The sequence below is a fragment of the Homarus americanus genome, unplaced genomic scaffold (genome assembly GCF_018991925.1).
Source record: "Homarus americanus isolate GMGI-L3 unplaced genomic scaffold, GMGI_Hamer_2.0 scaffold27153, whole genome shotgun sequence".
NCBI classification, from domain to species: Eukaryota; Metazoa; Arthropoda; class Malacostraca; order Decapoda; family Nephropidae; genus Homarus; species Homarus americanus.
The window spans coordinates 201,297-273,385 of record NW_024735926.1 but is presented as its reverse complement, the minus strand read 5'-3'; the positions used below and the strand labels follow the sequence as shown (position 1 = coordinate 273,385).

The following is a 72,089-nucleotide window of genomic DNA, read 5'->3' as shown; positions in this document are numbered from 1 at the left end:
ATATCCACTTGGAGATTATTTCTTGTATTTTTTCCAAACACTTTCATTCGCTTTTAGTTTGTCTCATAAAAAAAAATGGTTATAACGTGTGTGATATAATATGTGTATATTTCCCATTAGGTCAATACCGAGTTTACCTTTAAGTTAGTACAGCACTAGACGATGTAAACTTCTCATGTACTACAAGTTAACAGATTAGTATACCCAGACTAATTCTATCCGAGTTATATTATTTCTAACTTATTTTGGCTAGGAATTATAATATTTATGTATGAGGTAATAGAAAAAAAACAGTGGTTAATGTTGTATGGTACACGTGAGGGACCCGCCGTATGTCAGTGTAAACATAAGCACGTGCGTGTTGTGGACGTCATTATGTAAACACCAAGATCAGTAAAGATAGTACTGTGATGAAAATTGTATGTACTAGAGTGACTGTCAGAGGAGGAGACGGGTTATAGTGTTCCCTCTCTCTCTCCATCCACCCGTCTGTCTGTCCATCCGACTGTCCGTCCGCCTGCGAGAAATCAGTTTCCATTCCACAACTTGAAATGAGTTTCGTAGATCATAATGAAATTATGTATGCTGATTCCTGACAAGTGTGTGTGTGTGTGTTTGTGTGTGTGTTTCTTGAGTGTGTGGAGGGAAGAAGGGTTGGGGAAAGTACGAGTAAGTGTGGAGGGTTGGAGGAGGAGGAGGGGGAAGGGAAAAGAGGAAATGTGTAGGAATGGTGCAAATGGGGACGAAGAGGAGGGGGAAGTAATTAGGTGAAGAAGGGTGATCTGATCAAGTAGGGAGACAAGTGGGGAAGGTGTGAGGTAGGAGGGAGGGAGGGAGGGACGAAGGGTGTAAGAGAGGGAGAGTTGAGTCCGGCTATCCTTCCGTCTGTCAGTCCGTCTGCATGGCTGTAAATATATTAATTTAGGGGTCGAAAGTTCAGCGTTCGGTCAATGATTCATTATGTAAAGGCAGTCCTCATTTTTCACATGAAGAGGAAGGTCACAATTACATCTTGCAATTAGGTTAGGTGAGGATAGGTTAAGTTGTTTTACGTTAGGCTAGGATAAGTAAGGTATGGTAAGGCAAAGGTAAGGTTAGGTTAGGTTAAGTCAAGTCAAAAGTCGATGTTGATAATAGCATCGAGGAAGATTTAGATTTAGATTGCCCCCCCCCCCCCAGGGGGCTAGTTAATTGGGCACCCCCTTACATCCTTGGGAGAGAAAGTTCAATGTCATATATAAAGGTTAACCAGGTCAAAGTTTAAAAAGAGAAAGGTCAGGGCCGTAAGGTTTACTCGGTCAAAGGTCAAACAGGAAGGTCAGGCTCATATATAAGTTTACTAGGTCAAAAGGTCAGGTCAAAGGTCACGGCTTGTGTTGCTAAAATTGTGACGCAAATATTCCCATACAGCGATGAATATATTGGACCGTGTGGTTTGTTTGTGTTGCCTTTGTTTATGTTATTGGTACAGCTCTTACCTCACCTGTGATTCATTGTTCTCTCTCCCTTCTTTCTCCCCCCTCTCTCTTTCTGACACTTTCCATCTCTCCCCCCCCTTTCGCTCTCCCTCCTACCTTGTTGCTTTCCCTCTCACTCTCCTACCTTCTTACTTCTTTCATCTCTCTCCTCTTTCGTCTATTCTAACTTTTTTTTTCTTTACTTGTGTTTGCTCAATACTTGTTCTTAATCTATCTCTCTTTCTCTTTCCTTCTCTCTATTTCTCCTCTTTAATATTTCTCTCCCATTTTTTCTTATTATCTGTCTCTATCTTCTCCTCTTTTCTCTCTCTCGTCGCCTTCCTCAGTACTATGTCCTCTTCTCCCACAATATTCTCACCCTGACGCACACATTCCTGGGTCCGGCTACGAATGTGTCTTGCAAAATTCAACAGTATCTTTGCACCGAAATCCTTGTCCACTTCTGTTTTCCCTTCCAAAGAAACGGAGCTTACTCTCCCCCGCCGACAGACGATTAGGTAATGGTGCTTGTCCTTATGGTAACGGCAGGAAACGACAGGCGTGTCTTAGGTGTCTGTCGCCAGGGGAATTATATTTTTGTAACTGCCTTAGTCTATCCTGCAAGAGGGGATTGTCTTAGGTTAGGTTTTGTTAGGTTAGGTTAGGGTGTTTCTGGATTCAGTCTTATGGATATGCAAGATTCTGGATCAGAGTCTTGGAAATAGATACCTATGGATTAATTTCTTGGCTGTGGGAGTCCCTGCAATGTTTTATAAAATGTTTTGAAAATAGATGTAAAAGAATCAAACAAAATTAGAACAAAAGATCCCAAAATACGTGTGAGGAACTTTGTCTTGGAATGGTAAAAGTTAACGTACTTTTGTTCTCTTGGATATTGGAGTGTACAAACGTCTGTATGTATATTAAAGTGTCTTCTCTCTATGGTAATATAAGTCTTAACTCAACGCTTCGAATATGGATGTGTCATGTCTTTGTAATCACTCGTCAAAATCCAAAGGAAATGTCTGACCTATCACATAAGAATGAATCGCTAACACAGTTAACAATTCACATGACAGTACGAGCACAACTAGCCAATCATATGGCAGTACGTCACAAGCACAATTGGCTAATTATATGCTAGGTCACCAGCACAACTGACTAATCACATTCCCATACTCGTATAACGTCAGAAAATAAATCGTAAGATGAAAAAATCACTTTTGTAATAACTGCATTTGTCAGTAATCCTTAAAAAACCATTTATAATGATAATTGAGTGATGAAAAAAAATATTAATCCTCCTGTATTGTCTCAAATTTATGTAATATATATATAAGAACTATATTGAACATGGTTGAGGTATCCGATAGAATACAACAGCAGTTCTTTTTTTTCCCCTCAGAAGAAAACCTCTCGTTCTCACGTCTTCCTCACATTCCGGCAAAACAAAAACAAACCCTTGAGATTTTATTATTTTTGAAGTATTTTTCTTTCACTAGTTTTTCTTCATTAACTTACAAACTATCCCAAGTATAGATGTTCAATAACTTCTTACATCATGATGAAAATATTAATGATCAGGGGAAGACAGCTTTATTTAATATTCTTACTGTCAATAAATCAACCAAGACACCATTCTTTATGTCTGAGGCTTGGTGACCACGGCCCTCCACTCTCACATGTTTTCGGGATGTCGTTACCAATCCTGCCATCTATTACACCTCACCAGGAACCCACAGCTCTCTATCCCAGTCCCCGGCCCTCGTATAGCAACTACAGATGGAGCTTAAAAGGCTAAAACAGACACCACTGCCCAGGAGGTCACCACTACTTCAACTTACTTCTCAACCGACCAACTGGCTTCTCAACCAACCAACTGGCCTCTCAACCAACCAACTGACCTCTCAACCGACCAACTGACCTCTCAACCGACCGACTGACCTCTCAACCGACCAACTGACTTCTCAACCGACCAACCGACCTCTCAACCAGCCTCCTCCGAGTTATAACGTCCAGTAAGTAATAATATGTGATCCCTAAAGGGTTTAATTAAATATAGATAGGCTTGATCTGGTCGTTATTAGCTTTTAATACAGTTTCCCTCCCTTTCGACCTATAAGAAAAAACAGTCAGGCAGCTTACACTATCAACGTATAATTGAAACAAACCGAGATAAAAAAAAATCCTAATAGTTTCTTATATAGATTGTACATTCTTTTAAGTGAGGATGATAGAGTACACCAATTAACGTTAACAGTCGTATAAAAAACCCCAAACCATTTTATCCTTCTCAGCTTTGTATCGTAACTTTAAGTGAGACAATCAGATGGTTCCTCATATTGCCAATTAGGAGGAAATTTGATGCCCGACCTTTGTGAACCAAGACTTATTTTTAGGGGTTTGTTTTGTATTAATCCGGAAGATGAATACACGAAGGGGAAACAAATATGTTTACTATCACCACATGGTGTAATTTCGGCCAACTAATAGTGTTTTAACACAGGTGATAATATGGGGCGTCTCTGTGTCTTGGGGAATGAATCTCCTCGATAATAACCATCACATTAATCACCTTGATGGAGGTAATGTTTCACTCTCGATTTAATTGCCACTTGAACCCTTATGAGACCAATCATGTAGAAACATTCACATTCATCTGGAATATTACATGACTAAATATATGGCAACACACATGCGGAGTTACAAGGTTACAGGAATTACATGTCAACACACACGCACATTATTACAAGAACAGCCACGTGGCGTCAGACACCAACAGGGTGTCCACGAATTAATCATTAAAAAGTTATTCGTATGGCAACAATTGTGCCAACTGATTATTTTAGGGACAGTCATAAGTGACTTATAAAATAAAATTCGGCAAGGCATCTGCATTGATTATTACAATTTCAATTTTCAATTTCAATAGTTTATTCCTTGATCGAGGAAGCGGGATCCTAGTGCTGTCACTAGGTACCCCTGTACAATAACACCAGAAGCATCTGGCAAGTGTCACAAGTATATACAGTATAAATATTATAAAGGGGCTTACGAAAGGCTAAGGAAGGAAGGGTATTCCTTTAACACATAATCAATATTATTTACAAAATATCTGGCCAGTATGGGGAAGATCATCGTGTCTCCGTCAGGGGGTCGTGGAGTGGTGGTCCAGCAGGCGTCACGGAAGCGTTGTGTGTGGGGACATCTTAGGAGGTAGTGGATAAGGGTGCGGCTGTCGGGTCTTGTGCATAATGCACAAGATCGTTGCTCAGGGGATGCGGGGATACCAATCTCCCAAGCAAAGTCATACCCAATGATGATACGGGCAGCAATCACGTCCCTTTTCCGCGACCCTTTCCCATAGACATACGAGAGGTCAGGAAGTTTACGGAGGACAGCGTACCAGGTGGGCGAGGAGTCCAGGGGGATGGCTGCTTCTCGAGCTTCTCTCTGTTTGCTGTAAAAGTGTTCGAGGAACAACGTAGTCAGGTGTGGCCTTGTTACAGCCAGTCTTGGCAAGGACATCTGCTGCTTCATTCCCCAAGATACCGACACGACTGGGTATCCATAGTAATGTCACAGGACGGCCTGCATCCTGAAGTGTGGATGTTAACCCTTGTATTCGGAGGATGAGGTCCTTATTTTCCCCTGATCCAAATGCGATCCCGTCGAGAGCAGACCTGGAATCGCAGCAGACAAGCAAGGGGCAAAAACCATCTGCTTCTTCCTCAGCGAGAAGGGCAGCAAGGAAGGCTATCAGTTCAGCTTGAGTGGAGGATGCCCCGTCAGAAACTCTGAGAGGAAGTTTGATAGGCTCAGGGGCATCAGGACGGGAGATGTAGAAACCAGCCCCGGCCCGACCTGTAGCGGGGTCAACAGAGCCATCAGTGTAGAGGACGACCCTACCTGGGGACCAGTGGGCGATCCTGGAGAAGTGGTATTTGCAGATAATAACAGGGTTCACCTGGGATTTCGGGAGCGGTCCACCGAGGGCAATCACTTCAGGTTGAATTTTATTACAGACATAATTACAACGGTAATATCACGGCAGCACACGCAGGTAGAGTAAAAGGATCATCACAAGGTTCATCATATGGCAACATAGTCATAGAGATTATTAACAGGACAATAACATGGCAACACGTGTTTTTTTTACAAGGACAATGATGTGGCAACACCTTTTTTAATTTTTATAATATCAATATGGTAACACACATAGGTACAGTACCGGAATCATTGCAAGGCTGATCATATGGCAACACACACACACACACTTGCCATTACATGTTCCAGGGAGGCTACATTGTGGGTATCCTGACGTCCAACCAATAACATTCACCGTATGAAATTAAAGATGAACAACTGCACTGGTTCTGCATATGAACCTTGTTTTTTTTCCGTTCACTTTGAATTTAATAAACTTTGACTAAAAAAAACACAACTCCAGGCCACGTTCACTATCCTACCTCAGCTTTAACGCAGGCGCAGTAGAGTTGGTTCCTTCTCATTTTTTTGGTCATATCTCGTTACCACTCCTTCAACATCGTCCCCGTCTCTTCTAACTTTATCTCCTGTTCTCTCTCTGTGATTTATTATTATTATTATTATTATTATTATTATTATTATTATTCCCACGTCCGTTTTACTGCATTGTTTGTCGGTTTTTGCTAATTTTTTCCGGAATTTTTGTATTACTTTTGTCTTTGTGGAAATGAGACTACAGCTGATTGTTGTGTTTGTGTTTTACTTCTCTGGCTGGGCAGTAAGGAAGGTGTGTGTATGTGTGTGTGTGTTTTAGTACGTGCGTTGGAGTGCATATGTATGTGTGGTTAATTAGGCGTTCTCGTTAGTGTGTGTGTGTGTGTGTGTGTGTGTGTGTGTGTGTGTGTGTGTGTGTGTGTTTTAGTATGCGAGTGTGTTCAGAAATGTAAATATCTTTTAACATGTATGTATGTGTGTGTGTGTGTGTGTTCTTGCAGGTATATGACTCTGTGTGCGTGGAATTAGGTTTGTGTTCATACTATACATGTGTATATGTGTTTTAACATGTACCTGTGATATCATGTTTTATCACGTGGGTACACACTCTCACGGAGCTCAACAAGTGTGTGTGTGTGTGTGTGTGTGTGTGTGTGTGTGTGTGTGTAAAAAAATAAAAATAAAAATAAAAATAAAAATAAAATAAAAATATTTGTAATCGCGTATTTCAGCCTAAACATTTGCGGACTAAAATTCACTCAACACCTGTCAATTTCTAACACTGATATATGTATAGGTCATATATGTAGCTGGATTATGGCCGATGAACGCTTCTTTCCATTAAAACCTCATGCACAATAACAACAGAGTCTCTCTCTCTCTCTCATTTGCCTACATGAACCTCAAGTAGATGCCAGAATTCTGTCCAACTTTATGTGTACTTTTAATTGTAATGTGTCAGGTGAAGAGAAGTGCTCACATGTACTCGACAAGTACGTGTTATTAACAGAATGCCACACAGTCTTACGATGTCAACGAAACATAAAACAAATGTCTTGATTCTTAAGAACACGTACGGTAATATATGTCCCAGTTAAGTGCAGTAAGAGGACATGTCCGGTTACAAAAACTCTCGTTACTTCAATTAAAGGCGAAAATTTCTCGTAGGAGCATTTGAGAAGAAAAAATCTTGTTCAATTTATGTATACACTGAGTATAATAACATTATAATGATTCTACGCGATCAATGGCGGTATGACTTTAGCTTGGATTTCAGTCTCCAGATGGCGCTAAGAGGTGGTCGCTAACGTCTTTTTATACGGTTCCCGCTAATAGAAAAAAAAACACCTTTAATGGTTTAATCCTATAACATCAAGACTCTGATTGTGTGAGTAAATTAGCAATAATAATAATAATAATAATAATAATAAAAATAACAATAATAATAATAACAATAATAATAATAATAATAATAATAATAATAATAATAATAATAATAATAATAATAAAAATAATAATAATAATAATAATAATAATAAAAATTGTACTGTACATATTAAGGAACAAGAAGAGTAATAACAGAAAGTGTTTACAATGGTCAGAACCACTAACAGAAGACGCCTTGAATACAATTACGGTACATAAACCTGCAGAAGTTTACTTAAGTCGCCCAGAACTTAAGTTTTCGAAATGTTGCAAGGATATTTTCTCGAGGTCTTGCAATACGTCATACTCCCTCATGTTGCAAGGTCCTCGGTGCTCGGGGGATCAACTCCACAAACGTTTCTTTCAGGTTATCACAGTGTTGCACGATATTTCACCATGTTGCAAGGTATAAAAAGATAAGAGTACTACATTGCAAGGTGTGTAGAAGAAGTTGCCATCATGCTACATAGATCACCATGTTACTCGGCGTAGACAAAAGATATATCCCCATGTTGCACGACAGTTAATCTTATTACAAAACCATTACCGTATTTCTAGATATATAACAATTATTACGAGACATCTTACTATATCTAAACGTATTTCACTATATTACAAAGCCTTTTTCCTCATTATAGAACATAATCGTATTTCAAGGTACAGTTCATACTTTATCACAAGACACAGTGCGATGGGAACAAATGGCTGGTTTGTGGCGGTAAGGGAGATACGAGTTTGAGAGCTACAGTTTATTCTAGAACGCTTCACCCGAGGCCTTGTTCACACAGAATAACAACACAACAAAAGTTACAATGGTACAATGTAGGTCAAGCTTCTCACTGGGCGTCTGAACCTGGCTCCTCCTGATTGGCTGTCTCCTGTTCCTGCCTCTGTTACCCCCAGTGATGTCACCCTTAACCTTCCCACGGCTTTTGATACACACGAGAACCTCTTGGTTTGTTGCGGCTTCTACATGCATAATACACACACACACACACACACACACATCCTCTCATGTAGCCAAAATGCAAAATTCCTCCCAGGATGTAATGTCAAAGTTATGCAAAGTACCCCACTGCTCAAAAATACATATAAAGAATAGGGAGAAATTCTGGAGGCAACACACTTTGTTCAATCACAAAAAAAATAAAAATAAAAAAAAAATAAATAAAACAAATCCAGGAAAGCGACCAAATATTCTAAAAATTTCTCCGCTTCACTCCGATCAAACAAGCCTAACAACTTTTAACCCTTGTGTGTGTGTTTGCCTTAAAATTAACCCTCGGAGTTGTGTGGAGTCATCGAGGTAAGAGAGAGAGAGAGAGAGAGAGAGAGAGAGAGAGAGAGGAAAACATAAGAGCTAAGAGTGAGAACTGCAACTCAAAACAGGATACTTAAGAAAATAACACCCAACAACAACAAATGTTAATCTCAAAATTAAAATCATAAACAAGTATTCAATAAAAATATTTCACATTAAATTCAAATAAAGTAACAATAAAATACACACAAATCACTTTAAAAATAATATCAATAGATAAAGTAGTGAAGAAAAAAAAAGGAAACTAAAAATTGTATCCCTTTGTGGACGTCAGTTTAAAAGTCCTTAAAAGGGGTTAAATAGATTGAGGGTTTAACTGGTCGTCCTGAATGGGTTAAACCGTAGTTCACAAAGGGTTAAAGTATAGTTCTTATAAGATTTGATCATCGCCATCAAGGGGTTAGGGGAGACCATCTTTTTCAAAAAGTTAAACCATTGCTATGAAAAGGGTGACTCGTCGTTCTCAAAGGGTTAAACCATAGCTATCAAAGGGGTGACTCAATATTCTCAAAGGTTTAAATCATAGTTCTCAAAGGGCCACATTATCGTTTTAAAAGGATAAACAAGTCGCTCTCAAAGGTTTAAACCATCGGCACTCATTATATCATTGTTTTTAAAAGGTTAAACTCTCGTCATCAAATCATCATTCCTAGAAGCATAAACAATGGTTCTCAATGCATTAACGAGAAACTGAAAAAAAATCTATCAAATTACCTAAAAATATACACACAGTAAAACTTAAGAAACCCCAAACAACGAAAGAGAAAACGCGAATGAAACCAATCGGAAATAAAAAGAAAACGTAAAAAAAAACACGACAGGAATCAGATTACAGAAAACGTTAATGCAAATCTGGATGGGAAACTTGCACAATTAACCCCCAAAAGGGCGCCAAGAATTCACCTAAGCAGAAGGTTAAAAAATTGAAAGGATAACTTTGGCCTGTTATTCAAATTATTTACTCTGGCTCCTCACTGTTAATGGATTCAATTAATACAGCAGCGAGAGTGGGAGAGAGAAAGGAGGAGATAACCTAATAAATAAAGTGAAGGAGAGTGCTGGGTGACTGATAGGTAATGAAAACTTAAGACGGACGGACGGAGATATATATATATATAGAAGAAAACAATCGAAAAATGAACCACTGGACATTAAATCAAGAATAAATAGAGACAATAAAAACACGATAACTTGATAAAAAAAACACAGGAACAATAACTGAGAAACACAAAGCCTAAATCACAATAAACAACAAACCAGAATTATCCCTTAAGACTCAATCCCTGAAAAAACCTTGTAATTCCCCCAGGTCACTCTCACATACCATCACCCCTGTGCACATATCACGAAACAACACCTCTACGGTTCTCTTAAAAGACAACGAATACACGAAGCAAAGCAAGGAATCCGGATCCAGGTCCCTCGTTCGGGTGAAGTCTGTATACATCCGAGTACTGAGGCGAGCGTCAACAGCCCTCATGCGCCAACACTACTAAAGGCGACCGAACGAACGTATGCATCCTCGATTCTTGCTGGCTGTGGGAAGCTATTGTTATGATGGTGTTTTGAGAATTAGAATTAGCAAATTTTGTTTCCACTGGAGGCTATTGTTACAGAACATTAGAATCAACAGTTTTGTTTCCGCTTAAGACTGTTGTTGGAGAGAATTACAAGTGGCGATTTTGTTTCCGCTTAGGAGAGGCTACTCGACCATAACTCCTCCCGAACTCGTGGAAGTTTTCAGAAAGGAGGCCAAAAGAATGCTCCAAGTTGTTGGCGTTTGTTAACTTATTGGCTACAATACCTGAGGGTGTTTACACTTATAATTAGATGTTGGGGAGGGTTTACTCTCTGTTGTGCTGGGGTAACAGGTGTGTGTGGGGGGATATATGACGAGCTGGTGTGGTGTGTTCGTCTTTGTTGAATTATATCATATAGTGACAGCAAAGGAGAAAAAGATAATTCATTCATACATACATTTAAATTCACCTGTTTATCTTTATTCGTCGGATTAAGTCTTAAAAAAACTAAAACGTGTAACAGTGGCGATAACTTTTAGATTTAATTGCTAAAACTTTATGGAAATTTATTCATATAAGATGAAATTTGTTTATGTTCTTTAAGGCGACGGTTACTATCATAATAAGTGGTAACCAAACTACAGTATATCTAAATTTGGTTAGGTTATGTACAAGGCCGTTTCGAGATACAGAGCTGCTTCAATTTTCGGAAACAGATATATGTATAAATTTAATAATTATTCCTTAGGTAGCATGACGTGTGTGTGTGTGTGTGTTTCCTCTGCATTTCTGCAAACTCAGATTTCCGACAATTTTTTTTCTTTTGTCGTGTATTTTTAGAATTTTGCCAGTGATTTTTGTGTGAGAGAGAGAGAGAGAGAGAGAGAGAGAGAGAGAGAGAGAGAGAGAGAGACCCAAATATTAACAATAAAACAGGTAGAGCGACTGACACACAGCTTCAAGACAAATTCTCTCGCTGCAGCGCCAACAACTTAAACAACTTTGGCAAAATTAGGAGTTTGCCGATATAATTATAGTGTCAATATAAAGAGAGTATGTTCATTAGTGGCCGAGGTGTATGTATCCTGAACCAAAATTATCTCACTCGCTCACCGCCATAACAAGACAAAATCATTAAGCAACTTTGATTAGTCAGCTAAATTGAAAAACAAAAGGTCAAAATTTATCTTTAATATTATCTTAAATTATATACGTACAAAACAAAAATAAGCATCATATTATAATGTTAATCTTGCAATAACAATGGGATGACTCACACAGAGGAGCCAGGCCACTAAGGTAGAATGTGTGGGTACCAAGTGGGCGGGCAGGTGGAAAGTGTGAATACGTGGTGCATGGTCCAGCCGCTCCCTCTTAAAGCATTGTGGGGAGTGGGGAGAGGAGGAGGGGGGGGAGTGCAAGACGGAGAAGGAAGGGGAGGACGGGGTGACTGAGGAGAAACATGTCAGGTGTGGAGAAGAAGAGGTTGGGGAGAAGGGAGGGGGGGGTGAAGAGTGCCTGATTAGGGGATGGTCGAGGAAGAGGAGGAAGAGGGTAGAGGAGAGGGGAGCACGTCTGTTGTGTGTGTGTGGGGAGGGAGGTAGAAGGTGGAGAAGAGGGGAATTGCTTGTCCAAGGAGGTGGGGAAGAGGGATAGGAGAAGGGAAAGGGGGAGCGCCAGAGGTGGAAGATGGAGGTGATGGTAGCATGAGGGGGGGGGGTGGCATGAGGAGGGAGGGGGGTGATGGTGGCATGAGGAGGGGAGGGGAGGGGAGGAGGGGAGGGGAGGGGAGGGGGAGTGGTCGTTCTGGCACTCTGACCTACAGCATCAGGGACGAGGTACCTCCCAGGAGACCCAGGTGAAGTAGGTGAGGGGAGGGAGGGAGGGAATGGTAACAGGTGAGAGTGAAGGAGGCGAAGGTGAGAGGTGAGGCTGAAGGGGGGCAATAGGTGAGGCAGTAGGTGAAAGGTGAGGCAGTGAGGTGCGGTGATAGGTGAAACAGCAAGGTGAGAGGTGAGTGAGGCAAGAACAGGTCCTGAAGGGGTTAAGAGGATTCACTACCTGTCCTCCTCCTAGTGAGAGTCTTGGGACGGCTGGACACACCAAACTTATCGTCCAGTCTAACCTTCACTACCCAATTTTTCCTTTTTTTTTTTCTTAGAATTTAACTTCTTCCCCCCCTAATTTTCACCACAAAATTTTTTCTACCGTTTGAACTATTATTATTATTATTATTATTATTATTATTATTATTATTACTATTATTATCAGTATTATTATTATTAATATTATCAGTATTATTATTATTTCTGGAGTCTTTGGGTAAGACTTTAATTTATCAAAAATGCAGGTGTGAGTATAGAATGATTCACGGGAGAATAACAGGTATGAGAGAGAGAGAGAGAATAGTGATGTGACATTACCCGTTCTAAACCTCTTGATCAAAGTATTTATCACTTTATTCCTATCATCCTGCCTATGGCGACTAACTAACATATACAAAGTGTTAATGATATTTTTCACATCATATAACACTGGCGGTAATGACCATTCTACATATATTTACTTTTAATTAATGGCTCTGTTTATTTGATACAACATTGCCGTGCTTATAGTAGCAATTAATTTGGCTATTAACATATGAACCAAAAAAAAAAATAAAATAAAATAGATTGTGTTATCATGTTAGGTTTTCCCATTAGTTGATTACTTGTTTATTAGTTGTATTTATTCTCTCCCTCTCTCTCTCTCTCTGTATCCCTTTCGTCTTCACAATCCCTAGTTCTCTTTTCATATTTCTCCCAATCTCAGTCCTTCCCCTTTCTCCCCCCCTCTTGATTCGTTTATCTCTCTTTTTATTCTTACTGTACTTTTCTTCTAATCTCTTTCCATGTCTTTCTTTCTTTCATTCTCTGCAATCCCCTTAAAATATTTCTTAACTCTCTTATTTCTCATTCTTCTTTTTTACAACTTCTAATCTCTCTCTCTCTCTCTCTCTCTCTCTCTCTCTCTCTCTCTCACCATTACGTCAACAGAAGAAAGAGAAAAAGAACTTAACAGTACGAATACAAAACAATGAAAAAACTACAACAGATGAACAAATCACTAAACAAAAGCCAACAATATCCCTCGCCTTTGTCAGTGCTGTGTGTGAAGTCTTTTAAAACACTCTGTAAATAAATACAGTACTATATATATATATATATATATATATATATATATATATATATATATATATATATATATATATATATATATATATATATATATATATATATATATATATATATCCAGGTTCACTTCACGATATCAAAGGTTTAAAATTCTTTCTTTATCTTTTTTCAAACTCCTTCTCAGACTAAGACTGTAACATAGAGAGAGAGAGAGAGTTTCGTATGTTATTTCCTCTTATTTTATTTTTTAGTTATTTTTTATTTTCATTTTTTTTTAAGTTAACGAGAGTTACAAAGGTTTTATTTTAAGCGTCCTGTTCGTGCTAATTATGATGTGACTTCCTCTGCTGCAATCTTAGTTTAGTTTAGTTAATGACCTGACCTTTAATAGCTAAGTTCACGACCTTTACTCTGAGAGGCAAAGAACTATTTCTAAAGCCTCTGTGTGTATAAGAGAAGTTAATAGTGTGTTTATAAGAAGAGGCAGGCAGGCAGGCAGGCAGGCAGGCAGGCAGGCAGGCAGCGCACGGCACACACACACACACACACACACACACACACACACACACACACACACACACTGCGTCCTGTCGTATGTGAGACCCTGATATTATGACCACCCTGAGCGTACAGTAAAGCAGTGGAGTGTTGTTGATATCCTTCTCAGCCTCCAGTCCACCTGCCCTTGTTACCTGGCCTTACGAACACGCCTCCTGCTTAAATGAATCTCTCTCTCTCTCTCTCTCTCTCTCTCTCTCCATTGTGCTGGAACTCACGAGTATATATATAAAAAAATTCTAGCTTCCGTTTGTACTCCATTGTGGTAAAAAGTTATTACGTAGCAGACACACTGTTATAAGAACACTTGTTTTGATTAAAAGAAAGTGTGAGAGAAAGTCTTTAAACTTGGTAAGAAAGTTTGTTTTCACTGTCAGAAAATTGAGTGTATGTATGTATGTATGTGTGTGTGTGTGTGTGTGTGTGTGTGTGTGTGTGTGTGTGTGTGTGTGTGTGTGTGTGAGTTGTGTTAAAGTAAACATCACTTGATAAACACTAAATACGCACATCAAACATAAACCACGATAAAGAGAAGCACATGTTGTTTTCTCGTGTGTGTCAGGGATGTTGAAATAAACATCGGTGACCAACATCAAAGGAGGATTAGGAGGAGAATTTACAGATTGCCCACGAGGGGGCTAGTTTTTTGGGCACCCCCTTACATCCTGTGCAAGGTGAAGCGCAGAAGCGTTTACAGTGCCCAACTGGGAAGCATGCGGACTGCGGAGTTCATGCTTGCCTTTATGACTCATGCATTAAGGGCGTAAAGGCCTGAAGGGTCATAGGTTTTGTCAGCAAGTTACATAAAGTGACAGAATGATGAGTGTGTGGAGGGAAATTCCCGGTACAATTTATCTGTTTATAGCAAAGCGTGGCAGGTCCCTAATAATGTCAAGTGCCAGGCCTGTCACTAGGAGGAGGGGTATCTGGTCAGGGAGGGAAGAGGTGTTGGTAACGGCTGGGGACCTGTAGGAGGTGGTCATAGGGCAAGTGAGGATGTGGTGAAAGAGGGTGAGAGTCGGGTGACCACAAAGTTTACAAACAGTGCAGCCAGGCTCAGGGATGCCAATGTACTAGGCGTGGCGAAGTACAGTGAGGGTAGTGGAGGTGATATGGTGTGGTGTGGTGGGGCAGGTACAGTAGGGGTGGAGGGAGGCACATAGGCATTGACAACATTGAGGGACACATCTTTTGCTGTAATTGTGATGGTGTGTGCGTCGACATGTCGGTGGGGTACAGGAGAATCTATGGTGTTATAGCACTGTGTTGCTCCGGAGGTCGTGTTGATCCATAAGGATTGCTCTTAGTGTCCATTAAGGCGGGTTTACTTGGATTAAAAATCGAGTAGTGTATGTGTGTGTGTGCGTGAGAGCTATTATGTTCGTATAGATGGATGTGTGCGTGTGTAATCAACCAGGAGAGCACACCTTTAATTAATTCCTCTCTACCTGACACACCCATTCTTTACTTCTCTATTCATATTATAATCTTTCCCACCACTTCCACTTTCCACCTTCTTTCTGTTCTCCCTCCATCTATGGTTCTCTTCTCCTTTCTCTCGCCTTGATCTTTCATTCATTTTCCTACCCTCATTTACTCTCTTTCATTATCCCACTCTTCACCTCCCCTCCATACCGCTTACCAGGTACTAAATATAATCCATCCATGGATTATGAAGACATTACAACAGGTGGAACTCTCATAGTACAAAGAATCGTAGGTGATTATTATTATTTTTATTTTTATTATTGTTGTTTTTACTATTGTTATTGTTGTTGTTTTGACCACAGGACTCAATACAAGTAAAGGTATAAAAATGTGAATATGGTGTGTTTATACATTATTCAAGACCCGTAACCATCATCACTGCTCCATCAATTATCATGTTTGGCCACAACAATGGTCCTCTCCTCAGACTCCCGTTCTTATAGTGAATACATTGGTTGGTAGTAAGTGTAACGAGGGTGGTGAGAATAAGCTTTAAATAGAAGGATTTTATGCAGAAAACACTACACATGTTGAGTCGATTAACCTATTGACATTTCTTCTTTCCCTCCCTTATACATTCTTATAGTTTGGGGCTTTGGGTTAAAGCTGGTTATTGAAAGGTAAATTGAGGTAAGAATAGGTCTACGATATAAAAGGTTTGCCAATGTATAAAGTGAAACCCGGTGTTGCTGAGGCTTGGACGGGATTTATGATCTTGCCTGTTGGTTGATGAGGCCAGTACAGTATCTTTAAACCTGTGAGAGAACGAAGCTGCCAGTGAAAGAAAAAGTAGTAGTAGCAGCAATGAAGAGAAGATTGACAATGTGGCAGAATGGGGCCCTTGATGATCTCCTATGTGAAGCAAGAACACTGAAGAAGAGACTAAAATTTATAGGAGACGGAAAGCAAAACACCGATGACGTTGCAAGAAAGTTTGGAAACAAAAGGCGTGTGGGAAAAGTTTCTTCGGCGGTAAGATCTCTCAGAGGAATCCTTCGGTGGGGTTCTGCCAATAAACAGAGAGACATTAAAACAACTGAAAGAAAACATCTCCCTGCAAATGAAGACGAAGGCATAAGGTTCCAGGGTGACTATATCCCACCAAATGCTGTCCTGTTCGAGAAAATAACAGGAGGTATGGTGTGGAAAAAGGAGGTGCCGGCCCTTCAGGTCTGGATGCAAACGGATGGAGAGTCGTCCTCAGCACGAACAAGCTTGGCCCCGTAGCAAGTGATCTCTGTTCTGCTATTGCCGTCCTTGCAAGAAAGCTGGCATCCTCGTGCTGCCAACACCTCCATGCTCTGACGGCCTGCCCCCTAATTCCCCTGGATAAGAATCCAGGATGTAGGCCTATAGGGGTGTGGGAAGTGCTGAGGCGGATCATCGGAAATGCATAATGGATGTGGTAAAGGATGATGTCATAGCAGCAGCAGGGAACCTGCAGGTTTGTGCTGGCCGCCAGGCTGGAGGGGATGCTGCCATTCACACCATGAGAACGATATTTGAGCAGTGTGATTGACGCCGTTCTCCTGGTGGACGCTTCAAACGCATTCAACATACTTAACCGCAAGGCCGCACTGCACAACATCAAGATCACGTGTCCAAGCTTTGCAATGTATGTCGAAAACTCCTATAGGAATCCATCAGACCTCTATATAGTAAACAACAAGGCTCTAAGAGGTGATACCATCATACAGTCAACCGAGGGAACAACGCAGGGGGACCCTGTTGCAATGGCAATGTATGCAATAGGCCTATCCGTGCTCCAACACACATTAAATTTTGAAACAACTGAGGTCAAGCAAGTGGCGTACGCTGATGACCTTACAGGAGCAGGAAAAGTGGAGGACATCAAAAAATGGTGGGACCTGGTAACATCACGTGGCCCACAAATAGGGTACCACCCAAACGCCAGCAAGTCCTTCCTCATTGTGAAGCCAGAACTTTATGAACGGGCAATGTAGGTGTTCGGTGGAAGTGAGGTCAAAATAACAAAGAATGGCCAAAGACACCTAGGTGCAGTAATCGGCACGACGGACTTCAAGACCAAGTACGTAACGGGAAAGGTGAATGAGTGGGTTAGGGAAATCCAAGCTCTATCTGAGACTGCTAACACAGAGCCACATGTGGCTTTTGCGGCATTCACCCATGGAGTCAAGCATCACTGGAACTACCTGATGCGCACTATCACTGATATCGGACCCCCCCTCCACCCTCTGGAAGAAGCTGTCAGCGTCAATTTCATTCCCAAATTAGTGAAACACCCTCACTTAACCCCGGCAGAAAGATCACTCCTTGCACTACCACCGAGACTGGGAGGAATGGGATTGACCAATCCAGAGGAGATTGCTGCCACAAAACATCAAAACTCAGTTAAGCTCGCGGCAGCCCTCACTGACCACATAATAGCTCAGAACGCAACAGGTGAGGTGGATACCCGTGAAGTAAACGAGATTCGAAGGTCCATTAAGACAGAACGACAGCAGGGGCCAAAGTGATAAGTTGCAGCAACTGATGCTGCAAGTACAAGAGAATTTGGAAAAAAATACCTATAGCGCAGGAGGTGGGTGCCTCGAACTGGTTAACTACGTTACCGATAAGGGCAAATGGTTTCATTCTCAATAAACAAGAATTTACAGATGCCATTGCTCTAAGGTACAGTAGGCCAGTAGAAAGTTTGCTTTGCCCTCCCAATGCGTGTGTGGCTCTTCCTAAGACATCAATCACGCCATGGTGTGCAAGAAAGGGGGTTTCATATGCATGAGGCATGACGAAGTAAGGGATCTCACAGCAAATATCTTGAAGGAAATCTGTTGTGTTGTCAGGGTAGAACCGACCCTCCTTCCAATGGGTAGTGAGAATTTCCAACATAGGACTTCAAAAACATCGAGCGAAGCCCGTGTTGACGTCAGTGCCCAACGATTCTGGACGCAAGGACAGCGAGCCTTCTTCAACATCAGGATTTTGTATCCCATTGCCGCATGTCACCGTAACTCAGCTCTCGATGCTGCACACAGGAGGAACGAGAACGACAAGATGAGGGCATATGGGAAGAGAATTCAGAATGTTGATCAAGGCAGCTTCATTCTTCTGGTGTTCACAACCTCTGAAGGGATGGGACCAAGTGCAAGATGCTTCTAAGCCAGACTCGCGGAGGTGCTATCCGAACAGAAGCGGCAGCCCAGAAGTTATGTTACAGCCTGGATGAGATGTCGACTGTCCTTCTCTTTCCTTAGGTCTGCTTTGGTCTGCCTCAGGGGAACGAAAGCATCGGCCCCAAAGCCAACAACAGTTGCAGATACTGACTATGAGTCACTGAATGCCGCACAGATCTGCGGCTCAACTAACTCAACACAGCTAGGATAGCTACTTATGTATTAAGATATTTAATTTTAAGGTAATATAATGGCGACGAAGGTGTGGCTATTGGGGGAGGCTGGAGGCCACGTTTAAAAAAAAAGTATTAGCAGTAGTTGCAATAGCGAGAAAAAATCTGAATTCAATAGTCTAGCATATAAGCAACCACGAAACTAGAACTACTCTCCGACAAAGTGAGTTCGTGAGTGTTATAACTGTAGGAGATAAATGATAAATCCTTTGACCTTCTACTACCTTCCTCCTCCCTCTAACCCAGACGTCTTGGGTCTGGAATTATCGTGCCTGAAGAAGTAAGACTCAATATCGTTTCAGGCTTGGGAGATGTCAACCACTTATAATTTTCAAAGCATAAATTATCAGGCTTTGGAATCCCTTCTTGAATCATACCAATCGCGTATTTAACATTCGGTTTCTTGTTAATTAATTATTTCATTCTTCGTTATGTTTTACTGGCTGGACAAATTCATTTAGTCTCCGTAATTAAGCAGGACCACATCAGACAATACCTACGAGCTTCACACTCATCGCCCCCCGGGTGATGGTCGTATTCAAACTCCTCACAAGACACGTGTTGTTACTTGATCGTTGCCGTTCTATTATGGCGACGCTGACAACTCTATCAGGGTGATGATAGGAACACGTATGGCAACGCTTGTAACTTTGTCATGGAAACACTGGCAACTCTATGGGTAACGCTGGTAACTAGGACATGTCTCAAGAAAATAAAACCTTGGTTAAAAAAATCGCTAAAATAATGTCAATCTAGTAAAAATCAGTTCGCAGTTTCAAAAAATACGCTTAACTATCCTCTAGCAGCTAGGTTGAAAAACTGAACGCTGTATTACATGACAAAGCCGCCAGATTTAGCGGAAAATCCACTAAAATGGTGACCTTAGTGAGGAATGATGTACCAGTGTGTTGAAAGTGTCAGCTTTACGTGTGATGAAACAAACATGGGAGTTTTACAGTATTATGGTGGAACACAACTACAGTATTATGGTGGAACACAACTACAGTATTATGGTAGAACACAGCTACAGTATTATGGTGGAACACAGCTACAGTATTATGGTGGAACACAGCTACAGTTAGTATTATGGTGGATCACAGCTACAGTATTATGGTGGACACAACTACAGTATTATGGTGGAACATAACTACAGTATTATGGTGGAACACAACTACAGTATTATGGTGTAACACAGCTACAGTATTATGGTGGAACACAGCTACAGTATTATGGTGGAACACAGCTACAGTTAGTATTATGGTGGATCACAGCTACAGTATTATGGTGGAACACAGCTACAGTATTATGGTGGAACACAACTACAGTATTATGGTGGATCACAGCTACAGTATTATGGTGGACACAACTACAGTATTATGGTGGAACATAACTACAGTATTATGGTGGAACACAACTACAGTATTATGGGTGTAACACAGCTACAGTATTATGGTGGAAACACAGCTACAGTATTATGGTGGAACACAGCCACAGTTAGTATTATGGTGGATCACAGCTACAGTATTATGGTGGAACACAACTACAGTATTATGGTGGATCACAGCTACAGTATTATGGTGGATCACAGCTACAGTATTATGGTGGAACACAACTACAGTATTATGGTGGAACACAACTACAGTATTATGGTGGATCACAGCTACAGTATTATGGTGGAACACAACTACAGTATTATGGTGGATCACAACTACAGTATTATGGTGGATCACAGCTACAGTATTATGGTGGAACACAGCTACAGTATTATGGTGGATCACAGCTACAGTATTATGGTGGAACACAACTACAGTATTATGGTGGATCACAGCTACAGTATTATGGTGGATCACAGCTACAGTATTATGGTGGAACACAGCTACAGTATTATGGTGGATCACAGCTACAGTATTATGGTGGATCACAGCTACAGTATTTTGGTGGAACACAACTACAGTATTATGGTGGAACACAACTACAGTATTATGGTGGATCACAGCTACAGTATTATGGTGGATCACAGCTACAGTATTATGGTGGAACACAACTACAGTATTATTTGGTGGAACACAGCTACAGTATTATGGTGACACAGTATTATGGTCACAGCTACAGTATTATGGGTGGATCACAGCTACAGTATTATGGTGGATCACAGCACAGTATTTTGTGAACACAACTACAGTATTATGGTGGAACACAACTACAGTATTATGGTGGATCACAGCTACAGTATTATGGTGGATCACAGCTACAGTATTATGGTGGAACACAACTACAGTATTATGGTGGAACACAGCTACAGTATTATGGTGGAACACAGCTACAGTATTATGGTGGAACACAGCTACAGTTAGTATTTTGGTGTTAGGTGTTGTTTATTTTACAATTCAGGGGTAAAAACAAAGGTTATCGAGTCCTATAATGGACGAGTTGACAGTCGGAATTTTTTCTTAAGATGGCAGGTCAATGGGTAAAGAAAACCCTTAAATTTACTACGGTAATAATATTTTTAAATAAATTGGGCCAAAAAGTGTCAAAAATAAGGGTTAAAGTTGCTAAAAAGTCACGTGACTGCGAAAACCTCTGATTCGTTGTGACGTCACTGGTTGGGGGTGAGCTTCCCAGCGGGAAGCAGTAAGCTGTAGTTGTCCAACCTTCTCGGCTGATCGGCTCAGTAAATAAATATTATTAGATAATAAATTGTGTGTTTTTTGTGCAACACAGTACTGTATTACTATTTTGAATATATAAATATTACTAAGCACATTAACTAATTCAATGGATATTAACTGCCCATACAACAAATTTCATAGTATAAACATTCCAAACAATATCGATATTATTTTGGTTTTGGTCATCTGGGGGACCTAAAGAGTCTAACTATGGGATTAATTACTTTCAACAAAAAGACACATTATCTCTACAGGATTTCTGTCGCAAATTTTTTTTCGATCGCATAAGAAAATACAGATCATAGGATAGGATAGGATAGGATAGGATAGGATAAGTTAGGTTAGGTTAGGGTATGACGAGTTATAAGGTTAGCTTAACATACATCGGCAAGGTGGGGTAGTAACTCAAAACTAGTGATTTCCGATAGAAATGAAGGTCTAAATCGTTCATAACACATCGCAAACCACCAGCAAAATACAGTTTGCATGTCCAAGTACAGGGATGACCAAAACTTAAAATTTACCAATATAGCCTATCTCGAATCTAAACATCAAAATACTTATGGAAGTTATAGTAAAATTTTACCCATTAATTAATATAAATGACGATATATCCCAGTGGTTCATTAATTAATCATCAAAACAATAACAGCACAATGTTGTCATGTTTACCTGGCATCAGGGATTCTCAAAGTAAAGTCCAGACAATGTCATCACTTCTAAATTGACTCGTATCTCCATCTAGTACTGATATACTCTGTAAATGCACTGAAAAAAAAGGAGAAAGTCTACCAGGTAAGAATACATGACAGCTGAGCTGATGTGAACATTGGAGTTTTTTATGTTCAAAAGAACATAAGAATGGAGGAAACTGCAGTGGGTCTATTGGCCCATACTGGGCAGTCCCATTTACACCCAACCCCTATCGCTCATATATCCATCCAACCAATGTTTGAAGCAGCTCTTCACGGCACATTTCTTCACTTACAGAATGTCCGTGACTTAGACCACAAAAAACACACCCTTAAAACTTATCTGAACGTGGCATTTGGGGTCTCAAGAAGCCATCCTTTCTAATACCTCCGACTGCAGCGATGAGTTTGAAACGAGTGACGTCATTACAAATGGCGGGCCTGTTTCTAGAGAAATAAACTTATCTAGACTATTATAGCAGGACTTTAAATTTTTATTACAAATTATACATACCTTATATATACCGTATCACGCTACCCACGTGGCAGAGTGTATTTCTTGTGTTTACCCAGAACCGTCAACTCGTCCATTGTCAACGTGAGTACAGTATAAGGAAAACACAAATAATATGACACGTTGTTAAAGATGAGGAACGAGTCATCACTAGACCCCCATGGTGAAATATTGGCATTAATTAAGGTACAGATACATTAGTTTAGGTACAGCAGATGGTAATATGAAGGTGGACCACAGGAGATGACCTAACCCTCACTATGATACCGGTCAATGTCGTCTTAAAATGGTTTTAGGTCATCTCAATATACGACTTTGGGGGTACTATGAAACACTCCGAGGTGGTGGCTGTAAGGGCAAAAACACAGCTGCCAGAACAATGTCTTTTTTTTTCAGGGTATTTTCCCAGATAACCTTCAGACAACAACGTCACACGACAGTCTATGCTCCGTCTTAAAGCTCCTGATAACACTTGCGTCACTGTCTCAGGAACCACGGGATTAGGCAATGGTGTTTGTTGCCAGTTTTCTCTTAGTTGGGGAAGTTAATCGAGATAGGTTTTAATCTATAAGGTGACATACGAGACCCAATGCCAAGCCAGTGTCACACCACCCAGCTACACTACACTACACAATCACCACTAGATTATATTGCACCAGTACACTACACTACAGTAACATCATTAGAATAAATTTTTTTTAATTAGAATACAATTTTTTTAACACATTAGAATACATTACCACCATACACTACACTATCACCACTAGATTACATTGCCACCAGTACACTACAATATCATCACTACACTACACTATCACCATTAGAATACATTACTACCACTACACCATCATCACTACACTACACTATCACCATTAGAATACATTACTACCACTACACTATCATTACTACACTATCACCATTAGCATACATTACCAACACTACACTACCACCACTACACTACCACCACTACACTACCACCACTACACTACCATCACTACACTACCATCACTACACTACTATCACTATGCTAAACTGCAATACACTACATTATCACCACTATACTACATTACCACCACTACACTACACTATCACCACTATACTACATTACCACCACTACACTACACTATCACCACTATACTACATTACCACCACTACACTATCACCACTATACATTACCACCACTACACTACTCACACTATACTACTATCACCACTACTACTACCACTTACCACCACTACACTATGCACTTATCACCACTATACTACATTACCACTACACTATCACACTACTACTACATTATCCACTAGACTACATTACTACCATTACACTACTCTATCACCACTAGACTACATTAACACCACTACACTACACTATCACTACTACTACCTACTATCCACTATACTACATTATCACCACTACACTACACTATCACCTACATTACTACCATTACACTATCACCACTAGACTACATCACCTACACTACACAATCACCACTAGACTACATTACCACCATTACACTACTCTATCACCACTAGACTACATTACCACCACTACACTACACTATCACCACTATACATTACCACCACTACACTACTCTATCACCACTATACTACATTACCACCACTACACTACACTATCACCACTATACTACATTACCACCATTACACTACACAATCACACAATACACCACACTACTATCACCACTACCACATTACCTACAATTACACCACTAGACTACATTACCACCATTACACTACTCTATCACCACTAGACTACATTACCACCACTACACTACTCTATCACCACTAGACTACATTACCACCATTACACTATTCTATCACCACTAGACTACATTACCACCATTACACTACACTATCACCACTATACTACATTACCACCATTACACTACACTATCACCACTATACTACATTACCACCATTACACTACTCTATCACCACTATACTACATTACCACCACTACACTACTCTATCACCACTAGACTACATTACTACCATTACACTACCTTATCACCACTAGACTACAATACCTACACTACATTATCACCACTATACTACATTACCACCACTACACTATCACCACTAGACTACATTACCTAGACTACATGACCACCATTACATTACACCTCACCTTCAGAATCCCCGTCACCGAGTTCCTACCTGACTAATATAAGACGTGGTTTAACATTTCCTCATTGTAAGCAGTGTGAATTGTCTGTAGTTTGTGATAAAAAAACTCACGATGTTTTCCAGCAGCAAATTTGGTTTATTGTCCAGCGACAGTGCATCTGACAACAATGAGTCAATATGCTTAGAAAATTTGGATGTGAACAGCGATGATAACTCAATGTGGTCAGACAATTTTGAGGTGAAGAAAAAGAAAAAGAAGAACAAGAACAAGAAGGAGAAAAGGGATAACAAGGATAGTGAATGTTCAAAGGCGAAGAAGAAGAAGAAAAGAGATAAGGAGGTTGATAAAAACCAGAGTTTAAAGAGAAAGTGGAATGACACCGACTCTGATAGTGATGATTCTATTGAGAAGAAAAATAAGAAGAAGAAAAGGGATAACAAGGATAGTGAATGTTCAAAGGCGGAGAAAAAGAAGAAAAGAGATAAGGAGGTTGATAAAAACCAGAGTTTAAAGAACAAATGGAGTGACACCGACTCTGATAGTGATGATTCTATTGAGGAGAAGAAAAATAAGAAGAAAAGGGATAACAAGGATAGTGAATGTTCAAAGGCGGAGAAAAAGAAGAAAAGAAATAAGGAGGTTGATAAAAACCAGAGTTTAAAGAGAAAATGGAATGACACCGACTCTGATAGTGATGATTCTATTGAGAAGAAGAAAAATAAGAAGAAAAGGGATAACAAGGATAGTGAATGTTCAAAGGCGGAGAAAAAGAAGAAAAGAGATAAGGAGGTTGATAAAAACCAGAGTTTAAAGAACAAATGGAGTGACACCGACTCTGATAGTGATGATTCTATTGAGGAGAAGAAAAATAAGAAGAAAAGGGATAACAAGGATAGTGAATGTTCAAAGGCGGAGAAAAAGAAGAAAAGAAATAAGGAGGTTGATAAAAACCAGAGTTTAAAGAGAAAATGGAATGACACCGACTCTGATAGTGATGATTCTATTGAGAAGAAGAAAAATAAGAAGAAAAGGGATAACAAGGATAGTGAATGTTCAAAGGCGGAGAAAAAGAAGAAAAGAGATAAGGAGGTTGATAAAAACCAGAGTTTAAAGAACAAATGGAGTGACACCGACTCTGATAGTGATGATTCTATTGAGAAGAAAAATAAGAAGAAGAAAAGGGATAACAAGGATAGTGAATGTTCAAAGGCGGAGAAAAGAGATAAGGAGGTTGATATAAACCAGAGTTTAAAGAACAAATAGAGTGACACTGAGTCTGAAAGTGAGAGTAGTTCTTGGAGTGAAGATTCTAGTGTGGAGGAGAAAATTAAGAGACCAGAAGTCGGACTTAGTCAGAGTGACGAAGAGGGGACAACGGAAAACAAAGTATTCGCTGACTTCCCGTTCATGTTTCACAACTATGAACTGCCTACCATCACACGGAGGGACGTAAAGCCGTACAGAGGGAAGGAACTATTGGGCGACCAGAGACGTACCGCTCCTTACCTCTCCAAGTTTGATTTGGACTCTATACGGATGGCCCGTCTTGCGCAACTCAGTAAGGGATAACCCGTCCATCATGAGTGTCCCAGAAAAATCATTAAAAAATTAGAATGCGCGGACTGGGAAATCTTCAACGGTAAGTTGGAGGGGACAGTCACGCGTCACTACCCTAACGGTGACTTCGAGAGATGGCAGTTTTCGGAATGTAAAATACCTTTCTCGTTGAGACCCTACACTGAGTACCCACCACGCCCTTGCCCACCTGGCTATAATATGCCAAGACCACCTTGCCCACCTGGCTATAATATGCCAAGACCACCTTACCCACCTGGCTATAATATGCCAAGACCACCTTGCCCACCTGGCTATAATATGCCAAGACCACCTTGCCCACCTGGCTATAATATGCCAAGACCACCTTGCCCACCTGGCTATAATATGCCAGACCACCTTGCCCACCTGGCTATAATATGCCAAGACCACCTTGCCCACCTGGCTATAATATGCCAAGACCACCTTGCCCACCAGGCTATAATATGCCAAGACAACCATGTCCACCTATGTAGAGTAAACAAGGCCAATCCCGCCCACACGTAGAGACCAAGCAAGTCTCGCCCCGCCCAGCTGAAGAGACCAAGCAAGTCTCGCCCCGCCCAGCTGAAGAGACCAAGCAAGTCTCGCCCCGCCCAGCTGAAGAGACCAAGCAAGTCTCGCCCCGCCCAGCTGAAGAGACCAAGCAAGTCTCGCCCCGCCCAGCTGAAGAGACCAAGCAAGCCCCTGCCAGCTGAGAGACCAAGACAGCTGAAGAGACCAAGCAAGTCTCGCCCCGTCCAGCTGAAGAGACCAAGCAAGTCTCGCCCGCCCAGCTGAAGAGACCAAGCAAGTCTCGCCCGTCCAGCTGAAGAGACCAAGCAAGTCTCGCCCGCCCAGCTGAAGAGACCAAGCAAGTCTCGCCCGCCCAGCTGAAGAGAGATCAAGCAAGTCCCGCCCGTCCAGCTGAAGAGACCAAGCAAGTCTCTCCCCCGTCCAGCTGAAGAGAACAAGCAGAGAAGAGAATCTCACCCGTCCAGCTGAAGAGAACAAGCAAGTCTCGCCCCGCCCAGCTGAAGAGACCAAGCAAGTCTCACCCCATCCAGCTGAAGAGAACAAGCAAGTCTCACCCGTCCAGCTGAAGAGAAGCAAAGTCTCAGAAGCACCAAGCAAGTTCACCCCGCCCAGCTGAAGAGACCAAGCAAGTCCAGCTCACCCCGCCCAGCTGAAGAGAACAAGCAAGTCTCCCCGTCAGCTGAAGAGACCAACAAGTCTCCAGCTGAAGAGACCAAGCAAGTCTCGCCCCCAGCTGAAGAGACCAAGCAAGTCTCACCCCGTCCAGCTGAAGAGAACAAGCAAAGTCTCACCCCGCCCAGCTGAAGAGACCAAGCAAGTCTCACCCCGCCCAGCTGAAGAGACCAAGCAAGTCTCACCCCGCCCAGCTGAAGAGACCAAGCAAGTCTCACCCCACTGATCCATATGACAGGTAAACAAATTGTTTATTTTCTTTTGTCTTTATTTCACCATTACCTCTTATTTTTTACCTGCCAATGTCGATTCTAGACAACAGTGTTAAGGGTAAGGATTCGCTAACCCTCCTAACCTCCAACACCTAACCCAATCTAGTCTAACTTCTCTTAGCGCACCCACACCTAACCTAACCCAATCTAATCTATCCTCACCTGACTTTAAGGGCGTGTACTGTGTGGACGGGTGGACGGGAGGAGTGCTGTCACCAGAGTCCTCCTCCTCACCATCAACTTCCCTCACACTACGTAGAACAACCTCCTTAGACCTTGTTAATATCCCTCTAAGTTTCACCACAACCCGGATAAGTCATCAACCCCCCCCCCCTCCCCCCCAGGCGACTCCCACTCACTGAGAACAATATATCGAGGGAGCAGGAGATTCAGATCATCTCATAACACACCCCAGCTTATTTCATCTGAAGCTTAATCATCCTAACACTTTCCAACCTTTACCTAACCTTACTTAACCTAACCTAACTTACCCTAACCTAACCTAATCTAACCAAACTTAACTTAACCATACCCAACCTAATCTCGTGGTTCGTGTTTTAAGAGGAGAGGCGAGAAGAACATTTGTGGACGACAGTATGTGAAGGTGTAGAGGAGATACAACATTATACAGGGGAGAATGGGATGGGATGGGATGGGATGGGATGGGATGGAATGGGATGGGATGGGATGGGATGGGATGGGATGGGATGGGATGGGATGGGATGGGATGGGATGGGATGGGATGGGATGGGAAAATTTCCTTGTTAAATACTGAAGGGAATCATTATTGCTGGTGGTAAATCATTATTGCTAAAGTGGAAGGTCATTCGTGAGGGAGAAATGATTAACAGTTTCATATTTTTATTTTTATTGTTTGATGTAATATAATTGATGTTAAGTCCAGCTGGTAATTTGGGTTCCCAATATCCATCCAGTTTATATGTTTGATTAATTTCCCGGTCTTGTTATTTCTATGAAAGATCCAACTGACCGATTGTGAGAATTGTTTTAATCTGTTAGAAGATAGAGTTGACTTAATGTATTTTATTTTTATACCAAGGCTTTAGTAGGAATTAATATTGCGGATAATACATACACTAATCACAGGGAAAAATAATAGGGATTCTTAAATCCTTCTTGGGTGGGGGGGGGGGAAGTTTGAGGGCGCCATTGAAAAGCAGGAGTTTTATTTTTTTTATACGAGGTCTCATCATAAAGTTCTGTTAATGGTGGACTTAGGTTATGTTATGCAGACGATATTCTCAAACTTGATCTACCGCTTAGTTAAAGAATTTCATTTCACGAGATAACATTTATTAAGTCTAACTTCTCCTGGTTCTCTCCGCTTCGATAGTGTAAATTACGTGTTCTAAGTTAGGTTAGGTTAGGTTAGTATGTACTGAGTCACTACATGTATAGAACAAGAACCTTTGCCACATGACTGACAATGTAAATATTTCAGTTGTGAGGCAGTAGAGAAATATTGTTGGGTTTATGAATGAGAGAAGTTGCTCACGCTACTTTTATGAGAGAGAGAGAGAGAGAGAGAGAGAGAGAGAGAGAGAGAGAGAGAGATATGCTTAGTATAACCTGAATTAAATCAAGAATTCCTGTCCTCCCCTGTCCCACTTTGAGCGCTCATTCCAGGAATCAGGAATGTGAATGCGGTCTCGCAATTCGACATGGCAATACGGCCTCGCAATTCGACATGGAAATGTAGAGTGAGAATTAGGTTTAGAGGAGTTTGCGCGCGCGTGTGCGTGTGCGCGTGTGTGTGTGTGTGTGTGTGTGTGTGTAACAAAATCAAAAGTTCTAACAAATAAAGTTTTTCCCAATAACTTATCAAATGTGTTTATTAAATTCCCAAAGACATCATCCACATTATTCTATCCAGCTCTTCACTTTACCATCTGCCTAAATGGAAACAACAATAAATACTTACCAATCCCTCTATTAATACCTGCCTAAATTTAAAAGGGGCAAATAAATAGATAATGGGTTAGTCGCTTCACTTACTAAAGCCTCCATGCCCTCTACAATATTCATCTTTAATACTTCTTACTCCATTAGTTAACATCCTGCACTTCCCCTGTACTGTTAAAACTCAAAGCCTGAATTAGAATATTGTACCAAAGTTAATTTTTCCTTGTGGTTATTTACTTGTGTGTGAAAATTAATTTGGTTCTGATAAGCATGATGGACGAGGGCTCGTTACGGATAGTGTGGATACAGTACACATTATACGAAGCCTTCGGTACACAAGGAGGCAGCGTGACCGGCACTGTACTCAACTGCCTTCATTTCCTCAATTGTAAAGTCAGGTGCCCCACCATCGAACCCGCCAACACTAGGACCACATAGCGAGCACTGTATTCAAAGACACGTTACATTCATTTTATCGCGAGTTTTAATGCTCATCGTTACAGAAATCTCACAGAAACTACTCATCGCATTTCTCATTAACACTGTGACGCGCTCAAGTTGGTCGAATTACGAGAGGAAGTGTTGTAAAGTTTTTCTACAAACTGGACCTGAGAGAGAGAGAGAGAGAGAGGAGAGAGAGAGAGGATGTCGTGGTTCCTGATCACATTGAAGCTATGAACTGTGTATTCCTAAGACTTTAATTAATTCTATAGTAGATGAAAAGACCTATACAAACGCCAACAGCAGATAAACATTGACTCATTTAATATCAAGAAGAAGAATATGTTACATCAATCCTTCACAACTCTGACCACACACAAGCATCGCGTACACAGAGTCTAGAAGGAGTTCATCTCAGGTTTACACCCAGGAAATAATTAAACTTTCCAATACATATATCGTTCTCTTTCCTTTACCCAGCCGAGAATGTCTTTGCTGAGATCTTAGTTAAACTGTAGACCTCTTGTGCACGTCAGGTCACAAAGCGGGATAATATAATGGATAGGGAAAGCCACTCAAACGACTCAAGAGTTGTTGGGTAGAGGAGACTGCATGGCCATCCCTCCCCCCCGCCCCTCTCTCTCACAGATCACAGCGGCTTTACTCCCACATCGATCATCACCTTCACTAACACTATCACCCTGGATCTTCACCTCATGTATATACTGTACAGTCACTCAAAACATTATCTTTTCAAAATTGGGTGGAGAAAATATGACGCTATGGACGAAGGATTTTGACAACCCTATACCGAGACGAATGAAGTCGCAATGTTCATTCTGAAATTCATCGAACTCCCCAAATGAAGATATTTTTTGAGTGACTGTACACTCCCCATCGGCAGTAGCTATGTGACTAAACCACCAGATCAACCGAGGTTTGTGTATCAATGACGAGAGACAACTGACACTAAACACAAAATATATGGAACAGGATGTATGCTAAAGGGACCCATCCACATAGTCTCCACAAGCAAAAGACTACTGGTGAATGGGACGGTGCAGAGCTGGCCCACCATCTCTCAGTGAAAAACAAACAAGGGGAAAAAATGAGGCCCCCGGACGATAGATTCCTCTGGTAGCTACTTCCCAGACGACACACAATCCCAACCCCCTAAACCTACGGGATGGAACCATTAGTTTCTACAACCTGGAAAAGTCTGGTTTACTTGGATGTCCACTTTACGGTCAAGACACAAGTCCTACAAGTCCCAGATTCATGCAAACAACCTTTAAGACCAAACTGTGTGAACATATAGAAGGTGTGGGGGTGGGGGGTGGGGGTAACGTAGCATCTCCTTAAGACACTTCAGACCCGAGAAGGTGAAGCCAAAACTGTTACGAGGGTGTGCGAGCCATCGAGCCCAGCCGTTTACTTCACCTCGTCTGCCTCACACAAGATAAAGGACCTCTTCTGTGGAAGAAGAGAGATATACGCCCAGCCACCATAAGAACGAGCGGAGCAGAGGTAAACAACTATAGACCAGCCTTTGTTGACTGACGAAGCGTGGCTACTGAACGACAGTCAGCAGTTTCAGGTGAGGTCAATATACAGCTTACCTGCTGAACATCACAACTGAGGAGTGGTAAGCCCTTTGTGATTAGCTGTATTTTTTATTAAAATTAGTTCGTGGTTTAGACAGGCTCTGACACCAAGGATAATATACAAAACTTCAGGAGCTGTGAATCTATGGGAAAGTTCCACACCTCCCTTGGGATTACCTTAAAAATGCGCTCCTAAGACAGATAGTTCTATACGGTGCAGAATCCGAAAGTCACCTGAGTAAAGAGAGTACAGCTCGAGAGGTGTACTCCAGTGGAGGAATCTTTTTGACCCACACGCCACCAAGTCAATGCTTTGCCACCATGTCACTGCAGGGCACGATACTGAGGAGACTCAGTTAATATGCCCAATAAACAGCACAAAACAACTCGCGGAACTAGAGGAGGAAGAAGAGGAAGGAGAGGGAAGATGGAGAGAGGGGAGGGAAGATGAGGGGGGAGAGAGAGAAGATGGGGTGGAGGAGGAGAGGAGAGGGAAGATGAGGAGAGAGAGAAAAGATGAGGAGGGAGAGGAAAGATGAGGAGAGAGAGAAAAGATGAGGAGGGAGAGGAAAGATGAAGAGGGAGAGGAAAGATGAAGAGGGAGAGGAAAGATGAAGAGGGAGAGGAAAGATGAAGAGGGAGAGGGAAGATGAGGAGGGAGAGGGGGAAGATAAAGAACAGGAAAGATGAGGAGGGAAGGGAATATGAGGAGGGAGAGGGGAAGGATGGGGGGAAGAGGAGAGGTAAACAACAGTGAAGGAGAATTCTGGGATTACATTACAACTCTCAAGAGACAGACACAAGTTATGTTATCACTCTTGACCAACATACAAGAAACCAGAAGCCTAAGTATAACAAACAACAAGTGACGTTAAACTTCATAAGATTACATACAGTCACTCACATGTAATAAACGCGTGACTCTCCCAGACGGCCCTGACCTCCATACCCTCAACTCGTGGACGGCCCTGACCTCCATACCCTCAACTCGTGGACGGCCCTGACCTCTATATCCTCAACTCGTGGACGGCCCTGACCTCTATATCCTCAACTCGTGGACGGCCCTGACCTCTATATCCTCAACTCGTGGACGGCCCTGACCTCTATATCCTCAACTCGTGGACGGCCTGACCTCCTATATCCTCAACTCGTGGACAGCCCTGACCTCTATATCCTCAACTCGTGGACGGCCCTGACCTCCTCCTCAACTCGTGGACGGCCCCACCTCTATATCCTCAACTCGTGGACCCTGACCTCTATATCCTCACCTCGTGGACCCCTGACCTCTATATCCTCAACTCGTGGACGGCCCTGACCTCTATATCCTCAACTCGTGGACGGCCCTGACCTCTATATCCTCACCTCGTGGACGGCCCTGACTCCTATATCCTCACCTCGTGGACGGCCTGACCTCTATATCCTCAACTCGTGGACAGCCCTGACCTCTATATCCTCAACTCGTGGACGGCCCTGACCTCTATATCCTCAACTCGTGGACGGCCCTGACCTCTATATCCTCAACTCGTGGACGGCCCTGACCTCCACCTATATATCCTCAACTCGTGGACGGCCCTGACCTCTATATCCTCAACTCGTGGACGGCCCTGACCTCTATATCCTCAACTCGTGGACGGCCCTGACCTCCATCCTATATATCCTCAACTCGTGGACAGCCGAGGATAAAGACAGTTGGTACAGACTCACCTAAAGCCTAAACAATAAATTCACACAACTTCTGACAATTATTTCATCACAGCTCACAACAGCATGGTAGCGAAAGTATCACGCTCGTGTTTAGGGTGAATGTACTCGATCATGTTTAGGGTGAATGTACTCGATCATGTTTAGGGTGAATGTACTCGATCATGTTTAGGGTGAATGTACTCGATCATGTTTAGGGTGAATGTACTCGATCATGTTTACGGTGAATGTACTCGATCATGTTTAGGGTGAATGTACTCGATCATGTTTAGGGTGAATGTACTCGATTTTCTACACCTGGCAACCAGACAATCAGAACATGACAAAAAATAATATTAATACAAAAATTTCCCTTCAATGTGAGACTCGACCTTGATCTTCCCTCCCGCGTCTCAGCACTACATCTGGGATTAAGTTTTCACACCACATCTGGGATTAAGTTTTCACAACACATCTGGGATTAAGTTTTCACACCACATCTGGGATTAAGTTTTCACACCACATCTGGGATTAAGTTTTCACACCACATCTGGGATTAAGTTTTCACACCACATCTGGGATTAAGTTTTCACAACACATCTGGGATTAAGTTTTCACACCACATCTGGGATTAAGTTTTCACACCTTATAAATACTGAAACCCTGCAGGCAACCAGCTGTACCACCTAGATGACAGATGGCTGCAGAAAAACCCTTTAATACACTTCAACTCCTTTACAGGGGAAGGTTTTGGGGGATTATATATATTTTTTTTTTACGAGAACCGATGAAGGATATCAGGTATTAGTAATAGCGAGAGAGGCGATGGACTGTACACCTTGTTCTTATCCCAGGTTAATTAATGGTGCCCTAAGGTAGAAAACAACGAATACAGTATATATAAACAAAGATATCCATACATACATGCAATAGATAGATAGATAGATAGATAGATAGATAGATAGATAGATAGATAGATAAATAGATAGATAGATTGATAGAACACACACAGACTAACATTAAGGCAGAGAGAGAGAGAGGAACGCCTGGTATAACTGGGATTAAATAGCAGATTCCTGTTCTCCTGTCCCAATTTGAGCGCTCATCCCAGGAATCAGGAATGGGAATACGGCTTCGGAATTCGACATGAGAATGCAGGGGGAGAAATTAGGCTTCGAGGAGGCTGTGTGTGTGTGTGTGTGTGTGTGTGTGTGTGTATTAATGGGTTGCTTTTATAGTTTATTGTCATGTATATACAGCAACTCCTAGCACGAGAGAGAGAGAGAGAGAGAGAGAGAGAGAGAGTCAAAACATCCTAACTAGGGTAGATTCCCACCTTTACTTCCCCATCCCCCTCGTCACTTTTACCAACTCTTTCACACCTCCATATTTCCCTCCCCTCACACTCCACACCCACAGTTTCTTATAATAATGACACTGAATGTCTTTGTTTTCTATATAGTTGATTTGTTTTCAGTAATTATTGTTTTTGTGGGGATGATATATTTAAATGATAAGTCGACTTGTGTTTAATATTTAGTTTTTGTTTCCGACTATATACACACTTACAAAATAATAAACAGCTTTTGATAACGTAATTAGGTATAATAGTTCTTTGTTTAATACTTGGCTTTTGATATTATTAATGCACTTACGATACCTAACATTAAAAAAATCCCTAATGCACTTAGAAATAATAATTACTTCATTTTTCCATAATACATTTATAATTACCACTTAAGCTATGGGTACTTTAGATCCAAAGAAACAGGAAGCAAATGTGTAAATGGTCCAGGAACTTAGGACAGCTAGCCATCCGCACTGGCTAATCATTACCCCCTTTAGAACACGATCCACCAAATGGTTTACAGTCCCCGCTGGATAGACGAGAGATAGTTGGTGCAGAGGAAACCCTGTCTGGGAATCAAACACATCCTGACCTCCTCTGCATGCCTGCCTTGACACACACACACACACACACACACACTGATACAAAACATACTAACTTATTTTTAATACACCCAAAGCCATTCAAACACACTCTATCCTATCTCAACGCACTCATCCCATCCAACCTATCTCAAACCCACCCCGACACACCCTAAACCCACATCGACACACCCTGAACCCACCCCAACACACCCTAACCCAAGCCAACATACATCTTTACCTCACTCACCGCCGTCATCTCCAGTCGCCGTAATCCACCCACACCCACCTCGCTAACGTAAACCACCCACACCCACCTCGCTAACCCATACCACCCTAAACCACCCACACCCACCTCGCTAACCCATACCACCCTAAACCACCCACACCCACCTCGCTAACCCATACCACCCTAAACCACCCACACCCACCTCGCTAACCCATACCACCACACACACTATCCTTACCTCCCTAATTTAACCGGCCCACAACACTTCCCTTAACGCAGACAACGAGTAAAAAAAAGAATAAAATAAAAATAGAATAAAACTTTTTTTATCATCTGGGTGAGGGGGAGTAGGTGAGAGGGAAGAGAGGTACCCACCTGCTAAACCCATACCACCCTAAACTACCCACACCCACCTCGCTAACCCATACCACCCTAAACCACCCACACCCACCTCGCTAACCCATACCACCCTAAACCACCCACACCCACCTCGCTAACCCATACCACCCTAAACCACCCACACCCACCTCGCTAACCCATACCACCACACACACTATCCTTACCTCCCTAATTTAACCGGCCCACAACACTTCCCTTAACGCAGACAACGAGTAAAAAAAAGAATAAAATAAAAATAGAATAAAACTTTTTTTATCATCTGGGTGAGGGGGAGTAGGTGAGAGGGAAGAGAGGTGAGGGGGAGTAGGTGAGAGGGAAGAGAGGTGAGGGGGAGTAGGTGAGAGGGAAGAGAGGTGAGGGGGAAGTGAGAGTGAGGGGAGAAGAGGAGCAAGGGGAGAAGGTGAAGGGGAAACGATAGAGGGAAGAGGGGTGAAGGGGAAGGCGAGTGAGGAGAAGAGGGAGGTGAGGGGAGAAGAGTGAGAGAAGGAAGGGAGGTGAGGGGAGACACGGAGGTGAGGGAGGTGAAGGAGGAGACAGTGAGGTGGGGGAAGAGGGGAAGATGAGGAGGGAAAGGGAAGATGAGGGGGAGAGGGAAGGTGATTAAGTGGAGAGGGGTAGATAAAGGAGCGAAGCAGTGGGGAGAGAAGGAAGTGAGTGGGGAGAAGGAAGTGAGTGGGGAGAGAGAGGGAAGTGAGTGGGGGGAGAGAGAGGGGAAGAGGGGAGAGAGGGAAGTGGAGGGGGAGAGAAGGAAGTGAGGGGGAGAGAGGAAGAGGGGGGAGAGAGAGGAAAGGAGGGGGAGAGAGGGAAGTGAGGGGGAGAGAGCGGAAAGTGAGGGGGGAGGAGAGGGAAGTGAGGGGGAGAGAGGGAAGGAGGGGGGAGAGGGGAAGTGAGGGGGAGAAAGAAGTGAGTGGGAGAGAGAGGAAATGAGGAGGAGAGAGAGACAAGTGAGGAGGAAGAGAGAGAGAAGTGAGGGGGAGAGAGAGAGAAGAGGAGAGAGAGATAGAGGGGAAAAGAAAGAGGGGAAGAGGGAAAGAGAGGGAAGTGAGGGGAAGAGAGAGGGAAGTGAGGAGGAAGAGAGAGAAGGAGGGGGAAGAGAGAGAAGTGAGGGGGAAGAGAGAGGGCAGCAGAGGGGAAGAGAGGGAAGTGAGGGGAAGAGAGGGAAGTGAGGGGGAGAGAGGAAAAAGTGAAGGGGAAGAGAGAGGAAAGAGAGGGGGGAAGAGAGAGAGGGAAGTGAGGGGGGGGAGGGACGGGAGGATGAGTGAGGGGGAGGAGGGAGAGAGAGAGAGAGAGAGAGAGAGAGAGAGAGAGAGAGACGAATACCTGGTGATGACTGCAGGCTGTACCAGGACTGTCCTCAGAGCGCGCGCGAGTGTGTGTGTGTGTGTGTGTGTGTGTGTGTGTGTGTGTGTGTGATTAATGACGTCAGCACCATGACATACGTGCTATGTCCTAAACACAAAGAAAAGAAAGAAAAAAAAAGTAGAAGGAAAGAGAAAAGTGTTGCAAAGCGTGATCGTGCGAGACAGAGATTTTATAAGGACGAAATTTTTCTTAGATTTTTACACCAAGATTTAATCACTCTCTCTCTCTCTCTCTCTCCAAGAACGTGACTTACCTCTCCTGGGTTTAATTTACTGGGTTTTTTGTTATGTTCGTTTTGATATTATTAATCGTTTACACTGATTTTTCTTCTTCAAATAGTTTACGATATCTGTTTTATTATTATTATTATTATTATTATTATTATTATTATTAATAATATTATTTTTATTATTTGTAGTAGTAGTAGTAATAGTGAGAAATGTGCTCAGGCCGGAATCAGAAAAGCACAACCTGTATTTGTGTGAGAAGTAACACACGATGTGTGGGTTGTAGAAGAGGGCCCAGCTGTCAAAATCTTTATGGCAGAGATCCATCACCAGATGACGACATGTAAGACGACAGTAGTGAGCCCACTCAGTCGGTAAATACTGTTCATGAGATGAATGACATACAGTCAACAAGTTGGAAAGGCATGTTCGGTGACGATGCGGAGAAGTGGATCAAAGAAATCTACTCAGAAGTGGTCAGGTGGTCACCAGCTAACCTCTTTGAACCACCTAAGTGTGCGACCACCGAAATGATCCGAGAGATGACTTGCCTCATAAACTATTACACTCACGCCACCTCCCTGGCCCAATTAGCTCTTCAAATACTGGCCATAATACCCCATATATTCTGTCAGAGGACACACGTAAGGTCTAAGTGCAAAGAAAATGTGGCAGAAAGGGGGCCTTGATGATCCCCTACGTGAGGAAAGAACACTGCAGGACACTCTATAATTCATAGGAGACGGAAAACAAAACACTGAGGATGTTGCCAGAAAGTTTAGTAACAAGATGCGTGGGGGAAAAGTGTCCTTGGCGGTAACATCTCTCACAGCGGAATCTTCAAGCGGTTTTTTGCCAATAAACAGACACACATTACAGCAACTGAAGGAAAAAAATCCCCCTGCAAGTGCAGAGGAAGGCATCAGTTTCCATGGTGCCTATATCCCTCCAAATACTGTCATGTTCGAGAAAATAGCAGGAGGGATGGTGTGGAAAAAAGGCACTGAAACACAGGGCGGGACAGGTCCTTCAGGCCTGTACACAGACGGTTGGAGTCAGCCTCAGCAATAACATGTTTGGTGCCGCAGCAAATGATCTCTGCAAAGCCATCGCCGTCCTTGCAAGAAAGCTAGCAACCTCGTGCTGCCATCACCTTCATGCTCTGACGGCCTGTCACCTCATTCCCCTGGACAAAACTCCAGGATGTAGGCCTATAGGAATGGAGGAAGTACTAAGACGGATCATTGGAAAATGCAAAATGGAGATGGTAAATGATGATGTCAGGGCAGCTGCAGGGAACCTGCAAGTATGTGCTGGCCACCAGGCCGGAGGGGAAGCTGCCATCCACACCATGAGAAAGAAATTTGAGCAGCGTGATTGTGAGGCAGTACTCCTGGTTGACGCTTCCAACGCATTCAACATAATCAACCGCAAGGCTGCACTGCATAACATCAAGATCAAGTGTCCAAGCTTTGTAATGTATATATAGGAACCCATCAGATCTCTATATAACAAGCTTCAAGGCTCTAAGAGGAGATACCACCATACAGTCAACTGAGGGAACAATCAAGGGAACCCTGTCGTCATAGCATTATACGCACTAGGTCTATCTGTGCTCCAATATTCAATAAAATATGAAACAACCGAGGTCAAGCAAGTGGCTTACGCTGATGACCTAACAGGAGCAGGAAAAGTGGTGGACATAAAAAAGTGGTCCACAAATAGGGTACCACCCAAACGCCAGCAAGTCCTTCCTCATTGTGAAGCCAGAACACTATGGACGGGGAATGGAGGTGTTCGACGTAAGTGAGGTAAAAATAACAAATGATGGCCAAAGACATCTAGGTGCGGTAATCGGCACGAAGGACTTCAAGACCGGGTACGTCATGGGAAAGGTAAATGAGTGGGTGAAGAAAAGCCAAGCTCTGTCTGATATGGCTAAAACAGAGCCACACGCAGCTTTTGCGGCATTCACCCATGGAGTCAAGCATCGCTGGAAGCACCTGAACCGTACTATCCCTGATATCGGACCCCTCCTCCACCCTCTGAAAGAAGCCATCAAGGTCGCTTTTATCCCAACACCAGTGAAAAACCCTCATTTAACCCCAGCAGAAAGGTCACTCCTTGCACTACCACCGAGATTAGGAGGAATGAGATTGACTAATCCAGTGGAGCTTGTCGCTACCGAACATCAGAAATCTTGTCAAGCTCACGGCAGCCCTCACTGAGCACATAACAGCTCAGAAAGCAGAAGGGCAAGTGGATACCAACGAATTAAACAAGATTCGATGGTCCATTATGACAGAGCGGCAGCACACCCAAAGTGATAAACTGCAACAACTGTTGCAGCAATTGCCAGAGAACTGAAAAAAAAAGAAGCTAAAGCGCAGGAGGTGGGCGCCTCAAACTGGCTAACAACGTTACCGATAAGGGCAAATGGTTTCATCCTTAATAAAAAAGAATTCACAGATGCCATTGCTCTAAGGTACGGTCGGCCAGTAGGTGATTTGTCCTCCCAATGCGTGTGTGGCTCATCTTATGACAATGATCACGCCATGGTGTGCAAGAAAGGGGGCTTCGTATGCATGAGGTATGACGAAGTAAGGGATCTCACAGCAAATTTTCTGAAGGAAATCTGCCCCTCCTTCCATTGGACGGTGAGAATCTCCGTCACAGGACTTCAAAACACATCCAACGAAGCCCGTGTGGACGTCAGTGCTGGAGGATTCTGGACGAGGGGACAGCGAGCCTTCTGTGACATTAGGATTTTTGATCCCATAACCGCATGTCACCGTAACCTAGCTCTCGATGCTGCAAACAAGAGGAACGAGAATGACAAGATCAGGGCATATGGAGAGAGAATTCTGAATGTTGATCAGGGCAGCTTCACTCCTCTGGTGTTCACATCTTCTGGTGGGATGGGACCAAGTGCAAGATGTTTCGATGTCAGACTCGCGGAAGTGTTATTTGAACGGAAGCAGCAGCCCAAAAGTTATGTTACAGCCTGGATGCGATGTCGACTGTCCTTCTCTTTCCTTAGGTCTGCATTGCTCTGCCTCAGGGGAACGAGATCTTTGGCCCGAAAGCCGACAACAGTTGCAGATATTGACTATGAGGCAACGGTCACTGGATGCCGCATAGATCTGCAGCTCAACTAACTCAACAGATAGGATAGCTACTTATGTATTAGGATATTTAACTTTAAGGTTATAAAATGGCGGCGAAGGTGAGGGTATTGGGAGGCTGGAGGCCAATAAAAAAAATAGTAGTAGTAGTAGTACAGTGCCCCCTCGTGTTCGAGAAAGGGCGCCCCAGCCGCCCCATGGGCTACCTAGGCGTGAATTTGTTTAAGGTGTAGAAGCTGTCGCCAACACAACAACCACGCCCTAAGTTAAAGAGTTGCATGACCCAGTGTCAAGGAATAGTCCGAGAAGACCGGACAACTCGCCAACTGCACTGGCTAACCATTACCCCGGAACACGATCCGCAAATCGTTTAACATCCACGTTCCAAATTACTGCTGGGTAGCGGAGGCAAATGGGGTACAGAAACTTGCCCATATTTTAACCACACACACACACACACACACACACACACACACACACACACATATTAACCCAACACACCGCCACATTCTTCACACTCCACTAAAACGAATTCACTCGATCTTGCAGGAGCCGGATATTAACACAAGAGGTAAAAATCTAATCTCTGTTGAGTTATTGTCCCGCCTGACAGTAGACGTCTCACGGCCTGAAGATACGCAGGTCGATGCCGCTCAAACTATCCGCCATCCAGTGGGTTAGTGGGTAGGAAGAGGCTGTTGGGTGTGGATAGGAGGATGGGAGAGAGGATAGGGGGGTAGGTAGGGAGAGGTATATGGGTGTGGATAGGGGGGTGAAAGAGAGAGGATAGGAGAATCGATGGAGCACAAACAATCCTTCATCTAGTGGGTTAGAAGATAGGTTAGCTTAGGTTTGGTTTGGTTAGGCTAGGCTATGTTTGGTTAAGTTAGCTTTTCGTCCGGCGAGCTTTTGTCACCCCCCCCCCACCCCACCCCTAACATAAATAGCCCCCAAGAGGAAATATATGAGACTAGGAAGTAAAAAATGTAAAAGATATAATTCCCGAATACCAAGAAAGAGTCGCATATATATAAAAGAGGAAAAAATAATAATATAATCTTCCATATTATCTTTCCTGTTGATGCCGACACGCGTGCCACCTAACAGCTGTGTACATAAACAGATCAACTTGTCCGAAAAAAAAAATAAATAAAAAATAAAAAAAAATAAATAAGTAAAGGAGCAAATACAACCAAGAAAAAAAATATATATGAACAGATAGATGGAAAAAAATGTCAGTGAAAAAATGTGAAAAAATTTTACCAGAAAAAAAAATGCAAGTTCCTATATCTGAGGATTTATGCACACACACACACACACACACACACACACACACACACACACACACACACACACCATACAAAGGTTGACCAGCGGGAATCGAACCTTTGACCCACGAGTAAGAGCTGGGTTCGTTAGCCTACCATTCACCTAGCTAGTACTTTATAGAGATATTTACCTTTGTAGCTCAACGGTAGGTAGCGATTCTGACTGATATCGATGGTTCGAATCTCTCTGGTAGAAGTTAGTGTGTGTGTGTGTGTGTTTGTGTGTGTGTGTGTATGTGTATGTATGCATGTATGTATGCATGTATGTATGTATGTATATATGTATGTAAGAATTGTATGTATGTATGTATGTATGTATGTAAAAAATGTATATATGCATGTGTGTAAGAATAGTATGTATGTATGTACCTGTATGTATGAATTTTGTATGTCTTTGTCTATGTACTGTATGTACATAGAAGGCAGCTACCAAACAGGGAGGTTCTACCGCCCGGGAAGATATTGGAAGCATAATGTGTTGTCTAATGGTAGACCCTGCTGCCATATGGCATCACGAAAATTGTGACCAAGTCCCAGGTTGCTGATCTGACTTTCTGCCTCATTTACACACAATTGCAGGGTCTCAATTGTTTCTCTTACTTTGACAACACAACATACAAACAGTATATTGTTTCTTACTATTAATCTTTTTTTGTGTGTGTATTTATTTTATTCTATTTTATTATTATTATTATTATTATTATTATTATTATTACAATTATTAATATTATTATTTTTATTATTTTATTTTTTACTAGACTTTGTTAGTTATTATTATTATTATTATTATTATTATTATTATTATTTTTATTATTATTATATTTTCGCCCCCCAGGCCCTGATGTGGGTCATTGACCTGTGCCCAGGTGGGCTAATCCCCGTAAAAATAATAATAATAATAATAATACAAAAATAAAAATAAAATAAATATATACTGTAAATACTGTAAATAAAAAAATAACTAAAATCAAAAGGTAAACACGAGTATAGATAACATATACTAACACAGGTTTGGAACACAAGGGAGAGGATTCAGCTATTAATTAATCCAATCCCCCAGAGAGGCAGTCGTTCGGCAGATATTTACAAAGTGTCTGTCTGTCTGGTTCCTTAACTGTTGCTATGTGAGCGTATCCGACTAAGATATAGAGACTCGGTGTAGTTTACTCTCACTCTCTCTCTCTCTCTCAGTATACAATCGTCTTTGACCGGAGGAAAAATAAAAGAAATAGTAACTGTAAAAATTAATTCCAATGAAAGGCTGAAATATGGTCGTGATCACACGCAACCACATCCTGGTATGTAAATTAGTGTGACGTGGTGGATATTTGAAGCTTAGAGAGAGAGAGAGAGATATTAAACCATCCTCACTCCCAGCGCTCTACCCCTCTCCTCCCTTGCCCTCCCGAATTCCAAAGCCCCTGATTCGAACCCTGGCATAGCACTTTACCCCATTTCTCTCATCCCGCTCAGATGTACTACGTGTGTGGGTTACCTGATTGTGTCTCACTCCACTCAGACGTATAGTAGATATATAGGTACCTGATTGCCCTGACAAGCTAGCCATTATCCCTGTGAAACTAACGTCACATAAATGAATAGCCGCCCCTATATAAACAGTATATACGTTTCGCGTGTATAAGTTAATGACACCTGGTTTTCATTCTCACTTCAACGTTACCAATCTTTACACTGTATCCATTACCTCCAGAATAGACAGGGTGTTGGTCGAGCTGTGTGGCCTTGTTTACCACCGAGAAGAGTGTCACCTTTGGTAGAGCAAAGGTTGATGGAAATAATTGAGGAAAGGCGAGTTTTGTGGCCGCGCACTGAAAGATTTAGTGTGGTGGCCTGAGCGTAGGTTTTTAGGCAGTGTGTGTGTGTGTGTGTGTGTGTGTGTGTGTGTGTGTGTGTGTGGTCTAAATGCTTGCCTGTACACCATTTGTTTGTTCCCCCGTTTGTTTAGAGCATCGTACAACATAACTTGATACGCGTCCTCGCAGTACGACCATTAAAGTTCTTATCACACACAGTCCATATTCGTCAATACATGTAAGAGCAGACAGGTAGTGTAACTGTCCTCCCTCCCACCTGTGCTCTTTCCCTCAACCTTTACTGAAAACTGACATAACCTTTCCAATTAATTCTATATATAAAATTGCATAAGATAATGTATCGCGTATGAACATTCATTTAAATAGTCAAAGATATTTCAATACATGTATTTTGTGAGTAAACTTCAGGGGAATTAATTCAGGTGATCTAGGTGGCCACAACATTTAGGTATTCCTTGTCCACATAGATCGCCTAAGAAGCAAAGTGTATGCCACAGAAGTCTAGACACGTGAAGAATTGTGGCATCGAGTGCAAGACGGTGCCAGAAGCATTCGTAATACCCCTGGAATATTCGAACGCGTATACGACTCTTCACTTGTGCGAGGTGCGCTGAAGCCGGCATTCAGGAAGAAGGGGGGAATCATTGTACATTTTCTCTAAATATTACACATCAGATTTAAGCAAGTTGATAAATAAAATGCACACGTAACATTGTGTATTTACCGTCTAGAGATTTGATCACATTCCAACCCCCATCTTTCACGTGTTATAACTCTTGAGATATTCACACTATGTTCAGGGAGTCATATACCCTTGTTCTGGTCTCATGGATATACCCTCTGAATTATGAAACCTTTTTTTTTTTTAATAATCACCCAGTGTATCAAATAGAAAATGATAAAAAAAAATGGTGTTGCATATTAGTTTCTTAGGTATTGCTGCTGTTATTGTTTTGATTTTAACTTTCCTGTTTACGGAGCTTTGTGGAAATTCCATTATTTTTAACTGGCTTCGTCTGTGGGTCAACAACGAGTGGTTTATAAATATCAATGTGAGGAAAGTGAGAAGAGGGTTAAGGTGCTTCATGTCGAGTATTCTGGGATCTTATTCGGGTTATTTTTGGTTTCTTCTTGCGTATAATAAATCGGGATACTTATTTAAATCACACGAGTACATTACTTAAAAGTATATCAGAAGTGAATATATGCATTGAAATTTATAAGGTAAAAAAATATATAAATATGAAATTGTAATTCAATAATGGAAAAAATAAAACTCAATTACTTTTGTTTTGTTTTTAAAAATTAATAAAAGATTGAAGGTGAATATAATATATGTATTGCAATTTTATAAGGAAAAAATATTAAAAAGGCAATCAAATTTTTTTCTCTCTATATATGAATAAATAAATTAAACGCGAATATATGCATTGAAATTTATAGTTAAAAAATTTGTAACTAATATGACTGTGATTTTGATATTTGTTGTACGATTTTGAAACTTAAAAAAATTTCCTTTTAATAATTTCATCGCTATTTTTTGTTTTATCTTCAAGCATCTATTGAACATTATTAACACCGCCCTTACACTCTAGCAATACTTAACCTTTGCAATGACACTTCACGTTAATTTGTTTTATAATAATCTTAATATTAACGTGAAATGCAATCCCTACTTGACGTTTTCAACATTATTATCTTTTATTCCCACGCCAACATCACTCTCTAGGATCAAACATAATGCTAAACACATAGATTCATTTCTCTTTTAAACATTATTTCTCACTTAACCATTTCAACATTTTCGTATGTAAATGACCCATTCAAATACGTATTACATTCGTTCAAATTCATCAGTAGATTAAAATTAAGGCAATACTTTTTTTTTATAATTCTTTCATAACGGGTAAAATAAATGTACCTGTAGTATACACCTAACACTGTACCTGCGCTTTCTAAAATTAAATCTGAATCAGAATAAATCCGACATTTTAACACCATTTTTATCCAACAAGAAAATACTAAATAATTTGTATTACATAAACAGTACGTGTCGTCTTTTTCAATATAATCTCTTTTAAACACTAACTAAAGATTCTCACGTTATATTTCTACATTAAAATTAATAATATTTCCTACATTAAACACCACCTGACATGTTTTTACACTATCTTGAGACGCCCAAAATTACAACTTGGTCGAGAGTGTACCATTTGAAGCAGACCAGTGAACCTATCTCGGTGAGGCTTCGACACACCTGAAATGTTTGATTTGGTGGCCAGCGCTTGATTGACGAGACGAAGCTTGGCCAAGTTGAGATGCTGTGGGAATCATAATAGGTAGTCGGTCAACTTCTGGTCTGCAACACACACACACACACACACACACTGGCGTATTGCGTGCGGCACTGAACGGACGTATATTGACATAAAGACATACACACACACATACATACATACATACATACAAAGCGAGCTATCAGTATTCTATATACACGTTTGTCATTAGTGAAGGTCTTAAGACACAAAATATCCACGACATACAAACACAACAGCATTTTATTTGTTTACAATGACCCTCCCATTACTTTTAGTATTAGTTTTTGCCCTGTGTATAATTATTCTTGCTTTTATGTGTTTGGTAGACTGAAGCAATGAAACGGTGAAAATGAAATCTTTGGGGGGTGGAGGGTCGATAAGTTTGGTTGTCGACTTGGTTAATGATGAATAACTTTACCATTGAATGTGTTTCTTAGTCTACCGGTATTGTTTAGGTTATAAGCTGAATGTTATGATTGTTACATGTACTTCGAGTGGTGAGTGAGTGGTGACTGTGTGAGAGTGTGTGTGTGTGTGTGTGTGTGTGTGAGTGTGTGTGTGTGTGTGTGTGTGTGTGTAAATAAAGGCGACATGATAAATAAAGATGACATGGTGACAGTATATATAAAGGTGACATGACCTAAGAGATGATGACATGGCTGACTGTACAAAGCAACAATACTGATATGAAGGCCACACGAGTATAACTAAGAGAATAAAAATAAATAAATAAATACATCCCGCCAACCTACAATGTTATTAAGCATGGTGTAGGTCAATCGCCTTAGCAATAACTTCACCTCAAGGACGAAATAACGATGACATAAATAACAAAGGAAACAAAAATTGCACTTTTTAATTAGGCAAAGAACTAAATCACCAGAAGATGTGGGACAGTTATTTTGTAATCAAGCAAATCTTAATCACTAATTCCGTAATTTTCGTCGCCTGGGGCAGTAATAACAGAGTAGTAATTAGTGATTAATGATCCAGTTCCCCATTTATGAGACACGAAATTTCGAGGAGTAGAAAATTTTCAGTTTTATGTCAAATTAATTTTACTCCCTAATAACGGTAAGACTTAAATCATCACAGGTGAGCCAACTTACCTGAGTCGGTCTCCATAACCATCACTTACCTGACTGTAATTGGTTACGTAATTCTAATGAAGTGATTTATGATTAAATTTCAGTCATTAAAGAAGTAAGTTTATCATTGCCGTCGCTTATATACTTTGAACTTAAAATTAAAGCAGTTTATTTAGCCAGAAAGTCGCAGTTATAAATTATACGGCGGTTATATTATCAACACGACTGAACCTAACCTAACCTGACGTGTGTGTGTGTGTGTGTGTGTGTGTGTGTGTGTGTGTGTGTGTGTGTGTGTGTGTGTGTGTATAATTACAATAACACTTGACAGGTAACACACTACAATACTCATTATAATTGTCCTGAAATGTGGAGAATTAATTATTTTGCCATATAAAACATAACTAATTGATGGACTGGATATATGACAACTCGCAGCCATTACAATACATATAACCAACTATATCAATATAGCAATGGCTTATAGCGTATAGTGAGGATTGTATAACACAACTCGTATAAAAACCCTTAATTTACTATAATTTAAAAGATATATAAAGTATGACTGAATCTGTTATCCCCAACTCATGTATACCAGCATCGAGTATATTCACCGCTAATGTATATTTATGTCAGGACAGAGTATACTCGCCAGGATATATTATTATCATATAACATGAACTTGTGTTGAACGCAGCATCAAACGTGACCTCGTTAATGTGTGTGTGTGTGTGTGTGTGTGTGTGATATCAGCTTAATGTAGTGGTGCTGGGACTGTCAGTACGCCTTTCATGACTTCACACACACACACACACACACACACACACACACACACACACGAGCGTCCTATTAAATCAACAAGTGGCCTATACTCATCCTTACGTCAGTACACCATGGATAAAAAGAGACAAACACATAACAAAAAGTTGAGAGAATACCCGACTGTGTTTTAAAACCATGAAGGCATCCGTGACAGGAACCTTTAATAGAAAAAAAAATATGCAAGGAATGAAGGAGGTGAATAATGAGGAAGTTTAACTATAGGGAACAAGCATGGAATAAGAGGGTGGTGGATGATGTAAATCTAACTGGAATACCAAGATGATCATGGGAGTTCTTGATTCACGGTAAAAAAAAATAATAAATTAACTGAAAAGTTGGATCGTTTGACAGAAAAGAAAGTGAAGGGGTGTTTCTTAGATGAGGTAAACAGCAATTGGTTGGATACAGTAATTCTCGTCCAGTGATAGGTAACACTGAGAACTGACACACAAAGACATGTGGGTTCAAGATAGGTTGTAATAAATGGTAAAATAAAAATATGTAGAAGATAGGGAAGGACTAGAAAATAAGCACCGATATTTTCTAGGTGGTGCGGCTGGGCAGGTCTATGGTGGTGTGGCTGGGCAGGTGTCTATGGTGGTGTGGCTGGGTAGGTCTATGGTGGTGTGACTGGGCAGGTCTCTAATAGTGTGGCTGGGCAGGTCTACGATGGTTTGACTAGGCATGTCTATGGTGGTGTGGCTAGAATGACGACTGTAAGGTGTGAGACAAAGTGGTATTCTTCAAGGTGACTCATTGGTTTCCTCTTTGTTTATGACAGATATCAGAACTTTGCAGACGACTGAGGTGAGTCATGGATAGTAGAAGTAGAAGTAGAAGAAGTAGAAGAAGAATAATTACGAAGACAGAAAATAGTACGAGAAGAGTAAGCGAATCAAAATAGTTTCCAGAAGACAGGAACAATATCTATTACATCTTCTTTTGAGGATGAGAGAAGGGATATCAACACGTCCTGGGATATAAACAGATAACTCTAAACGTGTACAAAGCTTCTAAACGTATACAAAGCTTAAGGGATTACACAGGATGAAGAGAATCTCGGAACGTTTTTTTTACCAAGATCAAGAAGTGAAATTTGAGGGAATATAGAACCTAGAATATTGGCTTTACTTATACTGCGGTGGTGGTTGTAAGATCACGTGGAATGAGAGGGAGGCGCCGTCTGGTTTAGGGAAGTTGCATTAATACGACTTGGAGAAACTACCAAAAGGATTCCCTGTTTGTGGATACGGATTGGAGTAATCGTGTTCCGTGTAGGAGAAAATATTGCATTGCTTTCTTAATGGTATGTTTGGGGTATAGTTACAAAGGGATATGTATGTGTTGTAAACTTCCTGGTCTTGGTGACTTGTCCACTGTCAATACGGAAGGTTGATGGCGTTCAGTATACTAGAAGAGGTTGAGCCAGGGGACCAAGTTTCTGTATCTGTACAGACTAGAGGAGAAAATTTTCCATATAAAGATTTGTGAATTATTGTCAGTATACGTGGCTGGGTTCTTGTCGAAGCTCCAGGTATATGGAAATAAAATTCTTGCAAAGTGTTCTAGTCTGTTCTCTCATAATGCGGGATAATGAGTGTCTGGGGATTGGAGGACAAGGCTGTAATAGGAAACAAGACAGTGAATAGAAATAACTTGGGCAGAAGGTCGCGTGAATCATTGTATTACATGAATATTGTCCTCACTTGTTGAAGTAGGAGGTCTGCCGCAAGTGAGGACAACGATACTGATACATTAACGCGATATCCATGGAATTCAGTTTGGAAGGACACACAAACTTTTAGAGGGTGTTCCCCAGGGGTCAGTACTAGGCCCACTCTTGTTCATAATCTACATAAACGATCTAGATACTGGGATCAGCAGTGCCATAAGCAAGTTTGCGGATGACACCAAAATAGGGCGGCAGATTAATTCAGGGCAGGATGCAAATGCATTACAGGAGGATCTAAATAAACTGCAGGGGTGGTCTTAAAAATGGCAAATGAAATTCAACACCAGCAAGTGCAGCGTACTTAATATTGGAAGAACAAATACTGGCAATGTATAGAGCCTTAACAACATCAACCTAGAGAAGTCGACTTGTGAAAGAGACCTAGGGGTACTTGTAAGCCCGGACCTACGGCCTAGAAAACAGTGCGTTAATGTTCGAAATAAGGCAAACAGAGTATTGGGTTTTATATCTAGAAGTGTAAGTAATAAGAGTGCAGATGTCTAATTGCAACTATATCTTGCGCTAGTCAGGCCGCACCTCGATTATGCGGTTCAGTTCTGGTGCCCTTATTATAGAATGGATATCAATTCACTAGAGTCGGTGCAGCGAAGATTGACGAAAATGATTCCGGGACTTAATAACCTTCCATATCAGGATAGGTTAAAGAAACTAAACTTGCATTCCGTAGAAAGACGAAGAGTGCGGGGAGATATGATAGAAGTATTTAAGTGGGTGAAAGGAATCAATAAAAGGGATACAGTATAGATAAAGTTCTTATAATATCCGAGCAGGATTGGACTCGGAGCAACGGATTTTAGTTGGATAAATTTAGGTTTAGGAGGGAAATAGGAAGGAACTGGTTCACAAATAGGGTGGTGGACGAGTGAAACAAGCTTAGCAACTTTGTAGTAAGTGCTGGAACTCTGGAAAGTTTCAAAAGGAGGCTAGATAGATTCATGGATGATAGAGAGTAGTAGTAACTCTCGACAGGTGCTGCCATGCACAAGCCAACCGGCCTATTGCAGACTCCTTATTTTCTTATGTTCTTATTATGGAGACTATGGGCAGGTTTCTGTTCATGCTGTCTACAGTACTTTATTGAAAACACACACACACACACACACACAGCAATAAGAGCTTGGGGGCTTAATTATGTGCAGCTCACTGAGGTACTTGTGTCGTTGTTATAATTACCGTCACCGTTGTCGTAATTACTCCAGTGTGTGTGTGTGTGTGTGTGTGTGTGTGTAGGGTCGAGTGCACATGCATCGTGTATCAAGGCAATTAGGAACTAAATATACCCATCTCCACACGCATATATACACACTATATGTTTACCCTGGACTCTGAGTAGGAATTCACTCGTCAGCGTTTGTACTCAATGGCCTTTATACGTACTGGCCTGTGTTCTCTTCCTTCCTCTTTATACTCAAGCAAGTATTATGTGATTAAAGTATACATATTCTTCATAATTCGCCAGCTAATCACACACACACACACACACACACACACACACACACACCTATACATATATCGACGGACATATATGTTGAAATATAACGTCACAAAATAGAAAATAAACCATTTAAAGAATAAGAAAGGTTATACACATAAAGCTTACAAAGCTAGCCGCATAAAGCTTACAAAGTTTGCCACATAAAGCTTACAAAGTTGGTCACATAAATCTTACAAGTTACCCGCATAAAGCTTACAAAGTTGGCCACATAAAGCTTACAAAGTTGGCCACAAACTAACTCCCAGAAAGTATTCCTGAAAAATTCAGTTACATCTCTCTCTCTCTCTCTCTCTCGTAATCTATTTTCTCTGTGTCGGATTGACGATTTAAGGTCTGGATAACTCCATACTGTATATTGTGGCTCTACGTGGAGTGTGGATGTTGGGGTAGTGGAGTGTGGATGTTGGGGTAGTGGAGTGTGGATGTTGGGGTAGTGGAGTGTGGATGTTGGGGTAGTGGAGTGTGGATGTTAGGGGTAGTGGAGTGTGGATGTTGGGGGTAGTGGAGTGTGGATGTTGGGGATGTGGAGTGTGGATGTTGGGGTAGTGGGGTGGATGTTGGGGGTAGTGGGTGTGGATGTTGGGGTAATGGAGTGTGGATGTTGGGGTGTGGGTGTGGATGTTGGGGGTAGTGGAGTGTGGATGTTGGGGATGTGGAGTGTGGATGTTGGGGTAGTGGAGTGTGGATGTTGGGTGTAGTGGAGTGTGGATGTTGGGGGTAGTGGAGTGTGGATGTTGGGGTAGTGGAGTGTGGATGTTGGGGTAGTGGAGTGTGGATGTTGGGGTAGTGGAGTGTGGATGTTGGGGGTAGTGGAGTGTGGATGTTGGGGTAGTGGAGTGTGGATGTTGGGGGTAGTGGAGTGTGGATGTTGGGGTAGTGGAGTGTGGATGTTGGGGGTAGTGGGTGTGGATGTTGGGGGTGGTGGGTGTGGATGTTGGGGTGGTGGAGTGTGGATGTGGGGAGTTGGAGATGTTGGGGTAGTGGAGTGTGGATGTTGGGGATGTGGAGTGTGGATGTTGAGTGTGGATGTTGGGGATGTGGAGTGTGGATGTTGAGTGTGGATGTTGGGGATGTGGAGTGTGGATGTTGGGGATGTGGAGTGTGGATGTTGGGGATGTGAGTAGGGAGAGAGAGAGAGGCAAAGACACGAAACAGACAGACAGACTCAACAGAGGCTTTCATCGTACAATCAACATGATGTGGTCGGTTTCGTAATCCTTAAATAAATGAAATACGAGAATATGATTAATCCAAGTCCTTTTTTTTTTAGAGCATTTACTCTCCCTATCGCTCTCTCGGTTCACTGTGTCCTTGAGCCGACACCCAAGACTGTGTATGTGTTTGACAACCGTTTGATGCAAAGCGGAACGTGACACACACCACACATAACTACCCTCACCCCAACACACCACACATAACTACCCTCACCCCAACACACCACACATAACTACCCTCACCCCAACACACCACACATAACTGCCCTTACCCCAACACACCACACATAACTGCCCTCACCCCAACACACCACACATAACTACCCTCACCCCACCACACCACACATAACTACCCTCACCCCAACACACCACACATAACTACCCTCACCCCAACACACCACACATAACTGCCCACACACCCTCACCCCCACCCACACACACTAAACCCCGACCCTGGTAAAACTTTCAGCAGAATTTGTGGCTCAATGGATCTGAGTATTAAGAGAGGGTGGTCGTCTGTGTATTTGGGATCACTTGAAGAGTCACCGTCTCTCCCCACCCAGTTAATATTGCATGAAGATTAACCACCCTAACACTACCTGGGGGATTGGGCTAGGTTAGGTTAGGGTGGTTAATATTCAGGTGATTCCACATAAGTTTAGGCATTGGCTCAGATGATTTTTAGAATTATAATTTCGCTTTGTGGATCATGTTATTGCTCTCAGGGCCTCACTGTCGATGGCGTGTCACAAGGCACCTGACTGGGTCCACTTGTCAACGAGGTGTCGAATGAATGCTTAAATCTACAATACAGTAAATTACTATAGATGTTAACACTGTTTTTAGCATCACCACAAACTACAGCGACAACACACACAGTAAGGTCTTGTCTAACTTAGAGATGAAGAAAAATGCGTAAACATAACCCTTCCCCCTCCCCCCAAACTCTCAGAAAAGTGGAGTTATGTTTATGTAGCCAGTAAAACACATAACAGGTCCAGCCACGTTCACCCGACACTACAATCGTCCTCTGTTCTCTGTAGGTTCTCAAGTGCTCTATATACAGTAGTAACCTTGTGTATATTAGGTCAGTGTTGGTATATTTAGCTCTCAGAGGACGAACACGAGATATATAACAATACACATATATATAGAGAACATTATATCAAGGAATCATGTCACAGTTAACCAGAATCCTTACCTTAGAATCATAGGAACAACGACATGAAATCCTGTATCGTAGATTTACTAATGGAGAGCCAGTAACCCTAACCAACGATACTTCAAGTGTGTTTATGCCCTGGTGGAGAACTGGGTCTTACAATACAACAACAATCACATCTATAACGTCTTACACAACCATGAACTAGTATACTATTTCTGTACATTGATGCCGTGTCGTACCACCACGCCATAACCGTATCTATAATCTTGGTTGATGTCGAATTTTAATGTTTGTGGTTCTGTTATTCTCTCGTGCAGTGAATAAGTTATAGTTATGTAATTATACCACCAATAGTTTACCTGGTCGTTATTATGTCTTTGTATCCAGTAAATTCACCTTGTCTGTGTGTATTGTCAGCTCTTTTGTGTGTGTGTAATTTTACGAGTCTAAACTCCCATACACTGTCGACATTATTGTATACACTGTGAGCTAAAACCCTAATGCAACTTAAATATTCTTATCTATACTGTTATTAAACCAACAACAGCAGCATAATAACAATAATAATAATAATAATAATAATAATAATAATAATAATAATAATAATAATAATAATAATAATAATAATAATAACAACTTAGAATAATAACTAAAGACATCACAGCGTCACACAGTAAGACATGTTAAAAACACACACACACACACACACACACACACACTCTCTCATTCAACTTTCCTTCCAATCCTTCCACACTAACACACACTCAACTTCCTTCCTGCTCTTTCTCACACACTCAACTCTCCTCCTCTCACCCACATCGTCTTAGATGGTAATTATATTGTCACTCTGTTGTCGAGTTTACACACGTCCCACCTCAGACCTGCTTCCGCTACCGCCAGGCCCCCACACTGCCTGTCGGATGTTGCTCATCGTGCTGGTAAAGGAGGAAGAGGGAGGGAGAGAGGGGGGGAGTTATAGGTAAGAGGGGAAGGGGGAGAGGAGGGGGATTTGTAGGGATGAGTGGGAGTTGTAGGGATGAGTGGTAGTTGTAGAGAGGGCAAGGGGGATTTAGGAGGAGGAAGAGATGGAGAGGGAAGGAGGAGTTGGGAGTTGTAAGGAAGACGGGAGGAGGAGAGGGAGGCCGAGTGGGAGTTAAAAGGAAGAGGGTGAGGGGAGGGGGAGGGGGAGGAGGAGGGGTAGGGAGGAATATAATGCGTAGAAAGAGAGACAAAGGAGAGGAGAGGAGGGAGAAGGGAGTGGAAGGAGGAGGGGAAGAATGAGAGGAAGGTAAAGAAGAAGAAAGGAGGAGGGAAGTAATGGGGATGAGGGGGGGGGGATGAGGGGAGGGGGATGAGAGGGAGGGGGGAGGGGGATGAGGGGAGGGGGGATGAGGGGGAGGGGGAGATGAGGGGAGGAGGGGATTAGGGGAAGGGCGGGGTTAAGGGGGGAGCGAGAGGAAGAAGAGGGGTAAGGGGAGGAAGGCAGTGGAAGGAAATGAAAGGTGAAGGGAAGATGAGGGAGGGAGTGGTAGGGAAGAGGGGGTAGAGGATGAGGGGTGGGTAAGGGAGGAAGAGAATGGGTAGTAGTGAAGGGAAGGTGGGAGGGAGGGATGGATGGGGTGACGAGAATATATAGGGAGAGACAATGGAAGGAGCGGGAAGGAAGGAGGGGGAAGGAAGGAGGGGGAAGGAAGGAGGGGGAAGGAAGGAGGGATGGAAGGAGATTAAGTCTGGGAACTCTGCGGAAATCAATCTGTTTTTCTTCCCGTATAAAAGAGTATGAAGATTTCTCGTGTGTGTGTGTGTGTGTGTGTGTGTGTGTGTGTGTGTGTGTCCGTCCGTCCGTCCATAATGGAAAAGGAGAATTATTGAATACCTTCCATAGTTTATTTTACGAATCAAGTGTAAATCATAAGTGAAAATTTATCGGTGGTACTGAGACACTGACAATGTTAATGTTAATGAAGAAGTAGGGAAGATTATTTACAGTATACCTGAAGAGAGAGGTGAGAATAATACCAAAGAGAGATAATGATAAGTGTGTGTGTGCTACACAGGGTGGTGAAATGCGTCTAGTGTGGCAGCATTATGTTAGTGTTAAGGTGCAAGCACTGCTTCCTCCCTCTCACTTTCAGCTGCCGCCGCTGGCTAGCCCTCGTGGCGAACAGGGAAGCAGTTTGCAGAAGTCTTCCCCTGCCTGTATACAGCCTCCTCACCATCAAGACTCCTGCTGTGCCTCCTCGTGGCAACACACGGTAACTGGGTGCCTCGTGGGCCCAGGCTAGATCAGCAGAGGATCTCGGAGTAGCAGTGGGCCCCAGAGGGATGGCGCACAGGCTCACTGGCATGTGGACACGTCCTGGCGCCTACCAACCACCGCCCCGCTGCCTTGTGGATTAACCTTGGCAGGTATAAGGCTGCAGAGTAAACCTCCAACGAAAAATCTGCGGTGGAGCCCCGCATCAGGCAGACATTTTACCATAGCTGGATGACCGTCATGCTCGATTCCGAGTGACAGCAAAGTAGTAGTGTGTGTGTGTACATTGGCTCTTGATTTCACCACCCATACAGGAATATAGTGGAATGTTACTACGGACGGACGGACTGACTGACTGACTGACTGACTGACGGACGCACGCGCACGCACGCACGCACGCACGCACACCTCTGAAATAGACAGGTAGATCGATAGGTTTTGTAAAGTGAATTATTAAACTTGAGCCTTCATCTTCTTAACCATGTCATGCTTGATCTATAGTCTTCAATACCTCGACAAAGGCTGAGAGAGACCACCACAAGGGCACTGGACCACCACAACACTGAACAACTTATTGGATAGGACTTGTAGGTCACGTGCTTGAGGTGGGTGAGAGAGAGGAGGTGGGTGAGAGAGAGGAGGGAGGAGAGTGGGTGGGAGGGAGGTAGGGAAAAACAAAGAGGAAGGAGAGAGAGAGAGAGAGAGAGAGAGAGAGAGAGAGAGAGAGAGAGAGAGAGATGCATTTCCTCTCAAATATTCCGTGACAGGCCGGGGACCATGTAGCTCAGTTTTCGCCGTTGTTCTGTTCCTTGTTTATCAGAATTCCAGTGTCTCCGTTATTCGCACATTGGTCAAGTAGCCTTCATTTTTCCCCACTTCACTTCTCTTCTCTCTCTCTCTCTTTTTATCCCTTCCTCCTCCTTCTCTCTCTCTCTCTGTATCATTATTTCCTTTCATTTTATTTCCTTATCTCTCTCTCTCTCTCTCTCTCTCTCCACCCCCTCTCTCTTTTTCTCCACTTTCTCTCTACCCCAACCTTGTATATGTCACTCTCTCAATATCTCCCTCCTGACCACAGCCAGACAGGACATTCCCGCTTCTGGCTCGCACGCACGCACGCACGCACCTCTAAAACAGTTTGTAGACCAATTTTCACTAATCCAGGAATTCTTTGAAGTGTTCTTATTTTAGTTTTGTCTCTTCAAATAAATCTTTGTCGACAATTGTCTCTCTCTCTCTCCGTTTTCATTACTATTTATCTTTTATTTTTACACGTCTCTCTCTCTCCCCCTTTTTTTTTTTGGAAAGCCTCGGGTGCAAAAAAAAAATGATACCGAGGAATTTTATTGTGTTGAGGGGTAACGAACTGATATTTTTTTCTCCAATTTGTTTTATTTTGAATTTTGACAAAATTATTCTTTCTCAATTTCATATTGATAAATTGGTATTTTTTTAATGGAATAGTTCTAAAGTAAGAATTAATTAATATTCTAGATAATTGACTATAAAAGCTGCTTAAAATATATTCCCATTTATTATTACAGTTAAGAGATTTATCATGAATTTAGAATGTAAACAACTAAAGGCCTGATATAAGTTATTAAATTAATGAATGATAGAGAGTTCAGGGGATGATTGTTTAATTGAGTATAAAAGTGTTGAACTAATGTAGAAAACTGGCTGCTGTGGGAGTTGGCTCTATTGTTATTTCTGTTGTTATTGATATAGTCTTATTATTGTTATTATTAGTTATTATTATGATAATTAATAGTTATTATCATTATTATTATTTTAATGATGATGATTCAGATGTTTTATATAACAAACTGACTAAACAGAACATGGTATCCTAGGTGCACAGACTTTAACAGCCAAGACAAGTCACAGAGAGAGAGAGAGAGGAACACGTCACCTACACTACACTCCTAGGTGCTGTGCTGTGTACTGAGAACGATTTACATGTTCGTTAAATAGACCTGGAAACCAAGTGTAAAGAATATCTGTTTACTTATGGTGAAATTAAAGGGTATATTAATTCTATGAGCTCAACACACAAATGAACGCCTGAATATACTGTTGATAGGCTACAGTTACGACCAGATTAAACGTACTACTCATGAGCAATTTCAAGCATCGCAAGTTAAACTGAGTGGATATAACTCTCGTCTCTTAACCTAACCTACCCAAACTCTCGTCTCTTAACCAAACCAAACCTAACCTAACCAAACCAAACAAAAACCTAACCTAACCTATAAGTCGCTAGAACGTTTTTGAGGCGCCTGCAGTCAACCCAACAGTATATGGGAGGGTACCTAGCTTTAAAGCCGGGGAAGTAAAGGTAGTTGACTGCAGTGCCGGTCAAAGTGCTGGAAATCACTGTCAAATTAGACTTACTGGACAACGTGAGAGGAATCGTTAAGCGAGTGACAAGTTCAGGTGAGATACTGGGGGAAAATATCTTATACAGTGAAACCTTCATATAACAGACTGCTATCTACATACAAACCGTTATATGGGGGGTTTACATCTAACGGACTTCCATCTCTATAGAATTCATTAAATAGAGGTTTTTTCATCTAACGGACCTTCGATATAAAGGATTTTCCTCTCTATACAGTCCGCTAAATAGAGATTTCACTACACCTATCTGAGGAACAAATATGCCAGGGTAGAGGAGGTAATGGTGTCAGGTGTAGAGCGGCTGGGCACGAGTGATTACTTTATACTGACGGTGGAGGAACTATACAACAAGTTCAATTTATGACAAAGGTGATTACTGTACCGTCAGACCTGAGCTTCATGTACTCATTCTCGGGTCTACTACAAGTGAGGAATCAACCTATATTTTGTTTAAGTTTTCATACTGTAAATAAACGCTGATAAACTGATAAGAAAATCATTGATCAACTTCTGACTTTCATACACTATAGAATGGATACACTCTCTCTCTCTCTCGTGTAAGTGTTGCGACGATAGCAAGACACAATGGATTATTTACTACACAGAAGGACTTAGCCCATAGAAGGACAATAATACCAAATCAAGAAAGCTCTCAACTTGAGGAGTGAGGGAAGACAATCACGATCCCCCCGCCAGATCCTGAGACACTTGCACCTATCAGGAAGAAACTCGGAGCCCGGCCGAGATATGCTGACGCGAGGAAGCCAAGAAAATATCCAGAGAATCACAAGGCAGAGAAGCGAAGTTTGAGAGAGAAAAACAAAAAAACAAAAAATAAAAAAAATCACAAACATGCTGTAAAAGTTATGGGTTTAAAAATGGTCAAGCCAAACCTCACAGAAAATATGGCTGTGAGTATGTGAAGAATAACTTGAACCCGGATACTGGAACGGCTGGGCTGGGCTGGGTTACATTACGTTACGTTACATTGGAATTCCTTGCTATGTAACCAATTTGGCAAATAGGTCAGGAGTATATTTTTCTGAGTAATTTTTTTCTAATTTGTTTTCGTTTCATGAATATCTTGATACAGATTTTAATACAAACACACATCGGTCATGAATACTGTATCCATGTGTTATGACTCGGGTATGAACTTCAGAAAACTCATCATGAACTTCAGTAAACTCGTCATGAACTTCAGAAAACTCGTCATGAACTTTAGTAAAATCGTCATGAACTTCAGAAAACTCATCATGAACTTCAGTAAACTCGTCATGAACTTTAGTAAACTCGTCATGAACTTCAGAAAACTCATCATGAACTTCAGAAAACTCATCATGAACCTTAGTAAACTCATGAACTTCAGAAAACTCATCATGAACTTCAGAAAACTCATGAACGTCATAAAATAATCACGAAATCCTGAAAATTACATCAACTCCGGGAAAACTCGTAACGAATTTCCTATAAAGCTGTCATGAAATCTAAAAAAAAATCGTCATGAACCTAGAACGCGTCATGAACTCCCAAAAATCATCGATATCATGAACGAAAATAAATGAAACGCAACGTGCAACTGTCGTTATGGAAAAAGGGAAATGGGCGCTTTACTAAAAAAAAAACAGGTTGCATGTCACTAGCCTAATGGAGAGGGGAGGACCTGTCAGCCTGTGGGTGAAAGAAAGGAAGGTAGGAGGAGGGTAAAGGGGAGGGGAAGAGGGTAAAAGGGAGGGGAGGAGGGTAAAATGTAGGGAGTGGGGGAAGGCGGATAAGAGGTAAATAGGGAGGAAAAAGGGGTAGGAAGAGGGAGGTCGGGTAAAATGTAGGGAAGGAGGGAGACAATTATGTGGGAAGGTAGGGTAAAAGTTAGGTGGGGAGGGATATGCAGGGAAGAAAGAGGGAGGATTAAACGTATGTAGTTGGGTAGGTAGGGAAGGAGGAGGCAGGCAGGGAGGGTAAAAGAAAGAAGGAAGTGTGAGTGGGTGAATGGGAAGGCAGACAGGTAGAGAAAGGTAAGTAGAGTACGTAGGTAAGTAGGCATGTAGGTAAGGAGAGATGCGAGTATATGTAAGCCGATAAGATAGGTAGATAGGGAAGTAGGTTGATAGGGAAAGATAGGGAGGGAAACAGAAGGTAAATAGGGTAGAGAGAGGGGTGGCAGGGGGGGGGGGGGCACCTGAGTGATATGATCAAAACATCATTAGCAGTTTGTCAGGTCTTGTTTGTCTAATTGACCCGGCCACCAGGTGTTTTGTTTACCTTGTTTGTCAGTTCTGTTTATCTTCTTGTGAGTTTGGATGTTTTTGTGTATTCCTGTGTGTCTGTCTTATCTATCTTTCGATCTCTGTCTCTCTCTGATTGGATGTTTCTTCTTTATTCTTATGTCTGTCTGTATATCCTCAAATAATTGCAGGGTCTCAATTGTTTCTCACTTTGACAACACAACATACATATATCGTTTCTCACTATTGATCTTTTTTTCATTTTTATATTTCTTAATGGTTATTATTATTATTATTATTATTATTATTATTATTATCATCAGTGTTGTTGTTATTATTATTGTTATTATTATTATTATTATTATTATTATTATTATTATTAATTTATTTTCATTTTTATTATTATTATTATTATTATTATTATTATTATTATTATTATTATTATTATTATTATTATTATTATTATTATTATTATTATTATTATTATCAGTGTTGTTATTATTATTATCATTATTATTAATTTTATTTTTATTTTTATTATAAATTTTAGTTACTATGAACTAATCATTATTATTATTGATATTATTATTAAATTTCCCCCAGACCCCAATGTGGGTCAGTGACCTGTGCCTGGTGAGCTAATATATATATATATATATATATATATATATATATATATATATATATATATATATATATATATATATATATATATATATATATATATATATATATATATATATATATATATATATATATATATAAAAAAAAAAAAAAATTACAGTACATAGTATTTTCAAACCCAACAAAATTGAAAAATTAAAGAAATCGTTGGAAAAGGAAACATAAAATTTCATCCTAAGCCAAGTAAAAGGCAACATTAAATTGGATCTCTATTTACCCATCGGAGGATCAACCTAACAGTACCTTAGTGTGATATAGTGACTTCACACTAAATCACGTCAGGTCAAGTGCCAACTCGTGCCAAGACCATGCTCAACCAACCATGCCTACCAACTTGTACACATTCTTGGGAAGTGGTATAACACGTAAACGGGATTAGCGACTGATGTCAGGTACAGGTAATTTATCTCTACATTAAGCTGCCAACCCACCTCTTGTCAGTCAGTGTCAAGTTGTATATATTTCAAAGGAACAACCAAGCTGAGAGGCGGTAGACGTGAAGTGACTGGAGTTATGACCTCACATGACAAGGGTTAACACCACGGACACCAGATTCTAGGTGGAAGTTAGGGTAGGTAATCACAGGTGCGTGGCTCTCACGCAGATTCACTTCACAAAGGAATTAGACATCATCAAAATCGTGGACAAGTTTGCCACCAAGCACCCAGATAGATGCCAATGGTACATTGTTTGATTAAACCAATGTTCTAATTTATGAGATATAAGAGTGAGAGCTGCTTACTCTTTTAATGAATGAATGCAATAAATAATGAGAAAGCTAAATGTGTTTTACTGATATGAAAGCAATATTTACTACGTAGATATGCATTCTAGAGTGTTAGCTATAAGATTATTATTGGTTTGAGTGCTACTACGTGTGATTACTGTACATTTTCCAGAGAAGCAAGCATAAAAAACAAGAATAAGAGTGATTGTGGTAGGAAAACTGATGAAGCGAATGAAAGTTATGGAGTCTTTAAGAAAATAAGAATGAAATTAGCATAGAAGGAAGACAGTTTGGGGAAAAAATGATAGATATACAGTATTCATATTTTGGTCAAGAAAGTTTGGTTGGCAAAGTGTATGATGTTCATTAGTGTGTGGCAATCCTATACCATGAACACATAGACCCACAAAATCACATGGTAAAGACACAAAGTAGACAGGGCAGAGAGAAACATGATAAGATTAAGATGTCCAGAAGAGTACATCCTTGTAAATTTATTATGAATGATCTATTACACCGTATGATTTATGAACAAAGAAGGAACACGGTAGAGGACTGTTTGATCACATAATGGAGGAAATTATTTGTAAGATATCAATTGTATTAACTCCATATGTACTGTATGATGCCGATACCTGAGTACCATATAATGAATTATCCTAATAAGATCGCTTAACTTCTTGAGTGCAGTGACTACTTCTTGGGTACAATGGTTACATCCCTTGATGATATCTTAACCCTTTATATATGATGACTTACAGTATTCCTTTAATAAGGTAACATTGCTTTTAAGAGGATTGTTATTGTACTCAAGGGATTAAGTCATCATCAAAGGATTGAGTTTTCATACTCAAGGGATGAAGTCATTGTACCCAAGGGATTAAGTCAACATACTCAAAGGTTAAAATGATCTTGGAATAGAATGCATCGACTGAAAATCTAGTAGGATAAAAGGAGACAAGTTGAAGGAAGAAAATATGGAATTTAAGTTTCAAATGAAATTGGGCAAGAAATTGAATGGCGCGAACTGCGAACTCAATGAAGTAAAAGCGTTATGGGAGCGTATGAAGAATGTCTTTCAGGGATGGCTGCCAGGGAGGAGGTGTGTGGGGGTGTGACAATAGGATGCAGGGGTAGAGGAAAAGTGTGGTTGAATGACGATATTAAGAAATCTTTGGAGATAAGAAAAGCTTGGAGAGTAATTTTAGGTTTCCTGTAGATAGTGAGTAACTGTAGACAATGGTGGATGAGTAAAAGATTTTATATAAGATTGTAAACTTTTATGATGATTTCATTTAATGAATATCTACCTACATATATCTATAATGAAGGTGGGTCTCATACACCTTAAGAGCCATTCAGAACAATACGAATACAACGCCCTGATTACTAGGTGGGTCTCATACACCTTAAGAGCCATTCAGAACAATACGAATACAACGCACTAAGTCTTTGGTACGTAAGGAGGCAGTGTCCAATTGATCGCTGACATTGCTCTAATTGTAATGTTAGATACCTATTCATAGCTGTGCAAATTAGGGGTGCCCAGGATACAAATGAATGAATGCTTATGAAGACAATCTTAGCACTGCAAAAGCCAAGATCATATGGCACCGTAGATAATTAGCGGAAAGAAAACCGACCGAGGATATGAACCAACAGCTCCTAGGACAAGAGGCAAGTGGTTTCCACTCGGCCACTATACTCACCCAGATGATGGGAATGAATAAAAATGTGTGGATAAGGTTTCAGGTAAGTGGATGAATAACTGAGTGCTCACGTGGCTCTGCATGACATTATTGTTGTTCTTGTTCACTTTGCATCTGTATTTTTCTGGCTTAAAAAAACCGTTACAAACAATCAATGATTCAATCAGTTAAAACACTATCTAATATACTATAGGAATAGCTGTGTGTGTGTGTGTGTGTGTGTGTGTGTTTGTTCTGGGCAACGGCACAATCGTTTTTCATCAAACTTGGTGGAAAAATCGCAAAAAATTCGTAGAGTGGAACAAACCTGGTCCCATGTCGATGGTTTCTTCAAGAAGGCATTAATTAACCATTTTGTCGTTGTACGCTGTCAGCCAGACGGCGGTTGCGCGCTAGCCAAGCACGAGCGTTCAAACTTTCACCGGGCACGAAGGGCCCACGTTCACTTGTAGTAAACTATCCTGTTATCCTGAATGTATATAAATAAATTGACTGCTCTCTTGAACAGTGTGCTCGAATTTTCACACCAATATTTTAAGTTTCCAGACAGTCTACATCACGTTCCCGGGTTTAATGGTGCATCCCCACTTGCTCAGAGACTTTAGGTACATACTTCCCTTCAGTATGTTCACATCTCTCGTCACCATACACACCACACCACCAGCTCACCACACCATTACTCATTTCTATAAATACTGTGTATGTAAAATATTAGATTTGTAACGATTTATATGTTTCTATTTCTTTTCTATTGTCTTGGTCATGCCCAACCATCACACTCCCACCATACAGCTAACGATGTAGTGATATTACATTATTATTTTGGGTTCTATTCTAAAGCAAAAAAAAATCATAAATTTCATAATTTATAGGGTGGAGGCTGTTTTTTGTGCAATGAAAGTAAAGTACACCTGCTTGGATTCTGTGTAAGTGGGGTATGCTATAACGAACGGATTCTACTACGAATATTCCTATAACGAACGGTTTTACCTATAAAATTGAGAATGTTATAACGAACGAAACTCCTACAATGAACAGTATTTTTTATCATTTTTTGTACTAATTTATTATTTTTTATTACAAATATTAATGATATTTCTTATTTCAGGAGTTTAAATGCACATTTATGCACTTTTTTACAATTTTTACAATTTTATATTATACTTTTCATTGTTAAGAGGTTGTATTTGGGGACCTAGAACGGATTACCCCTATAACGAATGAATGCTATAATGAACGAGGTTCTAGAACCAATTAGATTCGCTATAGTGAGACTGAGAATGTATTGCTGGTATCTAATTATCATCTTGAATTTTAAAGAATGGAATGCATTTCTATTAATCTGAAAAACTGCAGATGTACTTTGAGAAAATTATATTACTGCCAAAAAATTGCATTTTTGAGATAAAGATTATTTACATCTGTGTTTAGCAGACAAAAAGATGCTGTCTTTGATTCCGTGCTGAACCGAAAAACTCTTACATTTGTGTGAAAAAAAAAGGCATTCAGATTGATGGGAGAAAAAATGGAACAAGATAAAAAATGATGTAGGGTCTACAGAAACTGTGTAATTGAATGAAAAAATGGGGGCACGAGATCTCTAATAAGATATCCAGGAGCTGAGCCACAATAAAAGCACATACAGTACTATTTCACAAAGGTACGGAAAAAACGAATAAACAAGTATTTTTCTTTCTGCCGCAATGGAGGGAATACATGGAAATATCAAGACCTCAAAAATGTGCATTGTGTTGCACTGAAAGAAATATATGTACATTGTACAGTCACCCAGGAAAGTCCTGTCGCTACTCCTCCAATTCCACAAACCCAAAGAATCAGACTCGTGAATCCAAAGCACTTATGGACAAAATACTCATCAGTGTCTACTGATTTGGATTTATGAATCTGAATCTGTGGGTTCATGGAACAACAGAAGGAGCAACAGGACTTTTGTGTATGAATGTACTTTACTTTAATTTCACCTTGGGGAAAAAAAAATCAACTGTACTGTACAACAATAAGAAATACAGTACTGTACAGAAAAATTAATTTGTGTTTAAATCCTTCATAAATATATATCTACCCAACTTTCACATAAAAAAATGGCGTTGGTCCTGAACAGAAAGATATGCAGTACATGATTATCTTTCTAAAAAAAAAAAAAAAAATATCAAGCGTTGCACTGAAATACTGTATAATGTTTAGTACAGTGCAGGTCTATAAATTAAAATCTGCTGAATAAACGATTACATTTTGTTTCACTAAAATATACACGGGAGCCTTACCTTCATCCAAAATAAACTTTGCATATATATATATATATATATATATATATATATATATATATATATATATATATATATATATATATATATATATATATATATATATATATATATATATATATATATATATATATATATATATATATATATATATATATATATATATATATATATATATATATATATATATATATATATATATATATATATATATATATATATGTGCACATTATTTTTCATCTGAAAACAAAGTTGCATGTGTTGCATTGAAATAAATATGTATTTTATCTGCACCTGAAGAAAAATATTTGCAAGCTTTAACTTCATCCAAAATAAAGTTCATACAGTATAATATCTTGTATGTGGTGAACAGAAATGATACATATGTACAGTACTTCATCTGCATCCAAAAAATTATTTTCTATTGTACAGTACAGTACAGTGTACTCTAACTAAAATAAATGAATCTCACCTCCATTTGAAAAAAAAAACTGCAGCACATTCTAAGTGTTAATTTTCCTTTAAATAAATCTAGACATTGTAACCTAGCCTAACCTAACCATTAAAGGTGACATTGCTACAAGCCTCTATTAACCTCAGCACCTGACATTACCACCGCAAGGTTCCCAGTACTGAAGGACAGCATTGTTAATAAGGTGCATGCAAAAACAAAATAAAAAATAAAATACTATGCTCCCAAGAAAAGCAAGGCTCAGGACTAAAGTTTTATCCCCACTTAATAAACTTATGGAGGATAAATTTAACTACTGTAGTCTGTTAAATCTAATAAACTCTATGTTTTATCTTAATTCTCATTTAAAAGCAACTTTATATCTTGGCTCCGTGGATTTTTATATAATTTTGCACCTGTAACAATTCTTAAATTTAGATGTGCATGTTCAAAACAGCACCCTAGTATAACCTGACCTAGTATAATTGATGCAAAATATGAAAAAGTTTCAAATGCTCAGGACTATGTACTTACCACAGCGGCTTCTGTCTTTAAATATCTTCCATCACTTGTCTTGCACTGAAGTTTTAACCTGTAAAAACATAATTCAGTGTTAGAAACAATGATTTTCTATATTATGCCTGTTTAATCAAATCTTGTAAAATAATAGTCGCAAAAACTGAGAAGCTACTGAGGAGACTGAGAGGCATGTACTATGTGTGAGTTAAAAGATAAATAAATGGCTTCTAGGCAACATAATCTACCTAGGCCAGCATGGTGATTCAAACAGTACCGTGAAATTGCAAAACATCATAATTTTATGACGTGAACCAAAGCCCTGTAAGCACGTCATATGACGTGAACCAAAGCCCTGTGAACACATGTCATATGATGTGAACCGAAGTCCTGTAAGCACATCATATGACGTGAACCAAAGCCCTTTAAGTATACGTCATTTGACGTTAACCGAACCCTGTAAGCACGTCATATGAACTGAACCGAAGTCCTGCAAGCACGTCATATGAAGTGAACCGAATCCTAGGGGTGAATGTTTCATTTCTTAATAGAGAAACATTAAATATTTTAATGTTACCCTAATTTGTTTCTAAGTTTAATAATAAAAGAAGAAAATCAGCTGATTAAATCCTAGACTATCCAGTAGTATTATGTAACCCACATACGGTTGACGACACTACTTGTTCTATTGCTCAACGAGTTTATTTCCTGGAGAAGCACTGAACACTTTTAATGTACGAGGTCCGACACAAAAAAAACGAGACATGCTGTAACTCATTTATTTACCAAATTAAGAAACTCAACTGTGATCGCCTTCTGAGTTGACACACAGCTGCATACGATGCTGCCACAGTTCAAAGCAATTATGCAGATCATGTTTTGTAAGGCTATTGAGGAGCTCCGTTGGTTTTGCTTTCATGTATTCTACTGACAAAATATTGCTTTCTTTGAGCACAGACTATATCTTTGGGAAGAGGTACTGTTTGAAGTCGCAGGGAGCCAAGTCTGGCGAATAGGGTGGGTGCTCAAGCAGTGATGTTTTTATTGGCTAAAAACTGCTTCACAGACAAAGCGTTGTGGGCTGGCACGTTGTTCATCCGACAGCATTTTTTTTTTAAATTTTGGAGAAACCTTTGTGATGTTCAATTCTTCCGTTAGAATGCATTGAACAATTTCCCTGTCTAAATTAATTTTCTCAGCTATTACTCAAATACCCAACCTACGTTTTTTTCTAATCACATTTCGCATTTTGCCAATATTGTCTTCGGAAACTGCTGTGCATGGACGGCCTGGGCGGTCATCATCTTTCACGATTTCTCTGCCTTCCGAAAAACGTTTGTGCCAATCAAAAAGTCGTTCGCGAGACTTGCAATCTTCAAAGACTCGGTCAATAATTGAAAAGTTTCTGTCGTGGATTTCTTGAGTTTAACGAGAAACTTGATGTTAACCCGTTGCTCAGTTTTGCAGTCCAACATTTTCCAACTGAGCGTAAGAACACGTTTATACTTCAACACGTGTCCACTTGTGCCGAGTGAAGCGATTGAGTTGAGCCATGTCACACTGTGACAGGTTAAAACGTGTTCAATAACCGTCTGTTTGTCCCTCCCCTCCCACTCTTGGTTCCCGAGTTATAGGGTCAGTCTCGTTATTTTTGTGTCGGACCTAGTATACTGTTAGTTTCACTAAACAAGTTTTTAAAAGGTTTAATATAAATATAAAACAAAGACATTCGATCAGCTGATGAAAAAGTATTTGAATTTGAATTATGCGAGTATTTTGGTTAATACAGTAAAGGTAAAACCATCATATTTATATTTAAAAACCTGAGTGTATGTCTATATCACTATTCTTACAGTCAACTCTCTGAAAGACATAATCATCAAAAAGTTGAAGAATATGATAAGTTTGTCATGGTATCTTTGCTCACTCATAGAAATATTAAATATACTCACTGAAGTGTTACTGCTGGTTAAGTCATACAGGCGTGTACTTTGCAGAGGACTGCATGCCCCATTGAATGGGCAAGAGGTGAAGGCGGTTGGCCACCCTGCTTGTCAATTTGTCAGCTGCAACAACACAAAACTGTCAATTTCCTTTTAATAATATTACTTTATTCATGCCTATAATCTCATTAATAATAAACTGTATACTGTACAGTATACCACCATGCCAAGAGCACTTATCTACTTTACCTAACAATTTCTCTCCTCCTCATAGGTTGTCCACCTATTGGGGTAAGGACATTTTTTGACAAGAAAGTAATACTGTACAGTACTGTATTTAAAATATCATCATCAGTGGAGTAGTTCAACGATATTTCCTTTTACGGGTCACTTCGGTTTCATTTACCACACTCAAGAAAATGAAAATATATTTTTTCCTATGCAGATTTTTGTTGATTCCAATTTTTTTTATATGAATAGCAAAATATTATAACTCTTTAAACTTTCAATGTTCTACATTGAAATGTTAAATTATTTAGCTCTAAATTGCTTTGCCTATCTATGTTTTGCAGGTTATTATATAGGTTTAGCACATCTTCAAATCGCATAGAAGCACTTACTTTTAGACAATTTCTACCTCATATATACATTCCTCAACCCTTGAAGCCTCTTGGAAAATTTCTTTCAGAAAAATCGCACAAGTGAGGTACGCCTAAGAAATTAATCAATAAATCTCCACCCAGCCATTTCTTGTCCCACCGCGAGCTGTCTGGAGCCGTGAGGTGTATTAGCGGTTAGTGTGTTAGGTTAGGTTATGTAGTTAATTTGTGAAAGTTAGGGGTCTAGATGTTTGGTTTCTGATGTATTTGGATGTATTTTGTTCAGATCTCACCTTCGTTTTTATGGAAAATAGCTGTTTTTGATCAAGGATGACTTGCATTTTTTTTTTTAAACGATGCATTTCCCATGGAAACGAAGGTCAGATCTGAACAAACACACAATGTACATCAGAATCAACACATCTCGTGAAAAAATTGAGGGTGTGCTAAAACAAATAATTACCGTTTTGCAAACCTTTGAAAACCACCTAATCTATAAAAATCCTAAAATTATAAAACAGTTATCTATTCGTGTTTTCGGTGTTTAGCATGTGTTGGTGTAGTTTTCGGTGTTCAGATGAGATGGGGATGGGGTGGGGGGAATCCATAACTTGAAAGCGATTTTTAACCTTTTTATAGGTTTGGAAAGGTTAGGTAAGGTGTTCAAAGATTTGTTTGGTGTTCTTTTAAGTATTTTACCCCACATTTTAACATTTCAATGTAGAAATTTAAAAGTTTAAAGGGCTACAGTATTTTTTTCCTATTAATTTCTCCAAAAACAAAGAAGGAAAAGAGAATTACTTTTTGGAAATATACCATAAAAATCTACATTGGAAAAATATTACCATCTTTTTGAGTGCGGTACATGAAACCGAAGAGATCCCCTTTTACAAACCGACTAAAATGTACTGTTAACAAAAGTGCTCTACATATTGACAATAAAACCAACAAACATCTAACGTAAATACAGTATATTAATATATTAGACAAAAACTTGCCTAATCTTGAGTGGCATCACTGACTTGATAAAAAAAAAATTCACAAAACTGTCTGACTTTGGATTGCATATTTCTTGCTTAGATTTGTGGCAATTTTTCCTCTACATAACATTGCATTTCACCCTACAGTGATTTTTCCTTCTGTCTACTGATTGGTCACGTCTAATCCAACCATAGTTATATACCCTGGGCACTACTCAACAATAACTGCAAATACTATATGGGAATAAAAATATTAATAAATCTGTGAAATTAAATTTAATAAATCAGCCTTGTTAGTTAATAAGTGTTAAAAGACATAGCAGCATATTGGATTTTTAGGGCTATACTCTATTATGGTTACTACATATAAATTGTCTTATCAATAATACATTACATTTAGGCACAGGATACAGGTACAGCAGCCATATGTGAAACATCGATGTCTACCGGTATGCAAGCTGAATGTGCATATGTGGTGGGCAGACTACACAATGATAGTGTTACTAAGATGGCCTTCTTTCTGACTAACCTAACCTAACCAAACTTAACCTAACCTAAACTAACAACCAAACCAAACCTACTGTATAACCTAACCAACCCTAATCTATACTAAAACCTAACCTGCATTATAACCTAACCTACCCAAACACCTATCTTAACCTACCCAAACACCTATCTTAACCTACCCTATCATCTATCTTAACCTACCCTATCACCTATCTTAACCTACCCTATCACCTATCTTAACCTACCCTATCACCTATCTTAACCTACCCAAACACCTATCTTAACCTACCCTATAACCTAACCTAACCTAACCATTAAAAACACAGTCCATCAATACGGCTGCCATACCTACATCCAGTGTAATTTTTGGCATATGGCAGTCTTACTTAAAGTACAGTATATGAATTACATTAATTGGTTAAATTTCCTTCAGTCGTCCTGTTGGTCTGTGCATAAATATTCAAGCTCTAATAATGTAAAACAGCCTTTTAAATTATGTACTGGATACAGGTACAAGAGCGGTATGCCCAAAATCACAATGGATGTAGGTATGGCAGGCCTAATGACAGACTTTGTCAATGGTTAGGTTAGGTTATATGATAGGTTAGGTTAGTTTAGGTTAAGTTAGGTTAGTTTAGTCAGAAGGAATACCATCTTAGTAGCTATAATTGTATAGTCTACCCACCAGACATGCACATAGGCTGCCGTACCAATAGACATCGATGTTTCGTATCATGTGCCTTTAAATTACTCATGGGCAGCCACATTTAACTCACTTTGTCAACAGTTTCTGCTCACTACTTACTGTCTTCTTCTTGAAAAACACATTTTATAAATCACTACAAGTAAATATCAGTGGATAAAGTGTTAGTTTCGGTCGTCCGGGGAAACTTGGGTATTTAAATATTGGAATCAGTAGTAAAGACAATCCTGACACTTTTTCTATAACCCTAATGACAAAATATATGATATATTGTA

At 40.6% G+C, this 72,089-nt stretch overlaps 1 protein-coding gene across 1 annotated transcript; it reads left to right on the top strand.

Annotated features, from left to right (window-relative positions):
• The first annotated feature begins 24,949 nt into the window (after window positions 1-24,949).
• LOC121871636 (protein starmaker-like) lies at window positions 24,950-27,845 on the top strand. The gene is made up of 3 exons (XM_042374047.1): window positions 24,950-25,927; window positions 27,083-27,192; window positions 27,566-27,845. The coding sequence occupies exons 1-3, from the start codon at window positions 24,950-24,952 to the stop codon at window positions 27,843-27,845; spliced, it is 1,368 nt and encodes a 455-aa protein (XP_042229981.1).
• The last annotated feature ends 44,244 nt before the right edge of the window (window positions 27,846-72,089 follow it).

Bases quoted from the DNA above. Each gene is read 5' to 3' on its own strand.
- LOC121871636 (XM_042374047.1), top strand. From the start codon at position 24,950: ATGTTTTCCAGCAGCAAATTTGGTTTATTGTCCAGCGACAGTGCATCT. The intron at 25,928-27,082 runs GTTGATAAAAAC...AGACCAAGCAAG, and splicing joins AGAAGAAAAGAGATAAGGAG to TCTCGCCCCGCCCAGCTGAA. The intron at 27,193-27,565 runs GTCTCGCCCGCC...GCCCAGCTGAAG, and splicing joins CAGCTGAAGAGACCAAGCAA to AGACCAAGCAAGTCCAGCTC.